Genomic DNA, 72,089 nt, shown 5'->3' with positions numbered 1-72,089 from the left:
GTAAACTCGTTTTCAGCACCTGATTGTACACTTCAGGTGAAACTGTCAAAATCTTCAAAATGAGCAAAAGCACAATGAAATTAATGCTGTAATCATCTTCAAGTTGCTAAAATACACTAATGACAGCAAAAAGTTTGAGTCTACAACATTTAGTTAAGGTGTGAGAGCCAAAATTAACTTTGTATTGCTTTAAAATTCATTTTCAGCCCGATTGTACACTTCAGGTGAAACTGTCAAAATCTTCAAAATGAGCAAAAGCACAATGAAATGAATGCTGGAATCATCTTCAAGTTGCTAAAATACACTAATGAAAGCAAAAAGTTTGAGTCTACAACATTTAGTTAAGGTGTGAGAGCCTAAATGAACTTTTCATTGCTTTAAACGCGTTTTCAGCCCTTGATTGTACAATTCAGGTGAAACTGTCAAAATCTTCAAAATGAGCAAAAGCACAATGAAATTAATGCTGGAATCATCTTCAAGTTGCTAAAATACACTAATGACAGCAACAAGTTTGAGTCTACAACATTTAGTTAAGGTGTGAGATTCTAAATTAACTTTGTATTGCTGTAAACGTGTTTTCAGCCCCTGATTGTACACTTCAGGTGAAACTGTCAAAATCTTCAAAATGAGCAAAAGCACAATGAAATTAATGCTGGAATCATCTTCAAGTTGCTAAAATACACTAATGACAGTAAAAAGTTTGAGTGTACAACATTTAGTTAAGGTGTGAGAGCCAAAATGAACTTTGTATTGCTTTAAATGCACTTTCAGCCCGAATGTACACTTCAGGTGAAACTGTCAAAATCTTCAAAATGAGCAAAAGCACAATGAAATTAAGGCTGGAATCATCTTCAAGTTGCTAAAATACACTAATGACAGCAAAAAGTTTGAGTCTACAACATTTAGTTAAGGTGTGAGAGCCTAAATGAACTTTGTATTGCTTTAAATGCATTTTCAGCCCGATTGGACACTTCAGGTGAAAGTGTCAAAATCTTCAAAATGAGAAAAAGCACAATGAAATTAATGCTGGAATCATCTTCAATATGCTAAAATACAATAATGACAGCAAAAAGTTTGAGTCTACAACATTTAGTTAAGGTGTGAGAGCCAAAATGAACTTTGTATTGCTTTAAATGCATTATCAGGCCGATTGTACACTTCAGGTGAAACTGTCAAAATCTTCAAAATGAGCAAAAGCACAATGAAATGAATGCTGGAATCATCTTCAAGTTGCTAAAATACACTAATGACAGCAAAAAGTTTGAGTCTACAACATTTAGTTAAGGTGTGAGAGCCAAAATGAACTTTGTATTGCTGTAAACTCGTTTTCAGCACCTGATTGTACACTTCAGGTGAAACTGTCAAAATCTTCAAAATGAGCAAAAGCACAATGAAATTAATGCTGTAATCATCTTCAAGTTGCTAAAATACACTAATGACAGCAAAAAGTTTGAGTCTACAACATTTAGTTAAGGTGTGAGAGCCAAAATTAACTTTGTATTGCTTTAAAATTCATTTTCAGCCCGATTGTACACTTCAGGTGAAACTGTCAAAATCTTCAAAATGAGCAAAAGCACAATGAAATGAATGCTGGAATCATCTTCAAGTTGCTAAAATACACTAATGAAAGCAAAAAGTTTGAGTCTACAACATTTAGTTAAGGTGTGAGAGCCTAAATGAACTTTTCATTGCTTTAAACGCGTTTTCAGCCCTTGATTGTACAATTCAGGTGAAACTGTCAAAATCTTCAAAATGAGCAAAAGCACAATGAAATTAATGCTGGAATCATCTTCAAGTTGCTAAAATACACTAATGACAGCAACAAGTTTGAGTCTACAACATTTAGTTAAGGTGTGAGATTCTAAATTAACTTTGTATTGCTGTAAACGTGTTTTCAGCCCCTGATTGTACACTTCAGGTGAAACTGTCAAAATCTTCAAAATGAGCAAAAGCACAATGAAATTAATGCTGGAATCATCTTCAAGTTGCTAAAATACACTAATGACAGTAAAAAGTTTGAGTGTACAACATTTAGTTAAGGTGTGAGAGCCAAAATGAACTTTGTATTGCTTTAAATGCACTTTCAGCCCGAATGTACACTTCAGGTGAAACTGTCAAAATCTTCAAAATTAGCAAAAGCACAATGAAATTAATGCTGGAATCATCTTCAAGTTGCTAAAATACACTAATGACAGCAAAAAGTTTGAGTCTACAACATTTAGTTAAGGTGTGAGAGCAAAAATTAACTTTGTATTGCTGTAAACGTGTTTTCATTACCTGATTGTACACTTCAGGTGAAACTGTCAAAATCTTCAAAATTAGCAAAAGCACAATGAAATTAATGCTGGAATCATCTTCAAGTTGCTAAAATACACTAATGACAGTAAAAAGTTTGAGTGTACAACATTTAGTTAAGGTGTGAGAGCCAAAATGAACTTTGTATTGCTTTAAATGCACTTTCAGCCCGAATGTACACTTCAGGTGAAACTGTCAAAATCTTCAAAATTAGCAAAAGCACAATGAAATTAATGCTGGAATCATCTTCAAGTTGCTAAAATACACTAATGACAGCAAAAAGTTTGAGTCTACAACATTTAGTTAAGGTGTGAGAGCCTAAATGAACTTTGTATTGCTGTAAACGCGTTTTCAGCACCTGATTATACACTTCAATGTGAAACTGTCAAAATCTTCAAAATGAGCAAAAGCACAATGAAATTAATGCTGGAATCATCTTCAGGTTGCTAAAATACACTAATGACAGCAAAAAGTTTGAGTCTACAACATTTAGTTAAGGTGTGAGAGCCAAAATTAACTTTGTATTGCTTTAAAATTCATTTTCAGCCCGATTGTACACTTCAGGTGAAACTGTCAAAATCTTCAAAATGAGCAAAAGTACAATGAAATGAACGCTGGAATCATCTTCAAGTTGCTAAAATACACTAATGACAGCAAAAAGTTTGAGTCTACAACATTTAGTTAAGGTGTGAGAGCCAAAATGAACTTTGTATTGCTGTAAACGTGTTTTCATTACCTGATTGTACACTTCAGGTGAAACTGTCAAAATCTTCAAAATTAGCAAAAGCACAATGAAATTAATGCTGGAATCATCTTCAAGTTGCTAAAATACACTAATGACAGCAAAAAGTTTGAGTCTACAACATTTAGTTAAGGTGTGAGAGCAAAAATTAACTTTGTATTGCTGTAAACGTGTTTTCATTACCTGATTGTACACTTCAGGTGAAACTGTCAAAATCTTCAAAATTAGCAAAAGCACAATGAAATTAATGCTGGAATCATCTTCAAGTTGCTAAAATACACTAATGACAGCAAAAAGTTTGAGTCTACAACATTTAGTTAAGGTGTGAGAGCCAAAATTAACTTTGTATTGCTTTAAAATTCATTTTCAGCCCGATTGTACACTTCAGGTGAAACTGTCAAAATCTTCAAAATGAGCAAAAGCACAATGAAATTAATGCTGGAATCATCTTCAGGTTGCTAAAATACACTAATGACAGCAACAAGTTTGAGTCTACAACATTTAGTTAAGGTGTGAGATTCTAAATTAACTTTGTATTGCTGTAAACGCGTTTTCAGCCCCTGATTGTACACTTCAGGTGAAACTGTCAAAATCTTCAAAATGAGCAAAAGCACAATGAAATTAATGCTGGAATCATCTTCAAGTTGCTAAAATACACTAATGACAGCAAAAAGTTTGAGTCTACAACATTTAGTTAAGGTGTGAGAGCCAAAATTAACTTTGTATTGCTTTAAATGCATTTTCAGCCCGATTGGACACTTCAGGTGAAAGTGTCAAAATCTTCAAAATGAGAAAAAGCACAATGAAATTAATGCTGGAATCATCTTCAAGTTGCTAAAATACACTAATGACAGCAACAAGTTTGAGTCTACAACATTTAGTTAAGGTGTGAGAGCCTAAATGAACTTTGTATTGCTTTAAATGCATTTTCAGCCCGATTGTACACTTCAGGTAAAACTGTCAAAATCTTCAAAATGAGCAAAAGCACAATGAAATTAATGCTGGAATCATCTTCAAGTTGCTAAAATACACTAATGACAGCAAAAAGTTTGTGTCTACAACATTTAGTTAAGGTGTGAGAGCCAAAATGAACTTTTTATTGCTGTAAACGCGTTTTCAGCACCTGAATGTACACTTCAGGTGAAACTGTCAAAATCTTCAAAATGAGCAAAAGCACAATGAAATTAATGCTGGAATCATCTTCAAGTTGCTAAAATACACTAATGACAGCAAAAGGTTTGAGTCTACAACATTTAGTTAAGGTGTGAGAGCAAAAATTAACTTTGTATTGCTTTAAATGCATTTTCAGCCCGATAGTACACTTCAGGTGAAACTGTCAAAATCTTCAAAATGAGCAAAAGCACAATGAAATTAATGCTGGAATCATCTTCAGGTTGCTAAAATACACTAATGACAGCAAAAAGTTTTAGTCTACAACATTTAGTTAAGGTGTGAGAGCCAAAATGAACTTTGTATTGCTGTAAACACGTTTTCAGCCCGATTGTACACTTCAGGTGAAACTGTCAAAATCTTCAAAATGAGCAAAAGCACAATGAAATGAATGCTGGAATCATCTTCAAGTTGCTAAAATACACTAATGAAAGCAAAAAGTTTGAGTCTACAACATTTAGTTAAGGTGTGAGAGCCTAAATGAACTTTTCATTGCTTTAAACGCGTTTTCAGCCCTTGATTGTACAATTCAGGTGAAACTGTCAAAATCTTCAAAATGAGCAAAAGCACAATGAAATTAATGCTGGAATCATCTTCAAGTTGCTAAAATACACTAATGACAGCAACAAGTTTGAGTCTACAACATTTAGTAAAGGTGTGAGATTCTAAATTAACTTTGTATTGCTGTAAACGCGTTTTCAGCCCCTGATTGTACACTTCAGGTGAAACTGTCAAAATCATCAAAATGAGCAAAAGCACAATGAAATTAATGCTGGAATCATCTTCAAGTTGCTAAAATACACTAATGACAGTAAAAAGTTTGAGTCTACAACATTTAGTTAAGGTGTGAGAGCCAAAATTAACTTTGTATTGCTTTAAAATTCATTTTCAGCCCGATTGTACACTTCAGGTGAAACTGTCAAAATCTTCAAAATGAGCAAAAGCACAATGAAATGAACGCTGGAATCATCTTCAAGTTGCTAAAATACACTAATGACAGCAAAAGGTTTGAGTCTACAACATTTAGTTAAGGTGTGAGAGCCTAAATGAACTTTTCATTGCTTTAAACGCGTTTTCAGCCCGATTGTACACTTCAGGTAAAACTGTCAAAATCTTCAAAATGAGCAAAAGCACAATGAAATACATGCTGGAATCATCTTCAAGTTGCTAAAATACACTAATGACAGCAAAAAGTTTTAGTCTACAACATTTAGTTAAGGAGTGAGAGCCAAAATGAACTTTGTATTGCTGTAAACGCGTTTTCAGCACCTGATTGTACACTTCAGGTGAAACTGTCAAAATCTACAAAATTAGCAAAAGCACAATGAAATTAATGCTGGAATCATCTTCAAGTTGCTAAAATACACTAATGACAGCAAAAAGTTTGAGTCTACAACATTTAGTTAAGGTGTGAGAGCCAAAATTAACTTTGTATTGCTTTAAATGCATTTTCAGCCCGATAGTACACTTCAGGTGAAACTGTCAAAATCTTCAAAATGAGCAAAAGCACAATGAAATTAATGCTGGAATCATCTTCAGGTTGCTAAAATACACTAATGACAGCAAAAAGTTTTAGTCTACAACATTTAGTTAAGGTGTGAGAGCCAAAATGAACTTTGTATTGCTGTAAACGCGTTTTCAGCACCTGATTGTACACTTCAGGTGAAACTGTCAAAATCTTCAAAATTAGCAAAAGCACAATGAAATTAATGCTGGAATCATCTTCAAGTTGCTAAAATACACTAATGACAGCAAAAAGTTTGAGTCTACAACATTTAGTTAAGGTGTGAGAGCCAAAAGGAACTTTGTATTGCTTTAAATGCATTTTCAGCCCGATTGGACACTTCAGGTGAAAGTGTCAAAATCTTCAAAATGAGAAAAAGCACAATGAAATTAATGCTGGAATCATCTTCAATATGCTAAAATACAATAATGACAGCAAAAAGTTTGAGTCTACAACATTTAGTTAAGGTGTGAGAGCCAAAATGAACTTTGTATTGCTTTAAATGCATTATCAGGCCGATTGTACACTTCAGGTGAAACTGTCAAAATCTTCAAAATGAGCAAAAGCACAATGAAATGAATGCTGGAATCATCTTTAAGTTGCTAAAATACACTAATGACAGCAAAAAGTTTGAGTCTACAACATTTAGTAAAGGTGTGAGAGCCTAAATGAACTTTTCATTGCTTTAAACGCGTTTTCAGCCCTTGATTGTACAATTCAGGTGAAACTGTCAAAATCTTCAAAATGAGCAAAAGCACAATGAAATTAATGCTGGAATCATCTTCAAGTTGCTAAAATACACTAATGACAGCAACAAGTTTGAGTCTACAACATTTAGTTAAGGTGTGAGAGCCTAAATTAACTTTTTATGGCTTTAAATGCATTTTCAGCACCTGATTGTACACTTCAGGTGAAACTGTCAAAATCTTCAAAATGAGCAAAAGCACAATGAAATTAATGCTGGAATCATCTTCAAGTTGCTAAAATACACTAATGACAGCAAAAAGTTTGAGTCTACAATATTTAGTTAAGGTGTGAGAGCCAAAATGAACTTTGTATTGCTTTAAAATTCATTTTCAGCCCGATTGTACACTTCAGGTGAAACTGTCAAAATCTTCAAAATGAGCAAAAGCACAATGAAATTAATGTTGGAATCATCTTCAAGTTGCTAAAATACACTAATGACAGCAAAAAGTTTGAGTCTACAACATTTAGTTGAGGTGTGAGAGCCTAAATGAACTTTGTATTGCTTTAAATGCATTTTCAGCCCGATTGTACACTTCAGGTAAAACTGTCAAAATCTTCAAAATGAGCAAAAGCACAATGAAATTAATGCTGGAATCATCTTCAAGTTGCTAAAATACACTAATGACAGCAACAAGTTTGAGTCTACAACATTTAGTTAAGGTGTGAGAGCCTAAATTAACTTTGTATTGCTTTAAATGCATTTTCAGCCCGATTGTACACTTCAGGTAAAACTGTCAAAATCTTCAAAATGAGCAAAAGCACAATGAAATTAATGCTGGAATCATCTTCAAGTTGCTAAAATACACTAATGACAGCAAAAAGTTTGTGTTTACAACATTTACTTAAGGTGTGAGAGCAAAAATTAACTTTGTATTGCTTTAAATGCATTTTCAGCCCGATAGTACACTTCAGGTGAAACTGTCAAAATCTTCAAAATGAGCAAAAGCACAATGAAATTAATGCTGGAATCATCTTCAAGTTGCTAAAATACACTAATGACAGCAACAAGTTTGAGTCTACAACATTTAGTTAAGGTGTGAGATTCTAAATTAACTTTGTATTGCTGTAAACGCGTTTTCAGCCCCTGATTGTACACTTCAGGTGAAACTGTCAAAATCATCAAAATGAGCAAAAGCACAATGAAATTAATGCTGGAATCATCTTCAAGTTGCTAAAATACACTAATGACAGTAAAAAGTTTGAGTCTACAACATTTAGTTAAGGTGTGAGAGCCAAAATTAACTTTGTATTGCTTTAAAATTCATTTTCAGCCCGATTGTACACTTCAGGTGAAACTGTCAAAATCTTCAAAATGAGCAAAAGCACAATGAAATGAACGCTGGAATCATCTTCAAGTTGCTAAAATACACTAATGACAGCAAAAGGTTTGAGTCTACAACATTTAGTTAAGGTGTGAGAGCCTAAATGAACTTTTCATTGCTTTAAACGCGTTTTCAGCCCGATTGTACACTTCAGGTAAAACTATCAAAATCTTCAAAATGAGCAAAAGCACAATGAAATAAATGCTGGAATCATCTTCAAGTTGCTAAAATACACTAATGACAGCAAAAAGTTTGTGTCTACAACATTTAGTTAAGGTGTGAGAGCCAAAATGAACTTTTTATTGCTGTAAACGCGTTTTCAGCACCTGAATGTACACTTCAGGTGAAACTGTCAAAATCTTCAAAATGAGCAAAAGCACAATGAAATAAATGCTGGAATCATCTTCAAGTTGCTAAAATACACTAATGACAGCAAAAAGTTTGTGTCTACAACATTTAGTTAAGGTGTGAGAGCAAAAATTAACTTTGTATTGCTTTAAATGCATTTTCAGCCCGATAGTACACTTCAGGTGAAACTGTCAAAATCTTCAAAATGAGCAAAAGCACAATGAAATTAATGCTGGAATCATCTTCAAGTTGCTAAAATACACTAATGACAGATACAAGTTTGAGTCTACAACATTTAGTTAAGGTGTGAGATTCTAAATTAACTTTGTATTGCTGTAAACGCGTTTTCAGCCCCTGATTGTACACTTCAGGTGAAACTGTCAAAATAATCAAAATGAGCAAAAGCACAATGAAATTAATGCTGGAATCATCTTCAAGTTGCTAAAATACACTAATGGCAGCAACAAGTTTGTGTTTACAACATTTACTTAAGGTGTGAGAGCAAAAATTAACTTTGTATTGCTTTAAATGCATTTTCAGCCCGATAGTACACTTCAGGTGAAACTGTCAAAATCTTCAAAATGAGCAAAAGCACAATGAAATTAATGCTGGAATCATCTTCAAGTTGCTAAAATACACTAATGACAGCAACAAGTTTGAGTCTACAACATTTAGTTAAGGTGTGAGATTCTAAATTAACTTTGTATTGCTGTAAACGCGTTTTCAGCCCCTGATTGTACACTTCAGGTGAAACTGTCAAAATCATCAAAATGAGCAAAAGCACAATGAAATTAATGCTGGAATCATCTTCAAGTTGCTAAAATACACTAATGACAGTAAAAAGTTTGAGTCTACAACATTTAGTTAAGGTGTGAGAGCCAAAATTAACTTTGTATTGCTTTAAAATTCATTTTCAGCCCGATTGTACACTTCAGGTGAAACTGTCAAAATCTTCAAAATGAGCAAAAGCACAATGAAATGAACGCTGGAATCATCTTCAAGTTGCTAAAATACACTAATGACAGCAAAAGGTTTGAGTCTACAACATTTAGTTAAGGTGTGAGAGCCTAAATGAACTTTTCATTGCTTTAAACGCGTTTTCAGCCCGATTGTACACTTCAGGTAAAACTGTCAAAATCTTCAAAATGAGCAAAAGCACAATGAAATAAATGCTGGAATCATCTTCAAGTTGCTAAAATACACTAATGACAGCAAAAAGTTTGTGTCTACAACATTTAGTTAAGGTGTGAGAGCCAAAATGAACTTTTTATTGCTGTAAACGCGTTTTCAGCACCTGAATGTACACTTCAGGTGAAACTGTCAAAATCTTCAAAATGAGCAAAAGCACAATGAAATAAATGCTGGAATCATCTTCAAGTTGCTAAAATACACTAATGACAGCAAAAAGTTTGTGTCTACAACATTTAGTTAAGGTGTGAGAGCAAAAATTAACTTTGTATTGCTTTAAATGCATTTTCAGCCCGATAGTACACTTCAGGTGAAACTGTCAAAATCTTCAAAATGAGCAAAAGCACAATGAAATTAATGCTGGAATCATCTTCAAGTTGCTAAAATACACTAATGACAGATACAAGTTTGAGTCTACAACATTTAGTTAAGGTGTGAGATTCTAAATTAACTTTGTATTGCTGTAAACGCGTTTTCAGCCCCTGATTGTACACTTCAGGTGAAACTGTCAAAATCATCAAAATGAGCAAAAGCACAATGAAATTAATGCTGGAATCATCTTCAAGTTGCTAAAATACACTAATGGCAGTAAAAAGTTTGAGTCTACAACATTTAGTTAAGGTGTGAGAGCCAAAATTAACTTTGTATTGCTTTAAAATTCATTTTCAGCCCGATTGTACACTTCAGGTGAAACTGTCAAAATCTTCAAAATGAGCAAAAGCACAATGAAATGAACGCTGGAATCATCTTCAAGTTGCTAAAATACACTAATGACAGCAAAAGGTTTGAGTCTACAACATTTAGTTAAGGTGTGAGAGCCTAAATGAACTTTTCATTGCTTTAAGCGCGTTTTCAGCCCGATTGTACACTTCAGGTAAAACTGTCAAAATCTTCAAAATGAGCAAAAGCACAATGAAATAAATGCTGGAATCATCTTCAAGTTGCTAAAATACACTAATGACAGCAAAAAGTTTGTGTCTACAACATTTAGTTAAGGTGTGAGAGCCAAAATGAACTTTTTATTGCTGTAAACGCGTTTTCAGCACCTGAATGTACACTTCAGGTGAAACTGTCAAAATCTTCAAAATGAGCAAAAGCACAATGAAATTAATGCTGGAATCATCTTCAAGTTGCTAAAATACACTAATGACAGCAAAACGTTTGAGTCTACAACATTTAGTTAAGGTGTGAGAGCAAAAATTAACTTTGTATTGCTTTAAATTCATTTTCAGCCCGATAGTACACTTCAGGTGAAACTGTCAAAATCTTCAAAATGAGCAAAAACACAATGAAATTAATGCTGGAATCATCTTCAGGTTGCTAAAATACACTAATGACAGCAAAAAGTTTTAGTCTACAACATTTAGTTAAGGTGTGAGAGCCAAAATGAACTTTGTATTGCTGTAAACGTGTTTTCAGCACCTGATTGTACACTTCAGGTGAAACTGTCAAAATCTTCAAAATTAGCAAAAGCACAATGAAATTAATGCTGGAATCATCTTCAAGTTGCTAAAATACACTAATGACAGCAAAAAGTTTGAGTCTACAACATTTAGTTAAGGTGTGAGAGCCAAAATTATCTTTGTATTGCTTTAAATGCATTTTCAGCCCGATTGGACACTTCAGGTGAAAGTGTCAAAATCTTCAAAATGAGAAAAAGCACAATGAAATTAATGCTGGAATCATCTTCAATATGCTAAAATACAATAATGACAGCAAAAAGTTTGAGTCTACAACATTTAGTTAAGGTGTGAGAGCCAAAATGAACTTTGTATTGCTTTAAATGCATTATCAGGCCGATTGTACACTTCAGGTGAAACTGTCAAAATCTTCAAAATGAGCAAAAGCACAATGAAATGAATGCTGGAATCATCTTCAAGTTGCTAAAATACACTAATGACAGCAAAAAGTTTGAGTCTACAACATTTAGTTAAGGTGTGAGAGCCAAAATGAACTTTGTATTGCTGTAAACTCGTTTTCAGCACCTGATTGTACACTTCAGGTGAAACTGTCAAAATCTTCAAAATGAGCAAAAGCACAATGAAATTAATGCTGGAATCATCTTCAAGTTGCTAAAATACACTAATGACAGCAAAAAGTTTGAGTCTACAACATTTAGTTAAGGTGTGAGAGCCAAAATTAACTTTGTATTGCTTTAAAATTCATTTTCAGCCCGATTGTACACTTCAGGTGAAACTGTCAAAATCTTCAAAATGAGCAAAAGCACAATGAAATGAATGCTGGAATCATCTTCAAGTTGCTAAAATACACTAATGAAAGCAAAAAGTTTGAGTCTACAACATTTAGTTAAGGTGTGAGAGCCTAAATGAACTTTTCATTGCTTTAAACGCGTTTTCAGCCCTTGATTGTACAATTCAGGTGAAACTGTCAAAATCTTCAAAATGAGCAAAAGCACAATGAAATTAATGCTGGAATCATCTTCAAGTTGCTAAAATACACTAATGACAGCAACAAGTTTGAGTCTACAACATTTAGTTAAGGTGTGAGATTCTAAATTAACTTTGTATTGCTGTAAACGCGTTTTCAGCCCCTGATTGTACACTTCAGGTGAAACTGTCAAAATCTTCAAAATGAGCAAAAGCACAATGAAATTAATGCTGGAATCATCTTCAAGTTGCTAAAATACACTAATGACATTAAAAAGTTTGAGTGTACAACATTTAGTTAAGGTGTGAGAGCCAAAATGAACTTTGTATTGCTTTAAAATTCATTTTCAGCCCGATTGTACACTTCAGGTGAAACTGTCAAAATCTTCAAAATGAGCAAAAGCACAATGAAATGAACGCTGGAATCATCTTCAAGTTGCTAAAATACACTAATGACAGCAAAAAGTTTGAGTCTACAACATTTAGTTAAGGTGTGAGAGCCTAAATGAACTTTTCATTGCTTTAAACGCGTTTTCAGCCCGATTGTACACTTCAGGTAAAACTGTCAAAATCTTCAAAATGAGCAAAAGCACAATGAAATAAATGCTGGAATCATCTTCAAGTTGCTAAAATACACTAATGACAGCAAAAAGTTTGTGTCTACAACATTTAGTTAAGGTGTGAGAGCCAAAATGAACTTTTTATTGCTGTAAACGCGTTTTCAGCACCTGAATGTACACTTCAGGTGAAACTGTCAAAATCTTCAAAATGAGCAAAAGCACAATGAAATTAATGCTGGAATCATCTTCAAGTTGCTAAAATACACTAATGACAGCAAAAAGTTTGAGTCTACAAAATTTAGTTAAGGTGTGAGAGCCAAAATTAACTTTGTATTGCTTTAAATGCATTTTCAGCCCGATTGGACACTTCAGGTGAAAGTGTCAAAATCTTCAAAATGAGAAAAAGCACAATGAAATTAATGCTGGAATCATCTTCAATATGCTAAAATACACTAATGACAGCAAAAAGTTTGAGTCTACAACATTTAGTTAAGGTGTGAGAGCCAAAATGAACTTTGTATTGCTTTAAATGTATTATCAGGCCGATTGTACACTTCAGGTGAAACTGTCAAAATCTTCAAAATGAGCAAAAGCACAATGAAATGAATGCTGGAATCATCTTCAAGTTGCTAAAATACACTAATGACAGCAAAAAGTTTGAGTCTACAACATTTAGTAAAGGTGTGAGAGCCTAAATGAACTTTTCATTGCTTTAAACGCGTTTTCAGCCCTTGATTGTACAATTCAGGTGAAACTGTCAAAATCTTCAAAATGAGCAAAAGCACAATGAAATTAATGCTGGAATCATCTTCAAGTTGCTAAAATACACTAATGACAGCAACAAGTTTGAGTCTACAACATTTAGTTAAGGTGTGAGAGCCTAAATGAACTTTGTATTGCTTTAAATGCACTTTCAGCCCGAATGTACACTTCAGGTGAAACTGTCAAAATCTTCAAAATGAGCAAAAGCACAATGAAATTAAGGCTGGAATCATCTTCAAGTTGCTAAAATACACTAATGACAGCAAAAAGTTTGAGTCTACAACATTTAGTTAAGGTGTGAGAGCCTAAATGAACTTTGTATTGCTGTAAACGCGTTTTCAGCACCTGATTGTACACTTCAGGTGAAACTGTCAAAATCTTCAAAATGAGCAAAAGCACAATGAAATTAATGCTGGAATCATCTTCAGGTTGCTAAAATACACTAATGACAGCAAAAAGTTTGAGTCTACAACATTTAGTTAAGGTGTGAGAGCCAAAATTAACTTTGTATTGCTTTAAAATTCATTTTCAGCCCGATTGTACACTTCAGGTGAAACTGTCAAAATCTTCAAAATGAGCAAAAGCACAATGAAATGAATGCTCGAATAATCTTCAAGTTGCTAAAATACACTAATGACAGCAAAAAGTTTGAGTCTACAACATTTAGTTAAGGTGTGAGAGCCTAAATGAACTTTTCATTGCTTTAAACGCGTTTTCAGCCCTTGATTGTACAATTCAGGTGAAACTGTCAAAATCTTCAAAATGAGCAAAAGCACAATGAAATTAATGCTGGAATCATCTTCAAGTTGCTAAAATACACTAATGACAGCAACAAGTTTGAGTCTACAACATTTAGTTAAGGTGTGAGATTCTAAATTAACTTTGTATTGCTGTAAACGCGTTTTCAGCCCCTGATTGTACACTTCAGGTGAAACTGTCAAAATCTTCAAAATGAGCAAAAGCACAATGAAATTAATGCTGGAATCATCTTCAAGTTGCTAAAATACACTAATGACAGCAACAAGTTTGAGTCTACAACATTTAGTTAAGGTGTGAGAGCCTAAATGAACTTTGTATTGCTTTAAATGCATTTTCAGCCCGATTGTACACTTCAGGTAAAACTGTCAAAATCTTCAAAATGAGCAAAAGCACAATGAAATTAATGCTGGAATCATCTTCAAGTTGCTAAAATACACTAATGACAGCAAAAAGTTTGTGTCTACAACATTTAGTTAAGGTGTGAGAGCCAAAATGAACTTTTTATTGCTGTAAACGCGTTTTCAGCACCTGAATGTACACTTCAGGTGAAACTGTCAAAATCTTCAAAATGAGCAAAAGCACAATGAAATTAATGCTGGAATCATCTTCAAGTTGCTAAAATACACTAATGACAGCAAAAGGTTTGAGTCTACAACATTTAGTTAAGGTGTGAGAGCAAAAATTAACTTTGTATTGCTTTAAATGCATTTTCAGCCCGATAGTACACTTCAGGTGAAACTGTCAAAATCTTCAAAATGAGCAAAAGCACAATGAAATTAATGCTGGAATCATCTTCAAGTTGCTAAAATACACTAATGACAGCAAAAGGTTTGAGTCTACAACATTTAGTTAAGGTGTGAGATTCTAAATTAACTTTGTATTGCTGTAAACGCGTTTTCAGCCCCTGATTGTACACTTCAGGTGAAACTGTCAAAATCATCAAAATGAGCAAAAGCACAATGAAATTAATGCTGGAATCATCTTCAAGTTGCTAAAATACACTAATGGCAGTAAAAAGTTTGAGTCTACAACATTTAGTTAAGGTGTGAGAGCCAAAATTAACTTTGTATTGCTTTAAAATTCATTTTCAGCCCGATTGTACACTTCAGGTGAAACTGTCAAAATCTTCAAAATGAGCAAAAGCACAATGAAATGAACGCTGGAATCATCTTCAAGTTGCTAAAATACACTAATGACAGCAAAAGGTTTGAGTCTACAACATTTAGTTAAGGTGTGAGAGCCTAAATGAACTTTTCATTGCTTTAAACGCGTTTTCAGCCCGATTGTACACTTCAGGTAAAACTGTCAAAATCTTCAAAATGAGCAAAAGCACAATGAAATAAATGCTGGAATCATCTTCAAGTTGCTAAAATACACTAATGACAGCAAAAAGTTTGTGTCTACAACATTTAGTTAAGGTGTGAGAGCCAAAATGAACTTTTTATTGCTGTAAACGCGTTTTCAGCACCTGAATGTACACTTCAGGTGAAACTGTCAAAATCTTCAAAATGAGCAAAAGCACAATGAAATTAATGCTGGAATCATCTTCAAGTTGCTAAAATACACTAATGACAGCAAAACGTTTGAGTCTACAACATTTAGTTAAGGTGTGAGAGCAAAAATTAACTTTGTATTGCTTTAAATTCATTTTCAGCCCGATAGTACACTTCAGGTGAAACTGTCAAAATCTTCAAAATGAGCAAAAACACAATGAAATTAATGCTGGAATCATCTTCAGGTTGCTAAAATACACTAATGACAGCAAAAAGTTTTAGTCTACAACATTTAGTTAAGGTGTGAGAGCCAAAATGAACTTTGTATTGCTGTAAACGTGTTTTCAGCACCTGATTGTACACTTCAGGTGAAACTGTCAAAATCTTCAAAATTAGCAAAAGCACAATGAAATTAATGCTGGAATCATCTTCAAGTTGCTAAAATACACTAATGACAGCAAAAAGTTTGAGTCTACAACATTTAGTTAAGGTGTGAGAGCCAAAATTATCTTTGTATTGCTTTAAATGCATTTTCAGCCCGATTGGACACTTCAGGTGAAAGTGTCAAAATCTTCAAAATGAGAAAAAGCACAATGAAATTAATGCTGGAATCATCTTCAATATGCTAAAATACACTAATGACAGCAAAAAGTTTGAGTCTACAACATTTAGTTAAGGTGTGAGAGCCAAAATGAACTTTGTATTGCTTTAAATGCATTATCAGGCCGATTGTACACTTCAGGTGAAACTGTCAAAATCTTCAAAATGAGCAAAAGCACAATGAAATGAATGCTGGAATCATCTTCAAGTTGCTAAAATACACTAATGACAGCAAAAAGTTTGAGTCTACAACATTTAGTTAAGGTGTGAGAGCCAAAATGAACTTTGTATTGCTGTAAACTCGTTTTCAGCACCTGATTGTACACTTCAGGTGAAACTGTCAAAATCTTCAAAATGAGCAAAAGCACAATGAAATTAATGCTGGAATCATCTTCAAGTTGCTAAAATACACTAATGACAGCAAAAAGTTTGAGTCTACAACATTTAGTTAAGGTGTGAGAGCCAAAATTAACTTTGTATTGCTTTAAAATTCATTTTCAGCCCGATTGTACACTTCAGGTGAAACTGTCAAAATCTTCAAAATGAGCAAAAGCACAATGAAATGAATGCTGGAATCATCTTCAAGTTGCTAAAATACACTAATGAAAGCAAAAAGTTTGAGTCTACAACATTTAGTTAAGGTGTGAGAGCCTAAATGAACTTTTCATTGCTTTAAACGCGTTTTCAGCCCTTGATTGTACAATTCAGGTGAAACTGTCAAAATCTTCAAAATGAGCAAAAGCACAATGAAATTAATGCTGGAATCATCTTCAAGTTGCTAAAATACACTAATGACAGCAACAAGTTTGAGTCTACAACATTTAGTTAAGGTGTGAGATTCTAAATTAACTTTGTATTGCTGTAAACGCGTTTTCAGCCCCTGATTGTACACTTCAGGTGAAACTGTCAAAATCTTCAAAATGAGCAAAAGCACAATGAAATTAATGCTGGAATCATCTTCAAGTTGCTAAAATACACTAATTACATTAAAAAGTTTGAGTGTACAACATTTAGTTAAGGTGTGAGAGCCAAAATGAACTTTGTATTGCTTTAAAATTCATTTTCAGCCCGATTGTACACTTCAGGTGAAACTGTCAAAATCTTCAAAATGAGCAAAAGCACAATGAAATGAACGCTGGAATCATCTTCAAGTTGCTAAAATACACTAATGACAGCAAAAAGTTTGAGTCTACAACATTTAGTTAAGGTGTGAGAGCCTAAATGAACTTTTCATTGCTTTAAACGCGTTTTCAGCCCGATTGTACACTTCAGGTAAAACTGTCAAAATCTTCAAAATGAGCAAAAGCACAATGAAATAAATGCTGGAATCATCTTCAAGTTGCTAAAATACACTAATGACAGCAAAAAGTTTGTGTCTACAACATTTAGTTAAGGTGTGAGAGCCAAAATGAACTTTTTATTGCTGTAAACGCGTTTTCAGCACCTGAATGTACACTTCAGGTGAAACTGTCAAAATCTTCAAAATGAGCAAAAGCACAATGAAATTAATGCTGGAATCATCTTCAAGTTGCTAAAATACACTAATGACAGCAAAAAGTTTGAGTCTACAAAATTTAGTTAAGGTGTGAGAGCCAAAATTAACTTTGTATTGCTTTAAATGCATTTTCAGCCCGATTGGACACTTCAGGTGAAAGTGTCAAAATCTTCAAAATGAGAAAAAGCACAATGAAATTAATGCTGGAATCATCTTCAATATGCTAAAATACACTAATGACAGCAAAAAGTTTGAGTCTACAACATTTAGTTAAGGTGTGAGAGCCAAAATGAACTTTGTATTGCTTTAAATGTATTATCAGGCCGATTGTACACTTCAGGTGAAACTGTCAAAATCTTCAAAATGAGCAAAAGCACAATGAAATGAATGCTGGAATCATCTTCAAGTTGCTAAAATACACTAATGACAGCAAAAAGTTTGAGTCTACAACATTTAGTAAAGGTGTGAGAGCCTAAATGAACTTTTCATTGCTTTAAACGCGTTTTCAGCCCTTGATTGTACAATTCAGGTGAAACTGTCAAAATCTTCAAAATGAGCAAAAGCACAATGAAATTAATGCTGGAATCATCTTCAAGTTGCTAAAATACACTAATGACAGCAACAAGTTTGAGTCTACAACATTTAGTTAAGGTGTGAGAGCCTAAATGAACTTTGTATTGCTTTAAATGCACTTTCAGCCCGAATGTACACTTCAGGTGAAACTGTCAAAATCTTCAAAATGAGCAAAAGCACAATGAAATTAAGGCTGGAATCATCTTCAAGTTGCTAAAATACACTAATGACAGCAAAAAGTTTGAGTCTACAACATTTAGTTAAGGTGTGAGAGCCTAAATGAACTTTGTATTGCTGTAAACGCGTTTTCAGCACCTGATTGTACACTTCAGGTGAAACTGTCAAAATCTTCAAAATGAGCAAAAGCACAATGAAATTAATGCTGGAATCATCTTCAGGTTGCTAAAATACACTAATGACAGCAAAAAGTTTGAGTCTACAACATTTAGTTAAGGTGTGAGAGCCAAAATTAACTTTGTATTGCTTTAAAATTCATTTTCAGCCCGATTGTACACTTCAGGTGAAACTGTCAAAATCTTCAAAATGAGCAAAAGCACAATGAAATGAATGCTCGAATAATCTTCAAGTTGCTAAAATACACTAATGACAGCAAAAAGTTTGAGTCTACAACATTTAGTTAAGGTGTGAGAGCCTAAATGAACTTTTCATTGCTTTAAACGCGTTTTCAGCCCTTGATTGTACAATTCAGGTGAAACTGTCAAAATCTTCAAAATGAGCAAAAGCACAATGAAATTAATGCTGGAATCATCTTCAAGTTGCTAAAATACACTAATGACAGCAACAAGTTTGAGTCTACAACATTTAGTTAAGGTGTGAGATTCTAAATTAACTTTGTATTGCTGTAAACGCGTTTTCAGCCCCTGATTGTACACTTCAGGTGAAACTGTCAAAATCTTCAAAATGAGCAAAAGCACAATGAAATTAATGCTGGAATCATCTTCAAGTTGCTAAAATACACTAATGACAGCAACAAGTTTGAGTCTACAACATTTAGTTAAGGTGTGAGAGCCTAAATGAACTTTGTATTGCTTTAAATGCATTTTCAGCCCGATTGTACACTTCAGGTAAAACTGTCAAAATCTTCAAAATGAGCAAAAGCACAATGAAATTAATGCTGGAATCATCTTCAAGTTGCTAAAATACACTAATGACAGCAAAAAGTTTGTGTCTACAACATTTAGTTAAGGTGTGAGAGCCAAAATGAACTTTTTATTGCTGTAAACGCGTTTTCAGCACCTGAATGTACACTTCAGGTGAAACTGTCAAAATCTTCAAAATGAGCAAAAGCACAATGAAATTAATGCTGGAATCATCTTCAAGTTGCTAAAATACACTAATGACAGCAAAAGGTTTGAGTCTACAACATTTAGTTAAGGTGTGAGAGCAAAAATTAACTTTGTATTGCTTTAAATGCATTTTCAGCCCGATAGTACACTTCAGGTGAAACTGTCAAAATCTTCAAAATGAGCAAAAGCACAATGAAATTAATGCTGGAATCATCTTCAAGTTGCTAAAATACACTAATGACAGCAAAAGGTTTGAGTCTACAACATTTAGTTAAGGTGTGAGATTCTAAATTAACTTTGTATTGCTGTAAACGCGTTTTCAGCCCCTGATTGTACACTTCAGGTGAAACTGTCAAAATCATCAAAATGAGCAAAAGCACAATGAAATTAATGCTGGAATCATCTTCAAGTTGCTAAAATACACTAATGGCAGTAAAAAGTTTGAGTCTACAACATTTAGTTAAGGTGTGAGAGCCAAAATTAACTTTGTATTGCTTTAAAATTCATTTTCAGCCCGATTGTACACTTCAGGTGAAACTGTCAAAATCTTCAAAATGAGCAAAAGCACAATGAAATGAACGCTGGAATCATCTTCAAGTTGCTAAAATACACTAATGACAGCAAAAGGTTTGAGTCTACAACATTTAGTTAAGGTGTGAGAGCCTAAATGAACTTTTCATTGCTTTAAACGCGTTTTCAGCCCGATTGTACACTTCAGGTAAAACTGTCAAAATCTTCAAAATGAGCAAAAGCACAATGAAATAAATGCTGGAATCATCTTCAAGTTGCTAAAATACACTAATGACAGCAAAAAGTTTGTGTCTACAACATTTAGTTAAGGTGTGAGAGCCAAAATGAACTTTTTATTGCTGTAAACGCGTTTTCAGCACCTGAATGTACACTTCAGGTGAAACTGTCAAAATCTTCAAAATGAGCAAAAGCACAATGAAATTAATGCTGGAATCATCTTCAAGTTGCTAAAATACACTAATGACAGCAAAACGTTTGAGTCTACAACATTTAGTTAAGGTGTGAGAGCAAAAATTAACTTTGTATTGCTTTAAATTCATTTTCAGCCCGATAGTACACTTCAGGTGAAACTGTCAAAATCTTCAAAATGAGCAAAAACACAATGAAATTAATGCTGGAATCATCTTCAGGTTGCTAAAATACACTAATGACAGCAAAAAGTTTTAGTCTACAACATTTAGTTAAGGTGTGAGAGCCAAAATTAACTTTGTATTGCTTTAAAATTCATTTTCAGCCCGATTGTACACTTCAGGTGAAACTGTCAAAATCTTCAAAATGAGCAAAAGCACAATGAAATGAACGCTGGAATCATCTTCAAGTTGCTAAAATACACTAATGACAGCAAAAGGTTTGAGTCTACAACATTTAGTTAAGGTGTGAGAGCCTAAATGAACTTTTCATTGCTTTAAACGCGTTTTCAGCCCGATTGTACACTTCAGGTAAAACTGTCAAAATCTTCAAAATGAGCAAAAGCACAATGAAATAAATGCTGGAATCATCTTCAAGTTGCTAAAATACACTAATGACAGCAAAAAGTTTGTGTCTACAACATTTAGTTAAGGTGTGAGAGCCAAAATGAACTTTTTATTGCTGTAAACGCGTTTTCAGCACCTGAATGTACACTTCAGGTGAAACTGTCAAAATCTTCAAAATGAGCAAAAGCACAATGAAATTAATGCTGGAATCATCTTCAAGTTGCTAAAATACACTAATGACAGCAAAACGTTTGAGTCTACAACATTTAGTTAAGGTGTGAGAGCAAAAATTAACTTTGTATTGCTTTAAATTCATTTTCAGCCCGATAGTACACTTCAGGTGAAACTGTCAAAATCTTCAAAATGAGCAAAAACACAATGAAATTAATGCTGGAATCATCTTCAGGTTGCTAAAATACACTAATGACAGCAAAAAGTTTTAGTCTACAACATTTAGTTAAGGTGTGAGAGCCAAAATGAACTTTGTATTGCTGTAAACGTGTTTTCAGCACCTGATTGTACACTTCAGGTGAAACTGTCAAAATCTTCAAAATTAGCAAAAGCACAATGAAATTAATGCTGGAATCATCTTCAAGTTGCTAAAATACACTAATGACAGCAAAAAGTTTGAGTCTACAACATTTAGTTAAGGTGTGAGAGCCAAAATTATCTTTGTATTGCTTTAAATGCATTTTCAGCCCGATTGGACACTTCAGGTGAAAGTGTCAAAATCTTCAAAATGAGAAAAAGCACAATGAAATTAATGCTGGAATCATCTTCAATATGCTAAAATACACTAATGACAGCAAAAAGTTTGAGTCTACAACATTTAGTTAAGGTGTGAGAGCCAAAATGAACTTTGTATTGCTTTAAATGCATTATCAGGCCGATTGTACACTTCAGGTGAAACTGTCAAAATCTTCAAAATGAGCAAAAGCACAATGAAATGAATGCTGGAATCATCTTCAAGTTGCTAAAATACACTAATGACAGCAAAAAGTTTGAGTCTACAACATTTAGTTAAGGTGTGAGAGCCAAAATGAACTTTGTATTGCTGTAAACTCGTTTTCAGCACCTGATTGTACACTTCAGGTGAAACTGTCAAAATCTTCAAAATGAGCAAAAGCACAATGAAATTAATGCTGGAATCATCTTCAAGTTGCTAAAATACACTAATGACAGCAAAAAGTTTGAGTCTACAACATTTAGTTAAGGTGTGAGAGCCAAAATTAACTTTGTATTGCTTTAAAATTCATTTTCAGCCCGATTGTACACTTCAGGTGAAACTGTCAAAATCTTCAAAATGAGCAAAAGCACAATGAAATGAATGCTGGAATCATCTTCAAGTTGCTAAAATACACTAATGAAAGCAAAAAGTTTGAGTCTACAACATTTAGTTAAGGTGTGAGAGCCTAAATGAACTTTTCATTGCTTTAAACGCGTTTTCAGCCCTTGATTGTACAATTCAGGTGAAACTGTCAAAATCTTCAAAATGAGCAAAAGCACAATGAAATTAATGCTGGAATCATCTTCAAGTTGCTAAAATACACTAATGACAGCAACAAGTTTGAGTCTACAACATTTAGTTAAGGTGTGAGATTCTAAATTAACTTTGTATTGCTGTAAACGCGTTTTCAGCCCCTGATTGTACACTTCAGGTGAAACTGTCAAAATCTTCAAAATGAGCAAAAGCACAATGAAATTAATGCTGGAATCATCTTCAAGTTGCTAAAATACACTAATTACATTAAAAAGTTTGAGTGTACAACATTTAGTTAAGGTGTGAGAGCCAAAATGAACTTTGTATTGCTTTAAAATTCATTTTCAGCCCGATTGTACACTTCAGGTGAAACTGTCAAAATCTTCAAAATGAGCAAAAGCACAATGAAATGAACGCTGGAATCATCTTCAAGTTGCTAAAATACACTAATGACAGCAAAAAGTTTGAGTCTACAACATTTAGTTAAGGTGTGAGAGCCTAAATGAACTTTTCATTGCTTTAAACGCGTTTTCAGCCCGATTGTACACTTCAGGTAAAACTGTCAAAATCTTCAAAATGAGCAAAAGCACAATGAAATAAATGCTGGAATCATCTTCAAGTTGCTAAAATACACTAATGACAGCAAAAAGTTTGTGTCTACAACATTTAGTTAAGGTGTGAGAGCCAAAATGAACTTTTTATTGCTGTAAACGCGTTTTCAGCACCTGAATGTACACTTCAGGTGAAACTGTCAAAATCTTCAAAATGAGCAAAAGCACAATGAAATTAATGCTGGAATCATCTTCAAGTTGCTAAAATACACTAATGACAGCAAAAAGTTTGAGTCTACAAAATTTAGTTAAGGTGTGAGAGCCAAAATTAACTTTGTATTGCTTTAAATGCATTTTCAGCCCGATTGGACACTTCAGGTGAAAGTGTCAAAATCTTCAAAATGAGAAAAAGCACAATGAAATTAATGCTGGAATCATCTTCAATATGCTAAAATACACTAATGACAGCAAAAAGTTTGAGTCTACAACATTTAGTTAAGGTGTGAGAGCCAAAATGAACTTTGTATTGCTTTAAATGTATTATCAGGCCGATTGTACACTTCAGGTGAAACTGTCAAAATCTTCAAAATGAGCAAAAGCACAATGAAATGAATGCTGGAATCATCTTCAAGTTGCTAAAATACACTAATGACAGCAAAAAGTTTGAGTCTACAACATTTAGTAAAGGTGTGAGAGCCTAAATGAACTTTTCATTGCTTTAAACGCGTTTTCAGCCCTTGATTGTACAATTCAGGTGAAACTGTCAAAATCTTCAAAATGAGCAAAAGCACAATGAAATTAATGCTGGAATCATCTTCAAGTTGCTAAAATACACTAATGACAGCAACAAGTTTGAGTCTACAACATTTAGTTAAGGTGTGAGAGCCTAAATGAACTTTGTATTGCTTTAAATGCACTTTCAGCCCGAATGTACACTTCAGGTGAAACTGTCAAAATCTTCAAAATGAGCAAAAGCACAATGAAATTAAGGCTGGAATCATCTTCAAGTTGCTAAAATACACTAATGACAGCAAAAAGTTTGAGTCTACAACATTTAGTTAAGGTGTGAGAGCCTAAATGAACTTTGTATTGCTGTAAACGCGTTTTCAGCACCTGATTGTACACTTCAGGTGAAACTGTCAAAATCTTCAAAATGAGCAAAAGCACAATGAAATTAATGCTGGAATCATCTTCAGGTTGCTAAAATACACTAATGACAGCAAAAAGTTTGAGTCTACAACATTTAGTTAAGGTGTGAGAGCCAAAATTAACTTTGTATTGCTTTAAAATTCATTTTCAGCCCGATTGTACACTTCAGGTGAAACTGTCAAAATCTTCAAAATGAGCAAAAGCACAATGAAATGAATGCTCGAATAATCTTCAAGTTGCTAAAATACACTAATGACAGCAAAAAGTTTGAGTCTACAACATTTAGTTAAGGTGTGAGAGCCTAAATGAACTTTTCATTGCTTTAAACGCGTTTTCAGCCCTTGATTGTACAATTCAGGTGAAACTGTCAAAATCTTCAAAATGAGCAAAAGCACAATGAAATTAATGCTGGAATCATCTTCAAGTTGCTAAAATACACTAATGACAGCAACAAGTTTGAGTCTACAACATTTAGTTAAGGTGTGAGAGCCTAAATGAACTTTGTATTGCTTTAAATGCATTTTCAGCCCGATTGTACACTTCAGGTAAAACTGTCAAAATCTTCAAAATGAGCAAAAGCACAATGAAATTAATGCTGGAATCATCTTCAAGTTGCTAAAATACACTAATGACAGCAAAAAGTTTGTGTCTACAACATTTAGTTAAGGTGTGAGAGCCAAAATGAACTTTTTATTGCTGTAAACGCGTTTTCAGCACCTGAATGTACACTTCAGGTGAAACTGTCAAAATCTTCAAAATGAGCAAAAGCACAATGAAATTAATGCTGGAATCATCTTCAAGTTGCTAAAATACACTAATGACAGCAAAAGGTTTGAGTCTACAACATTTAGTTAAGGTGTGAGAGCAAAAATTAACTTTGTATTGCTTTAAATGCATTTTCAGCCCGATAGTACACTTCAGGTGAAACTGTCAAAATCTTCAAAATGAGCAAAAGCACAATGAAATTAATGCTGGAATCATCTTCAAGTTGCTAAAATACACTAATGACAGCAAAAGGTTTGAGTCTACAACATTTAGTTAAGGTGTGAGATTCTAAATTAACTTTGTATTGCTGTAAACGCGTTTTCAGCCCCTGATTGTACACTTCAGGTGAAACTGTCAAAATCATCAAAATGAGCAAAAGCACAATGAAATTAATGCTGGAATCATCTTCAAGTTGCTAAAATACACTAATGGCAGTAAAAAGTTTGAGTCTACAACATTTAGTTAAGGTGTGAGAGCCAAAATTAACTTTGTATTGCTTTAAAATTCATTTTCAGCCCGATTGTACACTTCAGGTGAAACTGTCAAAATCTTCAAAATGAGCAAAAGCACAATGAAATGAACGCTGGAATCATCTTCAAGTTGCTAAAATACACTAATGACAGCAAAAGGTTTGAGTCTACAACATTTAGTTAAGGTGTGAGAGCCTAAATGAACTTTTCATTGCTTTAAACGCGTTTTCAGCCCGATTGTACACTTCAGGTAAAACTGTCAAAATCTTCAAAATGAGCAAAAGCACAATGAAATAAATGCTGGAATCATCTTCAAGTTGCTAAAATACACTAATGACAGCAAAAAGTTTGTGTCTACAACATTTAGTTAAGGTGTGAGAGCCAAAATGAACTTTTTATTGCTGTAAACGCGTTTTCAGCACCTGAATGTACACTTCAGGTGAAACTGTCAAAATCTTCAAAATGAGCAAAAGCACAATGAAATTAATGCTGGAATCATCTTCAAGTTGCTAAAATACACTAATGACAGCAAAACGTTTGAGTCTACAACATTTAGTTAAGGTGTGAGAGCAAAAATTAACTTTGTATTGCTTTAAATTCATTTTCAGCCCGATAGTACACTTCAGGTGAAACTGTCAAAATCTTCAAAATGAGCAAAAACACAATGAAATTAATGCTGGAATCATCTTCAGGTTGCTAAAATACACTAATGACAGCAAAAAGTTTTAGTCTACAACATTTAGTTAAGGTGTGAGAGCCAAAATGAACTTTGTATTGCTGTAAACGTGTTTTCAGCACCTGATTGTACACTTCAGGTGAAACTGTCAAAATCTTCAAAATTAGCAAAAGCACAATGAAATTAATGCTGGAATCATCTTCAAGTTGCTAAAATACACTAATGACAGCAAAAAGTTTGAGTCTACAACATTTAGTTAAGGTGTGAGAGCCAAAATTATCTTTGTATTGCTTTAAATGCATTTTCAGCCCGATTGGACACTTCAGGTGAAAGTGTCAAAATCTTCAAAATGAGAAAAAGCACAATGAAATTAATGCTGGAATCATCTTCAATATGCTAAAATACACTAATGACAGCAAAAAGTTTGAGTCTACAACATTTAGTTAAGGTGTGAGAGCCAAAATGAACTTTGTATTGCTTTAAATGCATTATCAGGCCGATTGTACACTTCAGGTGAAACTGTCAAAATCTTCAAAATGAGCAAAAGCACAATGAAATGAATGCTGGAATCATCTTCAAGTTGCTAAAATACACTAATGACAGCAAAAAGTTTGAGTCTACAACATTTAGTTAAGGTGTGAGAGCCAAAATGAACTTTGTATTGCTGTAAACTCGTTTTCAGCACCTGATTGTACACTTCAGGTGAAACTGTCAAAATCTTCAAAATGAGCAAAAGCACAATGAAATTAATGCTGGAATCATCTTCAAGTTGCTAAAATACACTAATGACAGCAAAAAGTTTGAGTCTACAACATTTAGTTAAGGTGTGAGAGCCAAAATTAACTTTGTATTGCTTTAAAATTCATTTTCAGCCCGATTGTACACTTCAGGTGAAACTGTCAAAATCTTCAAAATGAGCAAAAGCACAATGAAATGAATGCTGGAATCATCTTCAAGTTGCTAAAATACACTAATGAAAGCAAAAAGTTTGAGTCTACAACATTTAGTTAAGGTGTGAGAGCCTAAATGAACTTTTCATTGCTTTAAACGCGTTTTCAGCCCTTGATTGTACAATTCAGGTGAAACTGTCAAAATCTTCAAAATGAGCAAAAGCACAATGAAATTAATGCTGGAATCATCTTCAAGTTGCTAAAATACACTAATGACAGCAACAAGTTTGAGTCTACAACATTTAGTTAAGGTGTGAGATTCTAAATTAACTTTGTATTGCTGTAAACGCGTTTTCAGCCCCTGATGGTACACTTCAGGTGAAACTGTCAAAATCTTCAAAATGAGCAAAAGCACAATGAAATTAATGCTGGAATCATCTTCAAGTTGCTAAAATACACTAATTACATTAAAAAGTTTGAGTGTACAACATTTAGTTAAGGTGTGAGAGCCAAAATGAACTTTGTATTGCTTTAAAATTCATTTTCAGCCCGATTGTACACTTCAGGTGAAACTGTCAAAATCTTCAAAATGAGCAAAAGCACAATGAAATGAACGCTGGAATCATCTTCAAGTTGCTAAAATACACTAATGACAGCAAAAAGTTTGAGTCTACAACATTTAGTTAAGGTGTGAGAGCCTAAATGAACTTTTCATTGCTTTAAACGCGTTTTCAGCCCGATTGTACACTTCAGGTAAAACTGTCAAAATCTTCAAAATGAGCAAAAGCACAATGAAATAAATGCTGGAATCATCTTCAAGTTGCTAAAATACACTAATGACAGCAAAAAGTTTGTGTCTACAACATTTAGTTAAGGTGTGAGAGCCAAAATGAACTTTTTATTGCTGTAAACGCGTTTTCAGCACCTGAATGTACACTTCAGGTGAAACTGTCAAAATCTTCAAAATGAGCAAAAGCACAATGAAATTAATGCTGGAATCATCTTCAAGTTGCTAAAATACACTAATGACAGCAAAAAGTTTGAGTCTACAAAATTTAGTTAAGGTGTGAGAGCCAAAATTAACTTTGTATTGCTTTAAATGCATTTTCAGCCCGATTGGACACTTCAGGTGAAAGTGTCAAAATCTTCAAAATGAGAAAAAGCACAATGAAATTAATGCTGGAATCATCTTCAATATGCTAAAATACACTAATGACAGCAAAAAGTTTGAGTCTACAACATTTAGTTAAGGTGTGAGAGCCAAAATGAACTTTGTATTGCTTTAAATGTATTATCAGGCCGATTGTACACTTCAGGTGAAACTGTCAAAATCTTCAAAATGAGCAAAAGCACAATGAAATGAATGCTGGAATCATCTTCAAGTTGCTAAAATACACTAATGACAGCAAAAAGTTTGAGTCTACAACATTTAGTAAAGGTGTGAGAGCCTAAATGAACTTTTCATTGCTTTAAACGCGTTTTCAGCCCTTGATTGTACAATTCAGGTGAAACTGTCAAAATCTTCAAAATGAGCAAAAGCACAATGAAATTAATGCTGGAATCATCTTCAAGTTGCTAAAATACACTAATGACAGCAACAAGTTTGAGTCTACAACATTTAGTTAAGGTGTGAGAGCCTAAATGAACTTTGTATTGCTTTAAATGCACTTTCAGCCCGAATGTACACTTCAGGTGAAACTGTCAAAATCTTCAAAATGAGCAAAAGCACAATGAAATTAAGGCTGGAATCATCTTCAAGTTGCTAAAATACACTAATGACAGCAAAAAGTTTGAGTCTACAACATTTAGTTAAGGTGTGAGAGCCTAAATGAACTTTGTATTGCTGTAAACGCGTTTTCAGCACCTGATTGTACACTTCAGGTGAAACTGTCAAAATCTTCAAAATGAGCAAAAGCACAATGAAATTAATGCTGGAATCATCTTCAGGTTGCTAAAATACACTAATGACAGCAAAAAGTTTGAGTCTACAACATTTAGTTAAGGTGTGAGAGCCTAAATGAACTTTTCATTGCTTTAAACGCGTTTTCAGCCCTTGATTGTACAATTCAGGTGAAACTGTCAAAATCTTCAAAATGAGCAAAAGCACAATGAAATTAATGCTGGAATCATCTTCAAGTTGCTAAAATACACTAATGACAGCAACAAGTTTGAGTCTACAACATTTAGTTAAGGAGTGAGAGCCTAAATGAACTTTGTATTGCTTTAAATGCATTTTCAGCCCGATTGTACACTTCAGGTAAAACTGTCAAAATCTTCAAAATGAGCAAAAGCACAATGAAATTAATGCTGGAATCATCTTCAAGTTGCTAAAATACACTAATGACAGCAAAAAGTTTGTGTCTACAACATTTAGTTAAGGTGTGAGAGCCAAAATGAACTTTTTATTGCTGTAAACGCGTTTTCAGCACCTGAATGTACACTTCAGGTGAAACTGTCAAAATCTTCAAAATGAGCAAAAGCACAATGAAATTAATGCTGGAATCATCTTCAAGTTGCTAAAATACACTAATGACAGCAAAAGGTTTGAGTCTACAACATTTAGTTAAGGTGTGAGAGCAAAAATTAACTTTGTATTGCTTTAAATGCATTTTCAGCCCGATAGTACACTTCAGGTGAAACTGTCAAAATCTTCAAAATGAGCAAAAGCACAATGAAATTAATGCTGGAATCATCTTCAGGTTGCTAAAATACACTAATGACAGCAAAAAGTTTTAGTCTACAACATTTAGTTAAGGTGTGAGAGCCAAAATGAACTTTGTATTGCTGTAAACACGTTTTCAGCACCTGATTGTACACTTCAGGTGAAAATGTGGAAAATCTTCAAAATGAGCAAAAGCACAATGAAATTAATGCTGGAATCATCTTCAAGTTGCTAAAATACACTAATGACAGCAAAAAGTTTGAGTCTACAACATTTAGTTAAGGTGTGAGAGCCAAAATTAACTTTTTTATTGCTTTAAAATTCATTTTCAGCCCGATTGTACACTTCAGGTGAAACTGTCAAAATCTTCAAAATGAGCAAAAGCACAATGAAATGAATGCTGGAATCATCTTCAAGTTGCTAAAATACACTAATGAAAGCAAAAAGTTTGAGTCTACAACATTTAGTTAAGGTGTGAGAGCCTAAATGAACTTTTCATTGCTTTAAACGCGTTTTCAGCCCTTGATTGTACAATTCAGGTGAAACTGTCAAAATCTTCAAAATGAGCAAAAGCACAATGAAATTAATGCTGGAATCATCTTCAAGTTGCTAAAATACACTAATGACAGCAACAAGTTTGAGTCTACAACATTTAGTTAAGGTGTGAGATTCTAAATTAACTTTGTATTGCTGTAAACGCGTTTTCAGCCCCTGATTGTACACTTCAGGTGAAACTGTCAAAATCATCAAAATGAGCAAAAGCACAATGAAATTAATGCTGGAATCATCTTCAAGTTGCTAAAATACACTATTGACAGTAAAAAGTTTGAGTCTACAACATTTAGTTAAGGTGTGAGAGCCAAAATTAACTTTGTATTGCTTTAAAATTCATTTTCAGCCCGATTGTACACTTCAGGTGAAACTGTCAAAATCTTCAAAATGAGCAAAAGCACAATGAAATGAACGCTGGAATCATCTTCAAGTTGCTAAAATACACTAATGACAGCAAAAGGTTTGAGTCTACAACATTTAGTTAAGGTGTGAGAGCCTAAATGAACTTTTCATTGCTTTAAATGCGTTTTCAGCCCGATTGTACACTTCAGGTAAAACTGTCAAAATCTTCAAAATGAGCAAAAGCACAATGAAATAAATGCTGGAATCATCTTCAAGTTGCTAAAATACACTAATGACAGCAAAAAGTTTGTGTCTACAACATTTAGTTAAGGTGTGAGAGCCAAAATGAACTTTTTATTGCTGTAAACGCGTTTTCAGCACCTGAATGTACACTTCAGGTGAAACTGTCAAAATCTTCAAAATGAGCAAAAGCACAATGAAATTAATGCTGGAATCATCTTCAAGTTGCTAAAATACACTAATGACAGCAAAAAGTTTGAGTCTACAACATTTAGTTAAGGTGTGAGAGCAAAAATTAACTTTGTATTGCTTTAAATGCATTTTCAGCCCGATAGTACACTTCAGGTGAAACTGTCAAAATCTTCAAAATGAGCAAAAGCACAATGAAATTAATGCTGGAATCATCTTCAGGTTGCTAAAATACACTAATGACAGCAAAAAGTTTTAGTCTACAACATTTAGTTAAGGAGTGAGAGCCAAAATGAACTTTGTATTGCTGTAAACGCGTTTTCAGCACCTGATTGTACACTTCAGGTGAAACTGTCAAAATCTACAAAATTAGCAAAAGCACAATGAAATTAATGCTGGAATCATCTTCAAGTTGCTAAAATACACTAATGACAGCAAAAAGTTTGAGTCTACAACATTTAGTTGAGGTGTGAGAGCCAAAATTAACTTTGTATTGCTTTAAATGCATTTTCAGCCCAATAGTACACTTCAGGTGAAACTGTCAAAATCTTCAAAATGAGCAAAAGCACAATGAAATTAATGCTGGAATCATCTTCAGGTTGCTAAAATACACTAATGACAGCAAAAAGTTTTAGTCTACAACATTTAGTTAAGGTGTGAGAGCCAAAATGAACTTTGTATTGCTGTAAACGCGTTTTCAGCACCTGATTGTACACTTCAGGTGAAACTGTCAAAATCTTCAAAATTAGCAAAAGCACAATGAAATTAATGCTGGAATCATCTTCAAGTTGCTAAAATACACTAATGACAGCAAAAAGTTTGAGTCTACAACATTTAGTTAAGGTGTGAGAGCCAAAATTAACTTTGTATTGCTTTAAATGCATTTTCAGCCCGATTGGACACTTCAGGTGAAAGTGTCAAAATCTTCAAAATGAGAAAAAGCACAATGAAATTAATGCTGGAATCATCTTCAATATGCTAAAATACAATAATGACAGCAAAAAGTTTGAGTCTACAACATTTAGTTAAGGTGTGAGAGCCAAAATGAACTTTGTATTGCTTTAAATGCATTATCAGGCCGATTGTACACTTCAGGTGAAACTGTCAAAATCTTCAAAATGAGCAAAAGCACAATGAAATGAATGCTGGAATCATCTTCAAGTTGCTAAAATACACTAATGACAGCAAAAAGTTTGAGTCTACAATATTTAGTAAAGGTGTGAGAGCCTAAATGAACTTTTCATTGCTTTAAACGCGTTTTCAGCCCTTGATTGTACAATTCAGGTGAAACTGTCAAAATCTTCAAAATGAGCAAAAGCACAATGAAATTAATGCTGGAATCATCTTCAAGTTGCTAAAATACACTAATGACAGCAACAAGTTTGAGTCTACAACATTTAGTTAAGGTGTGAGAGCCTAAATTAACTTTTTATGGCTTTAAATGCATTTTCAGCACCTGATTGTACACTTCAGGTGAAACTGTCAAAATCTTCAAAATGAGCAAAAGCACAATGAAATTAATGCTGGAATCATCTTCAAGTTGCTAAAATACACTAATGACAGCAAAAAGTTTGAGTCTACAATATTTAGTTAAGGTGTGAGAGCCAAAATGAACTTTGTATTGCTTTAAAATTCATTTTCAGCCCGATTGTACACTTCAGGTGAAACTGTCAAAATCTTCAAAATGAGCAAAAGCACAATGAAATTAATGTTGGAATCATCTTCAAGTTGCTAAAATACACTAATGACAGCAAAAAGTTTGAGTCTACAACATTTAGTTGAGGTGTGAGAGCCTAAATGAACTTTGTATTGCTTTAAATGCATTTTCAGCCCGATTGTACACTTCAGGTAAAACTGTCAAAATCTTCAAAATGAGCAAAATTACAATGAAATTAATGCTGGAATCATCTTCAAGTTGCTAAAATACACTAATGACAGCAACAAGTTTGAGTCTACAACATTTAGTTAAGGTGTGAGAGCCTAAATGAACTTTGTATTGCTTTAAATGCATTTTCAGCCCGATTGTACACTTCAGGTAAAACTGTCAAAATCTTCAAAATGAGCAAAAGCACAATGAAATTAATGCTGGAATCATCTTCAAGTTGCTAAAATACACTAATGACAGCAAAACAGTTTGTGTCTACAACATTTAGTTAAGGTGTGAGAGCAAAAATTAACTTTGTATTGCTTTAAATGCATTTTCAGCCCGATAGTACACTTCAGGTGAAACTGTCAAAATCTTCAAAATGAGCAAAAGCACAATGAAATTAATGCTGGAATCATCTTCAAGTTGCTAAAATACACTAATGACAGCAACAAGTTTGAGTCTACAACATTTAGTTAAGGTGTGAGATTCTAAATTAACTTTGTATTGCTGTAAACGCGTTTTCAGCCCCTGATTGTACACTTCAGGTGAAACTGTCAAAATCATCAAAATGAGCAAAAGCACAATGAAATTAATGCTGGAATCATCTTCAAGTTGCTAAAATACACTAATGACAGTAAAAAGTTTGAGTCTACAACATTTAGTTAAGGTGTGAGAGCCAAAATTAACTTTGTATTGCTTTAAAATTCATTTTCAGCCCGATTGTACACTTCAGGTGAAACTGTCAAAATCTTCAAAATGAGCAAAAGCACAATGAAATGAACGCTGGAATCATCTTCAAGTTGCTAAAATACACTAATGACAGCAAAAGGTTTGAGTCTACAACATTTAGTTAAGGTGTGAGAGCCTAAATGAACTTTTCATTGCTTTAAACGCGTTTTCAGCCCGATTGTACACTTCAGGTAAAACTGTCAAAATCTTCAAAATGAGCAAAAGCACAATGAAATAAATGCTGGAATCATCTTCAAGTTGCTAAAATACACTAATGACAGCAAAAAGTTTGTGTCTACAACATTTAGTTAAGGTGTGAGAGCCAAAATGAACTTTTAATTGCTGTAAACGCGTTTTCAGCACCTGAATGTACACTTCAGGTGAAACTGTCAAAATCTTCAAAATGAGCAAAAGCACAATGAAATTAATGCTGGAATCATCTTCAAGTTGCTAAAATACACTAATGACAGCAAAACGTTTGAGTCTACAACATTTAGTTAAGGTGTGAGAGCAAAAATTAACTTTGTATTGCTTTAAATGCATTTTCAGCCCGATAGTACACTTCAGGTGAAACTGTCAAAATCTTCAAAATGAGCAAAAGCACAATGAAATTAATGCTGGAATCATCTTCAGGTTGCTAAAATACACTAATGACAGCAAAAAGTTTTAGTCTACAACATTTAGTTAAGGTGTGAGAGCCAAAATTAACTTTGTATTGCTGTAAACGTGTTTTCAGCACCTGATTGTACACTTCAGGTGAAACTGTCAAAATCTTCAAAATTAGCAAAAGCACAATGAAATTAATGCTGGAATCATCTTCAAGTTGCTAAAATACACTAATGACAGCAAAACGTTTGAGTCTACAACATTTAGTTAAGGTGTGAGAGCCAAAATTAACTTTGTATTGCTTTAAATGCATTTTCAGCCCGATTGGACACTTCAGGTGAAAGTGTCAAAATCTTCAAAATGAGAAAAAGCACAATGAAATTAATGCTGGAATCATCTTCAATATGCTAAAATACAATAATGACAGCAAAAAGTTTGAGTCTACAACATTTAGTTAAGGTGTGAGAGCCAAAATGAACTTTGTATTGCTTTAAATGCATTATCAGGCCGATTGTACACTTCAGGTGAAACTGTCAAAATCTTCAAAATGAGCAAAAGCACAATGAAATGAATGCTGGAATCATCTTCAAGTTGCTAAAATACACTAATGACAGCAAAAAGTTTGAGTCTACAACATTTAGTTAAGGTGTGAGAGCCAAAATGAACTTTGTATTGCTGTAAACACGTTTTCAGCACCTGATTGTACACTTCAGGTGAAACTGTCAAAATCTTCAAAATGAGCAAAAGCACAATGAAATTAATGCTGGAATCATCTTCAAGTTGCTAAAATACACTAATGACAGCAAAAAGTTTGAGTCTACAACATTTAGTTAAGGTGTGAGAGCCAAAATTAACTTTGTATTGCTTTAAAATTCATTTTCAGCCCGATTGTACACTTCAGGTGAAACTGTCAAAATCTTCAAAATGAGCAAAAGCACAATGAAATGAATGCTGGAATCATCTTCAAGTTGCTAAAATACACTAATGAAAGCAAAAAGTTTGAGTCTACAACATTTAGTTAAGGTGTAAGAGCCTAAATGAACTTTTCATTGCTTTAAACGCGTTTTCAGCCCTTGATTGTACAATTCAGGTGAAACTGTCAAAATCTTCAAAATGAGCAAAAGCACAATGAAATTAATGCTGGAATCATCTTCAAGTTGCTAAAATACACTAATGACAGCAACAAGTTTGAGTCTACAACATTTAGTTAAGGTGTGAGATTCTAAATTAACTTTGTATTGCTGTAAACGCGTTTTCAGCCCCTGATTGTACACTTCAGGTGAAACTGTCAAAATCTTCAAAATGAGCAAAAGCACAATGAAATTAATGCTGGAATCATCTTCAAGTTGCTAAAATACACTAATGACAGTCAAAAGTTTGAGTGTACAACATTTAGTTAAGGTGTGAGAGCCAAAATGAACTTTGTATTGCTTTAAATGCACTTTCAGCCCGAATGTACACTTCAGGTGAAACTGTCAAAATCTTCAAAATGAGCAAAAGCACAATGAAATTAAGGCTGGAATCATCTTCAAGTTGCTAAAATACACTAATGACAGCAAAAAGTTTGAGTCTACAACATTTAGTTAAGGTGTGAGAGCCTAAATGAACTTTGTATTGCTGTAAACGCGTTTTCAGCACCTGATTATACACTTCAGGTGAAACTGTCAAAATCTTCAAAATGAGCAAAAGCACAATGAAATTAATGCTGGAATCATCTTCAGGTTGCTAAAATACACTAATGACAGCAAAAAGTTTGAGTCTACAACATTTAGTTAAGGTGTGAGAGCCAAAATTAACTTTGTATTGCTTTAAAATTCATTTTCAGCCCGATTGTACACTTCAGGTGAAACTGTCAAAATCTTCAAAATGAGCAAAAGCACAATGAAATGAACGCTGGAATCATCTTCAAGTTGCTAAAATACACTAATGACAGCAAAAAGTTTGAGTCTACAACATTTAGTTAAGGTGTGAGAGCCTAAATGAACTTTGTATTGCTGTAAACGCGTTTTCAGCCCGATTGTACACTTCAGGTAAAACTGTCAAAATCTTCAAAATGAGCAAAAGCACAATGAAATAAATGCTGGAATCATCTTCAAGTTGCTAAAATACACTAATGACAGCAAAAAGTTTGTGTCTACAACATTTAGTTAAGGTGTGAGAGCCAAAATGAACTTTTTATTGCTGTAAACGCGTTTTCAGCACCTGAATGTACACTTCAGGTGAAACTATCAAAATCTTCAAAATGAGCAAAAGCACAATGAAATTAATGCTGGAATCATCTTCAAGTTGCTAAAATACACTAATGACAGCAAAAAGTTTGAGTCTACAACATTTAGTTAAGGTGTGAGAGCAAAAATTAACTTTGTATTGCTTTAAATGAATTTTCAGCCCGATAGTACACTTCAGGTGAAACTGTCAAAATCTTCAAAATGAGCAAAAGCACAATGAAATTAATGCTGGAATCATCTTCAGGTTGCTAAAATACACTAATGACAGCAAAAAGTTTTAGTCTACAACATTTAGTTAAGGTGTGAGAGCCAAAATGAACTTTGTATTGCTGTAAACGCGTTTTCAGCACCTGATTGTACACTTCAGGTGAAACTGTCAAAATCTTCAAAATGAGCAAAAGCACAATGAAATTAATGCTGGAATCATCTTCAAGTTGCTAAAATACACTAATGACAGCAAAAAGTTTGAGTCTACAACATTTAGTTAAGGTGTGAGAGCCAAAATTAACTTTGTATTGCTTTAAATGCATTTTCAGCCCGATTGGACACTTCAGGTGAAAGTGTCAAAATCTTCAAAATGAGAACAAGCACAATGAAATTAATGCTGGAATCATCTTCAATATGCTAAAATACACTAATGACAGCAAAAAGTTTGAGTCTACAACATTTAGTTAAGGTGTGAGAGCCAAAATGAACTTTTCATTGCTTTAAACGCGTTTTCAGCCCTTGATTGTACAATTCAGGTGAAACTGTCAAAATCTTCAAAATGAGCAAAAGCACAATGAAATTAATGCTGGAATCATCTTCAAGTTGCTAAAATACACTAATGACAGCAACAAGTTTGAGTCTACAACATTTAGTTAAGGTGTGAGAGCCTAAATGAACTTTGTATTGCTTTAAATGCACTTTCAGCCCGAATGTACACTTCAGGTGAAACTGTCAAAATCTTCAAAATGAGCAAAAGCACAATGAAATTAAGGCTGGAATCATCTTCAAGTTGCTAAAATACACTAATGACAGCAAAAAGTTTGAGTCTACAACATTTAGTTAAGGTGTGAGAGCCTAAATGAACTTTGTATTGCTGTAAACGCGTTTTCAGCACCTGATTGTACACTTCAGGTGAAACTGTCAAAATCTTCAAAATGAGCAAAAGCACAATGAAATTAATGCTGGAATCATCTTCAGGTTGCTAAAATACACTAATGACAGCAAAAAGTTTGAGTCTACAACATTTAGTTAAGGTGTGAGAGCCAAAATTAACTTTGTATTGCTTTAAAATTCATTTTCAGCCCGATTGTACACTTCAGGTGAAACTGTCAAAATCTTCAAAATGAGCAAAAGCACAATGAAATGAATGCTCGAATAATCTTCAAGTTGCTAAAATACACTAATGACAGCAAAAAGTTTGAGTCTACAACATTTAGTTAAGGTGTGAGAGCCTAAATGAACTTTTCATTGCTTTAAACGCGTTTTCAGCCCTTGATTGTACAATTCAGGTGAAACTGTCAAAATCTTCAAAATGAGCAAAAGCACAATGAAATTAATGCTGGAATCATCTTCAAGTTGCTAAAATACACTAATGACAGCAACAAGTTTGAGTCTACAACATTTAGTTAAGGTGTGAGATTCTAAATTAACTTTGTATTGCTGTAAACGCGTTTTCAGCCCCTGATTGTACACTTCAGGTGAAACTGTCAAAATCTTCAAAATGAGCAAAAGCACAATGAAATTAATGCTGGAATCATCTTCAAGTTGCTAAAATACACTAATGACAGCAACAAGTTTGAGTCTACAACATTTAGTTAAGGAGTGAGAGCCTAAATGAACTTTGTATTGCTTTAAATGCATTTTCAGCCCGATTGTACACTTCAGGTAAAACTGTCAAAATCTTCAAAATGAGCAAAAGCACAATGAAATTAATGCTGGAATCATCTTCAAGTTGCTAAAATACACTAATGACAGCAAAAAGTTTGTGTCTACAACATTTAGTTAAGGTGTGAGAGCCAAAATGAACTTTTTATTGCTGTAAACGCGTTTTCAGCACCTGAATGTACACTTCAGGTGAAACTGTCAAAATCTTCAAAATGAGCAAAAGCACAATGAAATTAATGCTGGAATCATCTTCAAGTTGCTAAAATACACTAATGACAGCAAAAGGTTTGAGTCTACAACATTTAGTTAAGGTGTGAGAGCAAAAATTAACTTTGTATTGCTTTAAATGCATTTTCAGCCCGATAGTACACTTCAGGTGAAACTGTCAAAATCTTCAAAATGAGCAAAAGCACAATGAAATTAATGCTGGAATCATCTTCAGGTTGCTAAAATACACTAATGACAGCAAAAAGTTTTAGTCTACAACATTTAGTTAAGGTGTGAGAGCCAAAATGAACTTTGTATTGCTGTAAACACGTTTTCAGCACCTGATTGTACACTTCAGGTGAAAATGTGGAAAATCTTCAAAATGAGCAAAAGCACAATGAAATTAATGCTGGAATCATCTTCAAGTTGCTAAAATACACTAATGACAGCAAAAAGTTTGAGTCTACAACATTTAGTTAAGGTGTGAGAGCCAAAATTAACTTTTTTATTGCTTTAAAATTCATTTTCAGCCCGATTGTACACTTCAGGTGAAACTGTCAAAATCTTCAAAATGAGCAAAAGCACAATGAAATGAATGCTGGAATCATCTTCAAGTTGCTAAAATACACTAATGAAAGCAAAAAGTTTGAGTCTACAACATTTAGTTAAGGTGTGAGAGCCTAAATGAACTTTTCATTGCTTTAAACGCGTTTTCAGCCCTTGATTGTACAATTCAGGTGAAACTGTCAAAATCTTCAAAATGAGCAAAAGCACAATGAAATTAATGCTGGAATCATCTTCAAGTTGCTAAAATACACTAATGACAGCAACAAGTTTGAGTCTACAACATTTAGTTAAGGTGTGAGATTCTAAATTAACTTTGTATTGCTGTAAACGCGTTTTCAGCCCCTGATTGTACACTTCAGGTGAAACTGTCAAAATCATCAAAATGAGCAAAAGCACAATGAAATTAATGCTGGAATCATCTTCAAGTTGCTAAAATACACTATTGACAGTAAAAAGTTTGAGTCTACAACATTTAGTTAAGGTGTGAGAGCCAAAATTAACTTTGTATTGCTTTAAAATTCATTTTCAGCCCGATTGTACACTTCAGGTGAAACTGTCAAAATCTTCAAAATGAGCAAAAGCACAATGAAATGAACGCTGGAATCATCTTCAAGTTGCTAAAATACACTAATGACAGCAAAAGGTTTGAGTCTACAACATTTAGTTAAGGTGTGAGAGCCTAAATGAACTTTTCATTGCTTTAAATGCGTTTTCAGCCCGATTGTACACTTCAGGTAAAACTGTCAAAATCTTCAAAATGAGCAAAAGCACAATGAAATAAATGCTGGAATCATCTTCAAGTTGCTAAAATACACTAATGACAGCAAAAAGTTTGTGTCTACAACATTTAGTTAAGGTGTGAGAGCCAAAATGAACTTTTTATTGCTGTAAACGCGTTTTCAGCACCTGAATGTACACTTCAGGTGAAACTGTCAAAATCTTCAAAATGAGCAAAAGCACAATGAAATTAATGCTGGAATCATCTTCAAGTTGCTAAAATACACTAATGACAGCAAAAAGTTTGAGTCTACAACATTTAGTTAAGGTGTGAGAGCAAAAATTAACTTTGTATTGCTTTAAATGCATTTTCAGCCCGATAGTACACTTCAGGTGAAACTGTCAAAATCTTCAAAATGAGCAAAAGCACAATGAAATTAATGCTGGAATCATCTTCAGGTTGCTAAAATACACTAATGACAGCAAAAAGTTTTAGTCTACAACATTTAGTTAAGGAGTGAGAGCCAAAATGAACTTTGTATTGCTGTAAACGCGTTTTCAGCACCTGATTGTACACTTCAGGTGAAACTGTCAAAATCTACAAAATTAGCAAAAGCACAATGAAATTAATGCTGGAATCATCTTCAAGTTGCTAAAATACACTAATGACAGCAAAAAGTTTGAGTCTACAACATTTAGTTGAGGTGTGAGAGCCAAAATTAACTTTGTATTGCTTTAAATGCATTTTCAGCCCAATAGTACACTTCAGGTGAAACTGTCAAAATCTTCAAAATGAGCAAAAGCACAATGAAATTAATGCTGGAATCATCTTCAGGTTGCTAAAATACACTAATGACAGCAAAAAGTTTTAGTCTACAACATTTAGTTAAGGTGTGAGAGCCAAAATGAACTTTGTATTGCTGTAAACGCGTTTTCAGCACCTGATTGTACACTTCAGGTGAAACTGTCAAAATCTTCAAAATTAGCAAAAGCACAATGAAATTAATGCTGGAATCATCTTCAAGTTGCTAAAATACACTAATGACAGCAAAAAGTTTGAGTCTACAACATTTAGTTAAGGTGTGAGAGCCAAAATTAACTTTGTATTGCTTTAAATGCATTTTCAGCCCGATTGGACACTTCAGGTGAAAGTGTCAAAATCTTCAAAATGAGAAAAAGCACAATGAAATTAATGCTGGAATCATCTTCAATATGCTAAAATACAATAATGACAGCAAAAAGTTTGAGTCTACAACATTTAGTTAAGGTGTGAGAGCCAAAATGAACTTTGTATTGCTTTAAATGCATTATCAGGCCGATTGTACACTTCAGGTGAAACTGTCAAAATCTTCAAAATGAGCAAAAGCACAATGAAATGAATGCTGGAATCATCTTCAAGTTGCTAAAATACACTAATGACAGCAAAAAGTTTGAGTCTACAATATTTAGTAAAGGTGTGAGAGCCTAAATGAACTTTTCATTGCTTTAAACGCGTTTTCAGCCCTTGATTGTACAATTCAGGTGAAACTGTCAAAATCTTCAAAATGAGCAAAAGCACAATGAAATTAATGCTGGAATCATCTTCAAGTTGCTAAAATACACTAATGACAGCAAAAAGTTTGAGTCTACAATATTTAGTTAAGGTGTGAGAGCCAAAATGAACTTTGTATTGCTTTAAAATTCATTTTCAGCCCGATTGTACACTTCAGGTGAAACTGTCAAAATCTTCAAAATGAGCAAAAGCACAATGAAATTAATGTTGGAATCATCTTCAAGTTGCTAAAATACACTAATGACAGCAAAAAGTTTGAGTCTACAACATTTAGTTGAGGTGTGAGAGCCTAAATGAACTTTGTATTGCTTTAAATGCATTTTCAGCCCGATTGTACACTTCAGGTAAAACTGTCAAAATCTTCAAAATGAGCAAAATTACAATGAAATTAATGCTGGAATCATCTTCAAGTTGCTAAAATACACTAATGACAGCAACAAGTTTGAGTCTACAACATTTAGTTAAGGTGTGAGAGCCTAAATGAACTTTGTATTGCTTTAAATGCATTTTCAGCCCGATTGTACACTTCAGGTGAAACTGTCAAAATCTTCAAAATGAGCAAAAGCACAATGAAATGAATGCTGGAATCATCTTCAAGTTGCTAAAATACACTAATGAAAGCAAAAAGTTTGAGTCTACAACATTTAGTTAAGGTGTGAGAGCCTAAATGAACTTTTCATTGCTTTAAACGCGTTTTCAGCCCTTGATTGTACAATTCAGGTGAAACTGTCAAAATCTTCAAAATGAGCAAAAGCACAATGAAATTAATGCTGGAATCATCTTCAAGTTGCTAAAATACACTAATGACAGCAACAAGTTTGAGTCTACAACATTTAGTTAAGGTGTGAGATTCTAAATTAACTTTGTATTGCTGTAAACGCGTTTTCAGCCCCTGATTGTACACTTCAGGTGAAACTGTCAAAATCATCAAAATGAGCAAAAGCACAATGAAATTAATGCTGGAATCATCTTCAAGTTGCTAAAATACACTATTGACAGTAAAAAGTTTGAGTCTACAACATTTAGTTAAGGTGTGAGAGCCAAAATTAACTTTGTATTGCTTTAAAATTCATTTTCAGCCCGATTGTACACTTCAGGTGAAACTGTCAAAATCTTCAAAATGAGCAAAAGCACAATGAAATGAACGCTGGAATCATCTTCAAGTTGCTAAAATACACTAATGACAGCAAAAGGTTTGAGTCTACAACATTTAGTTAAGGTGTGAGAGCCTAAATGAACTTTTCATTGCTTTAAATGCGTTTTCAGCCCGATTGTACACTTCAGGTAAAACTGTCAAAATCTTCAAAATGAGCAAAAGCACAATGAAATAAATGCTGGAATCATCTTCAAGTTGCTAAAATACACTAATGACAGCAAAAAGTTTGTGTCTACAACATTTAGTTAAGGTGTGAGAGCCAAAATGAACTTTTTATTGCTGTAAACGCGTTTTCAGCACCTGAATGTACACTTCAGGTGAAACTGTCAAAATCTTCAAAATGAGCAAAAGCACAATGAAATTAATGCTGGAATCATCTTCAAGTTGCTAAAATACACTAATGACAGCAAAAAGTTTGAGTCTACAACATTTAGTTAAGGTGTGAGAGCAAAAATTAACTTTGTATTGCTTTAAATGCATTTTCAGCCCGATAGTACACTTCAGGTGAAACTGTCAAAATCTTCAAAATGAGCAAAAGCACAATGAAATTAATGCTGGAATCATCTTCAGGTTGCTAAAATACACTAATGACAGCAAAAAGTTTTAGTCTACAACATTTAGTTAAGGAGTGAGAGCCAAAATGAACTTTGTATTGCTGTAAACGCGTTTTCAGCACCTGATTGTACACTTCAGGTGAAACTGTCAAAATCTACAAAATTAGCAAAAGCACAATGAAATTAATGCTGGAATCATCTTCAAGTTGCTAAAATACACTAATGACAGCAAAAAGTTTGAGTCTACAACATTTAGTTGAGGTGTGAGAGCCAAAATTAACTTTGTATTGCTTTAAATGCATTTTCAGCCCAATAGTACACTTCAGGTGAAACTGTCAAAATCTTCAAAATGAGCAAAAGCACAATGAAATTAATGCTGGAATCATCTTCAGGTTGCTAAAATACACTAATGACAGCAAAAAGTTTTAGTCTACAACATTTAGTTAAGGTGTGAGAGCCAAAATGAACTTTGTATTGCTGTAAACGCGTTTTCAGCACCTGATTGTACACTTCAGGTGAAACTGTCAAAATCTTCAAAATTAGCAAAAGCACAATGAAATTAATGCTGGAATCATCTTCAAGTTGCTAAAATACACTAATGACAGCAAAAAGTTTGAGTCTACAACATTTAGTTAAGGTGTGAGAGCCAAAATTAACTTTGTATTGCTTTAAATGCATTTTCAGCCCGATTGGACACTTCAGGTGAAAGTGTCAAAATCTTCAAAATGAGAAAAAGCACAATGAAATTAATGCTGGAATCATCTTCAATATGCTAAAATACAATAATGACAGCAAAAAGTTTGAGTCTACAACATTTAGTTAAGGTGTGAGAGCCAAAATGAACTTTGTATTGCTTTAAATGCATTATCAGGCCGATTGTACACTTCAGGTGAAACTGTCAAAATCTTCAAAATGAGCAAAAGCACAATGAAATGAATGCTGGAATCATCTTCAAGTTGCTAAAATACACTAATGACAGCAAAAAGTTTGAGTCTACAATATTTAGTAAAGGTGTGAGAGCCTAAATGAACTTTTCATTGCTTTAAACGCGTTTTCAGCCCTTGATTGTACAATTCAGGTGAAACTGTCAAAATCTTCAAAATGAGCAAAAGCACAATGAAATTAATGCTGGAATCATCTTCAAGTTGCTAAAATACACTAATGACAGCAACAAGTTTGAGTCTACAACATTTAGTTAAGGTGTGAGAGCCTAAATTAACTTTTTATGGCTTTAAATGCATTTTCAGCACCTGATTGTACACTTCAGGTGAAACTGTCAAAATCTTCAAAATGAGCAAAAGCACAATGAAATTAATGCTGGAATCATCTTCAAGTTGCTAAAATACACTAATGACAGCAAAAAGTTTGAGTCTACAATATTTAGTTAAGGTGTGAGAGCCAAAATGAACTTTGTATTGCTTTAAAATTCATTTTCAGCCCGATTGTACACTTCAGGTGAAACTGTCAAAATCTTCAAAATGAGCAAAAGCACAATGAAATTAATGTTGGAATCATCTTCAAGTTGCTAAAATACACTAATGACAGCAAAAAGTTTGAGTCTACAACATTTAGTTGAGGTGTGAGAGCCTAAATGAACTTTGTATTGCTTTAAATGCATTTTCAGCCCGATTGTACACTTCAGGTAAAACTGTCAAAATCTTCAAAATGAGCAAAATTACAATGAAATTAATGCTGGAATCATCTTCAAGTTGCTAAAATACACTAATGACAGCAACAAGTTTGAGTCTACAACATTTAGTTAAGGTGTGAGAGCCTAAATGAACTTTGTATTGCTTTAAATGCATTTTCAGCCCGATTGTACACTTCAGGTAAAACTGTCAAAATCTTCAAAATGAGCAAAAGCACAATGAAATTAATGCTGGAATCATCTTCAAGTTGCTAAAATACACTAATGACAGCAAAAAAGTTTGTGTCTACAACATTTAGTTAAGGTGTGAGAGCAAAAATTAACTTTGTATTGCTTTAAATGCATTTTCAGCCCGATAGTACACTTCAGGTGAAACTGTCAAAATCTTCAAAATGAGCAAAAGCACAATGAAATTAATGCTGGAATCATCTTCAAGTTGCTAAAATACACTAATGACAGCAACAAGTTTGAGTCTACAACATTTAGTTAAGGTGTGAGATTCTAAATTAACTTTGTATTGCTGTAAACGCGTTTTCAGCCCCTGATTGTACACTTCAGGTGAAACTGTCAAAATCATCAAAATGAGCAAAAGCACAATGAAATTAATGCTGGAATCATCTTCAAGTTGCTAAAATACACTAATGACAGTAAAAAGTTTGAGTCTACAACATTTAGTTAAGGTGTGAGAGCCAAAATTAACTTTGTATTGCTTTAAAATTCATTTTCAGCCCGATTGTACACTTCAGGTGAAACTGTCAAAATCTTCAAAATGAGCAAAAGCACAATGAAATGAACGCTGGAATCATCTTCAAGTTGCTAAAATACACTAATGACAGCAAAAGGTTTGAGTCTACAACATTTAGTTAAGGTGTGAGAGCCTAAATGAACTTTTCATTGCTTTAAACGCGTTTTCAGCCCGATTGTACACTTCAGGTAAAACTGTCAAAATCTTCAAAATGAGCAAAAGCACAATGAAATAAATGCTGGAATCATCTTCAAGTTGCTAAAATACACTAATGACAGCAAAAAGTTTGTGTCTACAACATTTAGTTAAGGTGTGAGAGCCAAAATGAACTTTTAATTGCTGTAAACGCGTTTTCAGCACCTGAATGTACACTTCAGGTGAAACTGTCAAAATCTTCAAAATGAGCAAAAGCACAATGAAATTAATGCTGGAATCATCTTCAAGTTGCTAAAATACACTAATGACAGCAAAACGTTTGAGTCTACAACATTTAGTTAAGGTGTGAGAGCAAAAATTAACTTTGTATTGCTTTAAATGCATTTTCAGCCCGATAGTACACTTCAGGTGAAACTGTCAAAATCTTCAAAATGAGCAAAAGCACAATGAAATTAATGCTGGAATCATCTTCAGGTTGCTAAAATACACTAATGACAGCAAAAAGTTTTAGTCTACAACATTTAGTTAAGGTGTGAGAGCCAAAATTAACTTTGTATTGCTGTAAACGTGTTTTCAGCACCTGATTGTACACTTCAGGTGAAACTGTCAAAATCTTCAAAATTAGCAAAAGCACAATGAAATTAATGCTGGAATCATCTTCAAGTTGCTAAAATACACTAATGACAGCAAAACGTTTGAGTCTACAACATTTAGTTAAGGTGTGAGAGCCAAAATTAACTTTGTATTGCTTTAAATGCATTTTCAGCCCGATTGGACACTTCAGGTGAAAGTGTCAAAATCTTCAAAATGAGAAAAAGCACAATGAAATTAATGCTGGAATCATCTTCAATATGCTAAAATACAATAATGACAGCAAAAAGTTTGAGTCTACAACATTTAGTTAAGGTGTGAGAGCCAAAATGAACTTTGTATTGCTTTAAATGCATTATCAGGCCGATTGTACACTTCAGGTGAAACTGTCAAAATCTTCAAAATGAGCAAAAGCACAATGAAATGAATGCTGGAATCATCTTCAAGTTGCTAAAATACACTAATGACAGCAAAAAGTTTGAGTCTACAACATTTAGTTAAGGTGTGAGAGCCAAAATGAACTTTGTATTGCTGTAAACACGTTTTCAGCACCTGATTGTACACTTCAGGTGAAACTGTCAAAATCTTCAAAATGAGCAAAAGCACAATGAAATTAATGCTGGAATCATCTTCAAGTTGCTAAAATACACTAATGACAGTAAAAAGTTTGAGTCTACAACATTTAGTTAAGGTGTGAGAGCCAAAATTAACTTTGTATTGCTTTAAAATTCATTTTCAGCCCGATTGTACACTTCAGGTGAAACTGTCAAAATCTTCAAAATGAGCAAAAGCACAATGAAATGAATGCTGGAATCATCTTCAAGTTGCTAAAATACACTAATGAAAGCAAAAAGTTTGAGTCTACAACATTTAGTTAAGGTGTAAGAGCCTAAATGAACTTTTCATTGCTTTAAACGCGTTTTCAGCCCTTGATTGTACAATTCAGGTGAAACTGTCAAAATCTTCAAAATGAGCAAAAGCACAATGAAATTAATGCTGGAATCATCTTCAAGTTGCTAAAATACACTAATGACAGCAACAAGTTTGAGTCTACAACATTTAGTTAAGGTGTGAGATTCTAAATTAACTTTGTATTGCTGTAAACGCGTTTTCAGCCCCTGATTGTACACTTCAGGTGAAACTGTCAAAATCTTCAAAATGAGCAAAAGCACAATGAAATTAATGCTGGAATCATCTTCAAGTTGCTAAAATACACTAATGACAGTCAAAAGTTTGAGTGTACAACATTTAGTTAAGGTGTGAGAGCCAAAATGAACTTTGTATTGCTTTAAATGCACTTTCAGCCCGAATGTACACTTCAGGTGAAACTGTCAAAATCTTCAAAATGAGCAAAAGCACAATGAAATTAAGGCTGGAATCATCTTCAAGTTGCTAAAATACACTAATGACAGCAAAAAGTTTGAGTCTACAACATTTAGTTAAGGTGTGAGAGCCTAAATGAACTTTGTATTGCTGTAAACGCGTTTTCAGCACCTGATTATACACTTCAGGTGAAACTGTCAAAATCTTCAAAATGAGCAAAAGCACAATGAAATTAATGCTGGAATCATCTTCAGGTTGCTAAAATACACTAATGACAGCAAAAAGTTTGAGTCTACAACATTTAGTTAAGGTGTGAGAGCCAAAATTAACTTTGTATTGCTTTAAAATTCATTTTCAGCCCGATTGTACACTTCAGGTGAAACTGTCAAAATCTTCAAAATGAGCAAAAGCACAATGAAATGAACGCTGGAATCATCTTCAAGTTGCTAAAATACACTAATGACAGCAAAAAGTTTGAGTCTACAACATTTAGTTAAGGTGTGAGAGCCTAAATGAACTTTGTATTGCTGTAAACGCGTTTTCAGCCCGATTGTACACTTCAGGTAAAACTGTCAAAATCTTCAAAATGAGCAAAAGCACAATGAAATAAATGCTGGAATCATCTTCAAGTTGCTAAAATACACTAATGACAGCAAAAAGTTTGTGTCTACAACATTTAGTTAAGGTGTGAGAGCCAAAATGAACTTTTTATTGCTGTAAACGCGTTTTCAGCACCTGAATGTACACTTCAGGTGAAACTATCAAAATCTTCAAAATGAGCAAAAGCACAATGAAATTAATGCTGGAATCATCTTCAAGTTGCTAAAATACACTAATGACAGCAAAAAGTTTGAGTCTACAACATTTAGTTAAGGTGTGAGAGCAAAAATTAACTTTGTATTGCTTTAAATGAATTTTCAGCCCGATAGTACACTTCAGGTGAAACTGTCAAAATCTTCAAAATGAGCAAAAGCACAATGAAATTAATGCTGGAATCATCTTCAGGTTGCTAAAATACACTAATGACAGCAAAAAGTTTTAGTCTACAACATTTAGTTAAGGTGTGAGAGCCAAAATGAACTTTGTATTGCTGTAAACGCGTTTTCAGCACCTGATTGTACACTTCAGGTGAAACTGTCAAAATCTTCAAAATGAGCAAAAGCACAATGAAATTAATGCTGGAATCATCTTCAAGTTGCTAAAATACACTAATGACAGCAAAAAGTTTGAGTCTACAACATTTAGTTAAGGTGTGAGAGCCAAAATTAACTTTGTATTGCTTTAAATGCATTTTCAGCCCGATTGGACACTTCAGGTGAAAGTGTCAAAATCTTCAAAATGAGAACAAGCACAATGAAATTAATGCTGGAATCATCTTCAATATGCTAAAATACACTAATGACAGCAAAAAGTTTGAGTCTACAACATTTAGTTAAGGTGTGAGAGCCAAAATGAACTTTGTATTGCTTTAAATGCATTATCAGGCCGATTGTACACTTCAGGTGAAACTGTCAAAATCTTCAAAATGAGCAAAAGCACAATGAAATGAATGCTGGAATCATCTTCAAGTTGCTAAAATACACTAATGACAGCAAAAAGTTTGAGTCTACAACATTTAGTAAAGGTGTGAGAGCCTAAATGAACTTTTCATTGCTTTAAACGCGTTTTCAGCCCTTGATTGTACAATTCAGGTGAAACTGTCAAAATCTTCAAAATGAGCAAAAGCACAATGAAATTAATGCTGGAATCATCTTCAAGTTGCTAAAATACACTAATGACAGCAACAAGTTTGAGTCTACAACATTTAGTTAAGGTGTGAGAGCCTAAATGAACTTTGTATTGCTTTAAATGCACTTTCAGCCCGAATGTACACTTCAGGTGAAACTGTCAAAATCTTCAAAATGAGCAAAAGCACAATGAAATTAAGGCTGGAATCATCTTCAAGTTGCTAAAATACACTAATGACAGCAAAAAGTTTGAGTCTACAACATTTAGTTAAGGTGTGAGAGCCTAAATGAACTTTGTATTGCTGTAAACGCGTTTTCAGCACCTGATTGTACACTTCAGGTGAAACTGTCAAAATCTTCAAAATGAGCAAAAGCACAATGAAATTAATGCTGGAATAATCTTCAGGTTGCTAAAATACACTAATGACAGCAAAAAGTTTGAGTCTACAACATTTAGTTAAGGTGTGAGAGCCAAAATTAACTTTGTATTGCTTTAAAATTCATTTTCAGCCCGATTGTACACTTCAGGTGAAACTGTCAAAATCTTCAAAATGAGCAAAAGCACAATGAAATGAATGCTCGAATCATCTTCAAGTTGCTAAAATACACTAATGACAGCAAAAAGTTTGAGTCTACAACATTTAGTTAAGGTGTGAGAGCCTAAATGAACTTTTCATTGCTTTAAACGCGTTTTCAGCCCGATTGTACACTTCAGGTAAAACTGTCAAAATCTTCAAAATGAGCAAAAGCACAATGAAATTAATGCTGGAATCATCTTCAAGTTGCTAAAATACACTAATGACAGCAAAAAGTTTGAGTCTACAACATTTAGTTAAGGTGTGAGAGCCTAAATGAACTTTTCATTGCTTTAAACGCGTTTTCAGCCCTTGATTGTACAATTCAGGTGAAACTGTCAAAATCTTCAAAATGAGCAAAAGCACAATGAAATTAATGCTGGAATCATCTTCAAGTTGCTAAAATACACTAATGACAGCAACAAGTTTTAGTCTACAACATTTAGTTAAGGTGTGAGAGCCTAAATGAACTTTGTATTGCTGTAAACGCGTTTTCAGCACCTGATTGTACACTTCAGGTGAAACTGTCAAAATCTTCAAAATGAGCAAAAGCACAATGAAATTAATGCTGGAATCATCTTCAGGTTGCTAAAATACACTAATGACAGCAAAAAGTTTGAGTCTACAACATTTAGTTAAGGTGTGAGAGCCAAAATGAACTTTGTATTGCTTTAAATGTATTATCAGGCCGATTGTACACTTCAGGTGAAACTGTCAAAATCTTCAAAATGAGCAAAAGCACAATGAAATGAATGCTGGAATCATCTTCAAGTTGCTAAAATACACTAATGACAGCAAAAAGTTTGAGTCTACAACATTTAGTAAAGGTGTGAGAGCCTAAATGAACTTTTCATTGCTTTAAACGCGTTTTCAGCCCTTGATTGTACAATTCAGTTGAAACTGTCAAAATCTTCAAAATGAGAAAAAAGCACAATGAAATTAATGCTGGAATCATCTTCAAGTTGCTAAAATACACTAATGACAGCAACAAGTTTGAGTCTACAACATTTAGTTAAGGTGTGAGAGCCTAAATGAACTTTGTATTGCTTTAAATGCACTTTCAGCCCGAATGTACACTTCAGGTGAAACTGTCAAAATCTTCAAAATGAGCAAAAGCACAATGAAATTAAGGCTGGAATCATCTTCAAGTTGCTAAAATACACTAATGACAGCAAAAAGTTTGAGTCTACAACATTTAGTTAAGGTGTGAGAGCCTAAATGAACTTTGTATTGCTGTAAACGCGTTTTCAGCACCTGATTGTACACTTCAGGTGAAACTGTCAAAATCTTCAAAATGAGCAAAAGCACAATGAAATTAATGCTGGAATCATCTTCAGGTTGCTAAAATACACTAATGACAGCAAAAAGTTTGAGTCTACAACATTTAGTTAAGGTGTGAGAGCCAAAATTAACTTTGTATTGCTTTAAAATTCATTTTCAGCCCGATTGTACACTTCAGGTGAAACTGTCAAAATCTTCAAAATGAGCAAAAGCACAATGAAATGAATGCTCGAATAATCTTCAAGTTGCTAAAATACACTAATGACAGCAAAAAGTTTGAGTCTACAACATTTAGTTAAGGTGTGAGAGCCTAAATGAACTTTTCATTGCTTTAAACGCGTTTTCAGCCCTTGATTGTACAATTCAGGTGAAACTGTCAAAATCTTCAAAATGAGCAAAAGCACAATGAAATTAATGCTGGAATCATCTTCAAGTTGCTAAAATACACTAATGACAGCAACAAGTTTGAGTCTACAACATTTAGTTAAGGTGTGAGATTCTAAATTAACTTTGTATTGCTGTAAACGCGTTTTCAGCCCCTGATTGTACACTTCAGGTGAAACTGTCAAAATCTTCAAAATGAGCAAAAGCACAATGAAATTAATGCTGGAATCATCTTCAAGTTGCTAAAATACACTAATGACAGCAAAAAGTTTGAGTCTACAACATTTAGTTAAGGTGTGAGAGCCAAAATTAACTTTGTATTGCTTTAAATGCATTTTCAGCCCGATTGGACACTTCAGGTGAAAGTGTCAAAATCTTCAAAATGAGAAAAAGCACAATGAAATTAATGCTGGAATCATCTTCAAGTTGCTAAAATACACTAATGACAGCAACAAGTTTGAGTCTACAACATTTAGTTAAGGTGTGAGAGCCTAAATGAACTTTGTATTGCTTTAAATGCATTTTCAGCCCGATTGTACACTTCAGGTAAAACTGTCAAAATCTTCAAAATGAGCAAAAGCACAATGAAATTAATGCTGGAATCATCTTCAAGTTGCTAAAATACACTAATGACAGCAAAAAGTTTGTGTCTACAACATTTAGTTAAGGTGTGAGAGCCAAAATGAACTTTTTATTGCTGTAAACGCGTTTTCAGCACCTGAATGTACACTTCAGGTGAAACTGTCAAAATCTTCAAAATGAGCAAAAGCACAATGAAATTAATGCTGGAATCATCTTCAAGTTGCTAAAATACACTAATGACAGCAAAAGGTTTGAGTCTACAACATTTAGTTAAGGTGTGAGAGCAAAAATTAACTTTGTATTGCTTTAAATGCATTTTCAGCCCGATAGTACACTTCAGGTGAAACTGTCAAAATCTTCAAAATGAGCAAACGCACAATGAAATTAATGCTGGAATCATCTTCAGGTTGCTAAAATACACTAATGACAGCAAAAAGTTTTAGTCTACAACATTTAGTTAAGGTGTGAGAGCCAAAATGAACTTTGTATTGCTGTAAACACGTTTTCAGCACCTGATTGTACACTTCAGGTGAAAATGTGGAAAATCTTCAAAATGAGCAAAAGCACAATGAAATTAATGCTGGAATCATCTTCAAGTTGCTAAAATACACTAATGACAGCAAAAAGTTTGAGTCTACAACATTTAGTTAAGGTGTGAGAGCCAAAATTAACTTTTTTATTGCTTTAAAATTCATTTTCAGCCCGATTGTACACTTCAGGTGAAACTGTCAAAATCTTCAAAATGAGCAAAAGCACAATGAAATGAATGCTGGAATCATCTTCAAGTTGCAAAAATACACTAATGAAAGCAAAAAGTTTGAGTCTACAACATTTAGTTAAGGTGTGAGAGCCTAAATGAACTTTTCATTGCTTTAAACGCGTTTTCAGCCCTTGATTGTACAATTCAGGTGAAACTGTCAAAATCTTCAAAATGAGCAAAAGCACAATGAAATTAATGCTGGAATCATCTTCAAGTTGCTAAAATACACTAATGACAGCAACAAGTTTGAGTCTACAACATTTAGTTAAGGTGTGAGATTCTAAATTAACTTTGTATTGCTGTAAACGCGTTTTCAGCCCCTGATTGTACACTTCAGGTGAAACTGTCAAAATCATCAAAATGAGCAAAAGCACAATGAAATTAATGCTGGAATCATCTTCAAGTTGCTAAAATACACTATTGACAGTAAAAAGTTTGAGTCTACAACATTTAGTTAAGGTGTGAGAGCCAAAATTAACTTTGTATTGCTTTAAAATTCATTTTCAGCCCGATTGTACACTTCAGGTGAAACTGTCAAAATCTTCAAAATGAGCAAAAGCACAATGAAATGAACGCTGGAATCATCTTCAAGTTGCTAAAATACACTAATGACAGCAAAAGGTTTGAGTCTACAACATTTAGTTAAGGTGTGAGAGCCTAAATGAACTTTTCATTGCTTTAAACGCGTTTTCAGCCCGATTGTACACTTCAGGTAAAACTGTCAAAATCTTCAAAATGAATAAAAGCACAATGAAATAAATGCTGGAATCATCTTCAAGTTGCTAAAATACACTAATGACAGCAAAAAGTTTGTGTCTACAACATTTAGTTAAGGTGTGAGAGCCAAAATGAACTTTTTATTGCTGTAAACGCGTTTTCAGCACCTGAATGTACACTTCAGGTGAAACTGTCAAAATCTTCAAAATGAGCAAAAGCACAATGAAATTAATGCTGGAATCATCTTCAAGTTGCTAAAATACACTAATGACAGCAAAAAGTTTGAGTCTACAACATTTAGTTAAGGTGTGAGAGCAAAAATTAACTTTGTATTGCTTTAAATGCATTTTCAGCCCGATAGTACACTTCAGGTGAAACTGTCAAAATCTTCAAAATGAGCAAAAGCACAATGAAATTAATGCTGGAATCATCTTCAGGTTGCTAAAATACACTAATGACAGCAAAAAGTTTTAGTCTACAACATTTAGTTAAGGTGTGAGAGCCAAAATGAACTTTGTATTGCTGTAAACGCGTTTTCAGCACCTGATTGTACACTTCAGGTGAAACTGTCAAAATCTACAAAATTAGCAAAAGCACAATTAAATTAATGCTGGAATCATCTTCAAGTTGCTAAAATACACTAATGACAGTAAAAAGTTTGAGTCTACAACATTTAGTTAAGGTGTGAGAGCCAAAATTAACTTTGTATTGCTTTAAATGCATTTTCAGCCCGATAGTACACTTCAGGTGAAACTGTCAAAATCTTCAAAATGAGCAAAAGCACAATGAAATTAATGCTGGAATCATCTTCAGGTTGCTAAAATACACTAATGACAGCAAAAAGTTTTAGTCTACAACATTTAGTTAAGGTGTGAGAGCCAAAATGAACTTTGTATTGCTGTAAACGCGTTTTCAGCACCTGATTGTACACTTCAGGTGAAACTGTCAAAATCTTCAAAATGAGCAAAAGCACAATGAAATTAATGCTGGAATCATCTTCAAGTTGCTAAAATACACTAATGACAGCAAAAAGTTTGAGTCTACAACATTTAGTTAAGGTGTGAGAGCAAAAATTAACTTTGTATTGCTTTAAATGCATTTTCAGCCCGATAGTACACTTCAGGTGAAACTGTCAAAATCTTCAAAATGAGCAAAAGCACAATGAAATTAATGCTGGAATTATCTTCAGGTTGCTAAAATACACTAATGACAGCAAAAAGTTTTAGTCTACAACATTTAGTTAAGGAGTGAGAGCCAAAATGAACTTTGTATTGCTGTAAACGCGTTTTCAGCACCTGATTGTACACTTCAGGTGAAACTGTCAAAATCTACAAAATTAGCAAAAGCACAATTAAATTAATGCTGGAATCATCTTCAAGTTGCTAAAATACACTAATGACAGCAAAAAGTTTGAGTCTACAACATTTAGTTAAGGTGTGAGAGCCAAAATTAACTTTGTATTGCTTTAAATGCATTTTCAGCCCGATAGTACACTTCAGGTGAAACTGTCAAAATCTTCAAAATGAGCAAAAGCACAATGAAATTAATGCTGGAATCATCTTCAGGTTGCTAAAATACACTAATGACAGCAAAAAGTTTTAGTCTACAACATTTAGTTAAGGTGTGAGAGCCAAAATGAACTTTGTATTGCTGTAAACGCGTTTTCAGCACCTGATAGTACACTTCAGGTGAAACTGTCAAAATCTTCAAAATGAGCAAAAGCACAATGAAATTAATGCTGGAATCATCTTCAAGTTGCTAAAATACACTAATGACAGCAAAAAGTTTGAGTCTACAACATTTAGTTAAGGTGTGAGAGCCAAAATTAACTTTGTATTGCTTTAAATGCATTTTCAGCCCGATTGGACACTTCAGGTGAAAGTGTCAAAATCTTCAAAATGAGAAAAAGCACAATGAAATGAATGCTGGAATCATCTTCAAGTTGCTAAAATACACTAATGACAGCAAAAAGTTTGAGTCTACAACATTTAGTAAAGGAGTGAGAGCCTAAATGAACTTTTCATTGCTTTAAACGCGTTTTCAGCCCTTGATTGTACAATTCAGGTGAAACTGTCAAAATCTTCAAAATGAGCAAAAGCACAATGAAATTAATGCTGGAATCATCTTCAAGTTGCTAAAATACACTAATGACAGCAACAAGTTTGAGTCTACAACATTTAGTTAAGGTGTGAGAGCCTAAATTAACTTTTTATGGCTTTAAATGCATTTTCAGCACCTGATTGTACACTTCAGGTGAAACTGTCAAAATCTTCAAAATGAGCAAAAGCACAATGAAATTAATGCTGGAATCATCTTCAAGTTGCTAAAATACACTAATGACAGCAAAAAGTTTTAGTCTACAACATTTAGTTAAGGTGTGAGAGCCTAAATTAACTTTTTATGGCTGTAAACGCGTTTTCAGCACCTGATTGTACACTTCAGGTGAAACTGTCAAAATCTACAAAATTAGCAAAAGCACAATGAAATTAATGCTGGAATCATATTCAAGTTGCTAAAATACACTAATGACAGCAAAAAGTTTGAGTCTACATCATTTAGTTAAGGTGTGAGAGCCAAAATTAACTTTGTATTGCTTTAAATGCATTTTCAGCCCGATAGTACACTTCAGGTGAAACTGTCAAAATCTTCAAAATGAGCAAAAGCACAATGAAATTAATGCTGGAATCATCTTCAGGTTGCTAAAATACACTAATGACAGCAAAAAGTTTTAGTCTACAACATTTAGTTAAGGTGTGAGAGCCAAAATGAACTTTGTATTGCTGTAAACGCGTTTTCAGCACCTGATTGTACACTTCAGGTGAAACTGTCAAAATCTTCAAAATTAGCAAAAGCACAATGAAATTAATGCTGGAATCATCTTCAAGTTGCTAAAATACACTAATGACATCAAAAAGTTTGAGTCTACAACATTTAGTTAAGGTGTGAGAGCCAAAATTAACTTTGTATTGCTTTAAATGCATTTTCAGCCCGATTGGACACTTCAGGTGAAAGTGTCAAAATCTTCAAAATGAGAAAAAGCACAATGAAATTAATGCTGGAATCATCTTCAAGTTGCTAAAATACACTAATGACAGCAAAAAGTTTGAGTCTACAACATTTAGTAAAGGTGTGAGAGCCTAAATGAACTTTTCATTGCTTTAAACGCGTTTTCAGCCCTTGATTGTACAATTCAGGTGAAACTGTCAAAATCTTCAAAATGAGCAAAAGCACAATGAAATTAATGCTGGAATCATCTTCAAGTTGCTAAAATACACTAATGACAGCAACAAGTTTGAGTCTACAACATTTAGTTAAGGTGTGAGAGCCTAAATTAACTTTTTATGGCTTTAAATGCATTTTCAGCACCTGATTGTACACTTCAGGTGAAACTGTCAAAATCTTCAAAATGAGCAAAAGCACAATGAAATTAATGCTGGAATCATCTTCAAGTTGCTAAAATACACTAATGACAGCAAAACGTTTGAGTCTACAATATTTAGTTAAGGTGTGAGAGCCAAAATGAACTTTGTATTGCTTTAAATGCATTTTCAGCCCGATAGTACACTTCAGGTGAAACTGTCAAAATCTTCAAAATGAGCAAAAGCACAATGAAATTAATGCTGGAATCATCTTCAAGTTGCTAAAATACACTAATGACAGCAACAAGTTTGAGTCTACAACATTTAGTTAAGGTGTGAGAGCCTAAATGAACTTTGTATTGCTTTAAATGCATTTTCAGCCCGATTGTACACTTCAGGTAAAACTGTCAAAATCTTCAAAATGAGCAAAAGCACAATGAAATTAATGCTGGAATCATCTTCAAGTTGCTAAAATACACTAATGACAGCAAAAAGTTTGTGTCTACAACATTTAGTTAAGGTGTGAGAGCAAAAATTAACTTTGTATTGCTTTAAATGCATTTTCAGCCCGATAGTACACTTCAGGTGAAACTGTCAAAATCTTCAAAATGAGCAAAAGCACAATGAAATTAATGCTGGAATCATCTTCAAGTTGCTAAAATACACTAATGACAGCAACAAGTTTGAGTCTACAACATTTAGTTAAGGTGTGAGATTCTAAATTAACTTTGTATTGCTGTAAACGCGTTTTCAGCCCCTGATTGTACACTTCAGGTGAAACTGTCAAAATCATCAAAATGAGCAAAAGCACAATGAAATTAATGCTGGAATCATCTTCAAGTTGCTAAAATACACTAATGACAGTAAAAAGTTTGAGTCTACAACATTTAGTTAAGGTGTGAGAGCCAAAATTAACTTTGTATTGCTTTAAAATTCATTTTCAGCCCGATTGTACACTTCAGGTGAAACTGTCAAAATCTTCAAAATGAGCAAAAGCACAATGAAATGAACGCTGGAATCATCTTCAAGTTGCTAAAATACACTAATGACAGCAAAAGGTTTGAGTCTACAACATTTAGTTAAGGTGTGAGAGCCTAAATGAACTTTTCATTGCTTTAAACGCGTTTTCAGCCCGATTGTACACTTCAGGTGAAACTGTCAAAATCTTCAAAATTAGCAAAAGCACAATGAAATTAATGCTGGAATCATCTTCAAGTTGCTAAAATACACTAATGACATCAAAAAGTTTGAGTCTACAACATTTAGTTAAGGTGTGAGAGCCAAAATTAACTTTGTATTGCTTTAAATGCATTTTCAGCCCGATTGGACACTTCAGGTGAAAGTGTCAAAATCTTCAAAATGAGAAAAAGCACAATGAAATTAATGCTGGAATCATCTTCAAGTTGCTAAAATACACTAATGACAGCAAAAAGTTTGAGTCTACAACATTTAGTAAAGGTGTGAGAGCCTAAATGAACTTTTCATTGCTTTAAACGCGTTTTCAGCCCTTGATTGTACAATTCAGGTGAAACTGTCAACATCTTCAAAATGAGCAAAAGCACAATGTAATTAATGCTGGAATCATCTTCAAGTTGCTAAAATACACTAATGACAGCAACAAGTTTGAGTCTACAACATTTAGTTAAGGTGTGAGAGCCTAAATTAACTTTTTATGGCTTTAAATGCATTTTCAGCACCTGATTGTACACTTCAGGTGAAACTGTCAAAATCTTCAAAATGAGCAAAAGCACAATGAAATTAATGCTGGAATCATCTTCAAGTTGCTAAAATACACTAATGACAGCAAAAAGTTTGAGTCTACAATATTTAGTTAAGGTGTGAGAGCCAAAATGAACTTTGTATTGCTTTAAAATTCATTTTCAGCCCGATTGTACACTTCAGGTGAAACTGTCAAAATCTTCAAAATGAGCAAAAGCACAATGAAATTAATGTTGGAATCATCTTCAAGTTGCTAAAATACACTAATGACAGCAAAAAGTTTGAGTCTACAACATTTAGTTGAGGTGTGAGAGCCTAAATGAACTTTGTATTGCTTTAAATGCATTTTCAGCCCGATTGTACACTTCAGGTAAAACTGTCAAAATCTTCAAAATGAGCAAAAGCACAATGAAATTAATGCTGGAATCATCTTCAAGTTGCTAAAATACACTAATGACAGCAACAAGTTTGAGTCTACAACATTTAGTTAAGGTGTGAGAGCCTAAATGAACTTTGTATTGCTTTAAATGCATTTTCAGCCCGATTGTACACTTCAGGTAAAACTGTCAAAATCTTCAAAATGAGCAAAAGCACAATGAAATTAATGCTGGAATCATCTTCAAGTTGCTAAAATACACTAATGACAGCAAAAAGTTTGTGTCTACAACATTTAGTTAAGGTGTGAGAGCAAAAATTAACTTTGTATTGCTTTAAATGCATTTTCAGCCCGATAGTACACTTCAGGTGAAACTGTCAAAATCTTCAAAATGAGCAAAAGCACAATGAAATTAATGCTGGAATCATCTTCAAGTTGCTAAAATACACTAATGACAGCAACAAGTTTGAGTCTACAACATTTAGTTAAGGTGTGAGATTCTAAATTAACTTTGTATTGCTGTAAACGCGTTTTCAGCCCCTGATTGTACACTTCAGGTGAAACTGTCAAAATCATCAAAATGAGCAAAAGCACAATGAAATTAATGCTGGAATCATCTTCAAGTTGCTAAAATACACTAATGACAGTAAAAAGTTTGAGTCTACAACATTTAGTTAAGGTGTGAGAGCCAAAATTAACTTTGTATTGCTTTAAAATTCATTTTCAGCCCGATTGTACACTTCAGGTGAAACTGTCAAAATCTTCAAAATGAGCAAAAGCACAATGAAATGAACGCTGGAATCATCTTCAAGTTGCTAAAATACACTAATGACAGCAAAAGGTTTGAGTCTACAACATTTAGTTAAGGTGTGAGAGCCTAAATGAACTTTTCATTGCTTTAAACGCGTTTTCAGCCCGATTGTACACTTCAGGTAAAACTGTCAAAATCTTCAAAATGAGCAAAAGCACAATGAAATAAATGCTGGAATCATCTTCAAGTTGCTAAAATACACTAATGACAGCAAAAAGTTTGTGTCTACAACATTTAGTTAAGGTGTGAGAGCCAAAATGAACTTTTAATTGCTGTAAACGCGTTTTCAGCACCTGAATGTACACTTCAGGTGAAACTGTCAAAATCTTCAAAATGAGCAAAAGCACAATGAAATTAATGCTGGAATCATCTTCAAGTTGCTAAAATACACTAATGACAGCAAAACGTTTGAGTCTACAACATTTAGTTAAGGTGTGAGAGCAAAAATTAACTTTGTATTGCTTTAAATGCATTTTCAGCCCGATAGTACACTTCAGGTGAAACTGTCAAAATCTTCAAAATGAGCAAAAGCACAATGAAATTAATGCTGGAATCATCTTCAGGTTGCTAAAATACACTAATGACAGCAAAAAGTTTTAGTCTACAACATTTAGTTAAGGTGTGAGAGCCAAAATGAACTTTGTATTGCTGTAAACGTGTTTTCAGCACCTGATTGTACACTTCAGGTGAAACTGTCAAAATCTTCAAAATTAGCAAAAGCACAATGAAATTAATGCTGGAATCATCTTCAAGTTGCTAAAATACACTAATGACAGCAAAAAGTTTGAGTCTACGACATTTAGTTAAGGTGTGAGAGCCAAAATTAACTTTGTATTGCTTTAAATGCATTTTCAGCCCGATTGGACACTTCAGGTGAAAGTGTCAAAATCTTCAAAATGAGAAAAAGCACAATGAAATTAATGCTGGAATCATCTTCAATATGCTAAAATACAATAATGACAGCAAAAAGTTTGAGTCTACAACATTTAGTTAAGGTGTGAGAGCCAAAATGAACTTTGTATTGCTTTAAATGCATTATCAGGCCGATTGTACACTTCAGGTGAAACTGTCAAAATCTTCAAAATGAGCAAAAGCACAATGAAATGAATGCTGGAATCATCTTCAAGTTGCTAAAATACACTAATGACAGCAAAAAGTTTGAGTCTACAACATTTAGTTAAGGTGTGAGAGCCAAAATGAACTTTGTATTGCTGTAAACTCGTTTTCAGCACCTGATTGTACACTTCAGGTGAAACTGTCAAAATCTTCAAAATGAGCAAAAGCACAATGAAATTAATGCTGGAATCATCTTCAAGTTGCTAAAATACACTAATGACAGCAAAAAGTTTGAGTCTACAACATTTAGTTAAGGTGTGAGAGCCAAAATTAACTTTGTATTGCTTTAAAATTCATTTTCAGCCCGATTGTACACTTCAGGTGAAACTGTCAAAATCTTCAAAATGAGCAAAAGCACAATGAAATGAATGCTGGAATCATCTTCAAGTTGCTAAAATACACTAATGAAAGCAAAAAGTTTGAGTCTACAACATTTAGTTAAGGTGTGAGAGCCTAAATGAACTTTTCATTGCTTTAAACGCGTTTTCAGCCCTTGATTGTACAATTCAGGTGAAACTGTCAAAATCTTCAAAATGAGCAAAAGCACAATGAAATTAATGCTGGAATCATCTTCAAGTTGCTAAAATACACTAATGACAGCAACAAGTTTGAGTCTACAACATTTAGTTAAGGTGTGAGATTCTAAATTAACTTTGTATTGCTGTAAACGCGTTTTCAGCCCCTGATTGTACACTTCAGGTGAAACTGTCAAAATCTTCAAAATGAGCAAAAGCACAATGAAATTAATGCTGGAATCATCTTCAAGTTGCTAAAATACACTAATGACAGTAAAAAGTTTGAGTGTACAACATTTAGTTAAGGTGTGAGAGCCAAAATGAACTTTGTATTGCTTTAAATGCACTTTCAGCCCGAATGTACACTTCAGGTGAAACTGTCAAAATCTTCAAAATGAGCAAAAGCACAATGAAATTAAGGCTGGAATCATCTTCAAGTTGCTAAAATACACTAATGACAGCAAAAAGTTTGAGTCTACAACATTTAGTTAAGGTGTGAGAGCCTAAATGAACTTTGTATTGCTGTAAACGCGTTTTCAGCCCGATTGTACACTTCAGGTAAAACTGTCAAAATCTTCAAAATGAGCAAAAGCAAAATGAAATAAATGCTGGAATCATCTTCAAGTTGCTAAAATACACTAATGACAGCAAAAAGTTTGTGTCTACAACATTTAGTTAAGGTGTGAGAGCCAAAATGAACTTTTTATTGCTGTAAACGCGTTTTCAGCACCTGAATGTACACTTCAGGTGAAACTATCAAAATCTTCAAAATGAGCAAAAGCACAATGAAATTAATGCTGGAATCATCTTCAAGTTGCTAAAATACACTAATGACAGCAAAAAGTTTGAGTCTACAACATTTAGTTAAGGTGTGAGAGCAAAAATTAACTTTGTATTGCTTTAAATGCATTTTCAGCCCGATAGTACACTTCAGGTGAAACTGTCAAAATCTTCAAAATGAGCAAAAGCACAATGAAATTAATGCTGGAATCATCTTCAGGTTGCTAAAATACACTAATGACAGCAAAAAGTTTTAGTCTACAACATTTAGTTAAGGTGTGAGAGCCAAAATGAACTTTGTATTGCTGTAAACGCGTTTTCAGCACCTGATTGTACACTTCAGGTGAAACTGTCAAAATCTTCAAAATGAGCAAAAGCACAATGAAATTAATGCTGGAATCATCTTCAAGTTGCTAAAATACACTAATGACAGCAAAAAGTTTGAGTCTACAACATTTAGTTAAGGTGTGAGAGCCAAAATTAACTTTGTATTGCTTTAAATGCATTTTCAGCCCGATTGGACACTTCAGGTGAAAGTGTCAAAATCTTCAAAATGAGAACAAGCACAATGAAATTAATGCTGGAATCATCTTCAATATGCTAAAATACACTAATGACAGCAAAAAGTTTGAGTCTACAACATTTAGTTAAGGTGTGAGAGCCAAAATGAACTTTGTATTGCTTTAAATGCATTATCAGGCCGATTGTACACTTCAGGTGAAACTGTCAAAATCTTCAAAATGAGCAAAAGCACAATGAAATGAATGCTGGAATCATCTTCAAGTTGCTAAAATACACTAATGACAGCAAAAAGTTTGAGTCTACAACATTTAGTAAAGGTGTGAGAGCCTAAATGAACTTTTCATTGCTTTAAACGCGTTTTCAGCCCTTGATTGTACAATTCAGGTGAAACTGTCAAAATCTTCAAAATGAGCAAAAGCACAATGAAATTAATGCTGGAATCATCTTCAAGTTGCTAAAATACACTAATGACAGCAACAAGTTTGAGTCTACAACATTTAGTTAAGGTGTGAGAGCCTAAATGAACTTTGTATTGCTTTAAATGCACTTTCAGCCCGAATGTACACTTCAGGTGAAACTGTCAAAATCTTCAAAATGAGCAAAAGCACAATGAAATTAAGGCTGGAATCATCTTCAAGTTGCTAAAATACACTAATGACAGCAAAAAGTTTGAGTCTACAACATTTAGTTAAGGTGTGAGAGCCTAAATGAACTTTGTATTGCTGTAAACGCGTTTTCAGCACCTGATTGTACACTTCAGGTGAAACTGTCAAAATCTTCAAAATGAGCAAAAGCACAATGAAATTAATGCTGGAATCATCTTCAGGTTGCTAAAATACACTAATGACAGCAAAAAGTTTGAGTCTACAACATTTAGTTAAGGTGTGAGAGCCAAAATTAACTTTGTATTGCTTTAAAATTCATTTTCAGCCCGATTGTACACTTCAGGTGAAACTGTCAAAATCTTCAAAATGAGCAAAAGCACAATGAAATGAATGCTCGAATCATCTTCAAGTTGCTAAAATACACTAATGACAGCAAAAAGTTTGAGTCTACAACATTTAGTTAAGGTGTGAGAGCCTAAATGAACTTTTCATTGCTTTAAACGCGTTTTCAGCCCTTGATTGTACAATTCAGGTGAAACTGTCAAAATCTTCAAAATGAGCAAAAGCACAATGAAATTAATGCTGGAATCATCTTCAAGTTGCTAAAATACACTAATGACAGCAACAAGTTTGAGTCTACAACATTTAGTTAAGGTGTGAGATTCTAAATTAACTTTGTATTGCTGTAAACGCGTTTTCAGCCCCTGATTGTACACTTCAGGTGAAACTGTCAAAATCTTCAAAATGAGCAAAAGCACAATGAAATTAATGCTGGAATCATCTTCAGGTTGCTAAAATACACTAATGACAGCAAAAAGTTTTAGTCTACAACATTTAGTTAAGGTGTGAGAGCCAAAATGAACTTTGTATTGCTGTAAACGTGTTTTCAGCACCTGATTGTACACTTCAGGTGAAACTGTCAAAATCTTCAAAATTAGCAAAAGCACAATGAAATTAATGCTGGAATCATCTTCAAGTTGCTAAAATACACTAATGACAGCAAAAAGTTTGAGTCTACGACATTTAGTTAAGGTGTGAGAGCCAAAATTAACTTTGTATTGCTTTAAATGCATTTTCAGCCCGATTGGACACTTCAGGTGAAAGTGTCAAAATCTTCAAAATGAGAAAAAGCACAATGAAATTAATGCTGGAATCATCTTCAATATGCTAAAATACAATAATGACAGCAAAAAGTTTGAGTCTACAACATTTAGTTAAGGTGTGAGAGCCAAAATGAACTTTGTATTGCTTTAAATGCATTAGCAGGCCGATTGTACACTTCAGGTGAAACTGTCAAAATCTTCAAAATGAGCAAAAGCACAATGAAATGAATGCTGGAATCATCTTCAAGTTGCTAAAATACACTAATGACAGCAAAAAGTTTGAGTCTACAACATTTAGTTAAGGTGTGAGAGCCAAAATGAACTTTGTATTGCTGTAAACTCGTTTTCAGCACCTGATTGTACACTTCAGGTGAAACTGGCAAAATCTTCAAAATGAGCAAAAGCACAATGAAATTAATGCTGGAATCATCTTCAAGTTGCTAAAATACACTAATGACAGCAAAAAGTTTGAGTCTACAACATTTAGTTAAGGTGTGAGAGCCAAAATTAACTTTGTATTGCTTTAAAATTCATTTTCAGCCCGATTGTACACTTCAGGTGAAACTGTCAAAATCTTCAAAATGAGCAAAAGCACAATGAAATGAATGCTGGAATCATCTTCAAGTTGCTAAAATACACTAATGAAAGCAAAAAGTTTGAGTCTACAACATTTAGTTAAGGTGTGAGAGCCTAAATGAACTTTTCATTGCTTTAAACGCGTTTTCAGCCCTTGATTGTACAATTCAGGTGAAACTGTCAAAATCTTCAAAATGAGCAAAAGCACAATGAAATTAATGCTGGAATCATCTTCAAGTTGCTAAAATACACTAATGACAGCAACAAGTTTGAGTCTACAACATTTAGTTAAGGTGTGAGATTCTAAATTAACTTTGTATTGCTGTAAACGCGTTTTCAGCCCCTGATTGTACACTTCAGGTGAAACTGTCAAAATCTTCAAAATGAGCAAAAGCACAATGAAATTAATGCTGGAATCATCTTCAAGTTGCTAAAATACACTAATGACAGTAAAAAGTTTGAGTGTACAACATTTAGTTAAGGTGTGAGAGCCAAAATGAACTTTGTATTGCTTTAAATGCACTTTCAGCCCGAATGTACACTTCAGGTGAAACTGTCAAAATCTTCAAAATGAGCAAAAGCACAATGAAATTAAGGCTGGAATCATCTTCAAGTTGCTAAAATACACTAATGACAGCAAAAAGTTTGAGTCTACAACATTTAGTTAAGGTGTGAGAGCCTAAATGAACTTTGTATTGCTGTAAACGCGTTTTCAGCCCGATTGTACACTTCAGGTAAAACTGTCAAAATCTTCAAAATGAGCAAAAGCAAAATGAAATAAATGCTGGAATCATCTTCAAGTTGCTAAAATACACTAATGACAATAAAAAGTTTGTGTCTACAACATTTAGTTAAGGTGTGAGAGCCAAAATGAACTTTTTATTGCTGTAAACGCGTTTTCAGCACCTGAATGTACACTTCAGGTGAAACTATCAAAATCTTCAAAATGAGCAAAAGCACAATGAAATTAATGCTGGAATCATCTTCAAGTTGCTAAAATACACTAATGACAGCAAAAAGTTTGAGTCTACAACATTTAGTTAAGGTGTGAGAGCAAAAATTAACTTTGTATTGCTTTAAATGCATTTTCAGCCCGATAGTACACTTCAGGTGAAACTGTCAAAATCTTCAAAATGAGCAAAAGCACAATGAAATTAATGCTGGAATCATCTTCAGGTTGCTAAAATACACTAATGACAGCAAAAAGTTTTAGTCTACAACATTTAGTTAAGGTGTGAGAGCCAAAATGAACTTTGTATTGCTGTAAACGCGTTTTCAGCACCTGATTGTACACTTCAGGTGAAACTGTCAAAATCTTCAAAATGAGCAAAAGCACAATGAAATTAATGCTGGAATCATCTTCAAGTTGCTAAAATACACTAATGACAGCAAAAAGTTTGAGTCTACAACATTTAGTTAAGGTGTGAGAGCCAAAATTAACTTTGTATTGCTTTAAATGCATTTTCAGCCCGATTGGACACTTCAGGTGAAAGTGTCAAAATCTTCAAAATGAGAACAAGCACAATGAAATTAATGCTGGAATCATCTTCAATATGCTAAAATACACTAATGACAGCAAAAAGTTTGAGTCTACAACATTTAGTTAAGGTGTGAGAGCCAAAATGAACTTTGTATTGCTTTAAATGCATTATCAGGCCGATTGTACACTTCAGGTGAAACTGTCAAAATCTTCAAAATGAGCAAAAGCACAATGAAATGAATGCTGGAATCATCTTCAAGTTGCTAAAATACACTAATGACAGCAAAAAGTTTGAGTCTACAACATTTAGTAAAGGTGTGAGAGCCTAAATGAACTTTTCATTGCTTTAAACGCGTTTTCAGCCCTTGATTGTACAATTCAGGTGAAACTGTCAAAATCTTCAAAATGAGCAAAAGCACAATGAAATTAATGCTGGAATCATCTTCAAGTTGCTAAAATACACTAATGACAGCAACAAGTTTGAGTCTACAACATTTAGTTAAGGTGTGAGAGCCTAAATGAACTTTGTATTGCTTTAAATGCACTTTCAGCCCGAATGTACACTTCAGGTGAAACTGTCAAAATCTTCAAAATGAGCAAAAGCACAATGAAATTAAGGCTGGAATCATCTTCAAGTTGCTAAAATACACTAATGACAGCAAAAAGTTTGAGTCTACAACATTTAGTTAAGGTGTGAGAGCCTAAATGAACTTTGTATTGCTGTAAACGCGTTTTCAGCACCTGATTGTACACTTCAGGTGAAACTGTCAAAATCTTCAAAATGAGCAAAAGCACAATGAAATTAATGCTGGAATCATCTTCAGGTTGCTAAAATACACTAATGACAGCAAAAAGTTTGAGTCTACAACATTTAGTTAAGGTGTGAGAGCGAAAATTAACTTTGTATTGCTTTAAAATTCATTTTCAGCCCGATTGTACACTTCAGGTGAAACTGTCAAAATCTTCAAAATGAGCAAAAGCACAATGAAATGAATGCTCGAATCATCTTCAAGTTGCTAAAATACACTAATGACAGCAAAAAGTTTGAGTCTACAACATTTAGTTAAGGTGTGAGAGCCTAAATGAACTTTTCATTGCTTTAAACGCGTTTTCAGCCCTTGATTGTACAATTCAGGTGAAACTGTCAAAATCTTCAAAATGAGCAAAAGCACAATGAAATTAATGCTGGAATCATCTTCAAGTTGCTAAAATACACTAATGACAGCAACAAGTTTGAGTCTACAACATTTAGTTAAGGTGTGAGATTCTAAATTAACTTTGTATTGCTGTAAACGCGTTTTCAGCCCCTGATTGTACACTTCAGGTGAAACTGTCAAAATCTTCAAAATGAGCAAAAGCACTATTAAATTAATGCTGGAATCATCTTCAAGTTGCTAAAATACACTAATGACAGTAAAAAGTTTGAGTGTACAACATTTAGTTAAGGTGTGAGAGCCAAAATGAACTTTGTATTGCTTTAAATGCACTTTCAGCCCGAATGTACACTTCAGGTGAAACTGTCAAAATCTTCAAAATGAGCAAAAGCACAATGAAATTAAGGCTGGAATCATCTTCAAGTTGCTAAAATACACTAATGACAGCAAAAAGTTTGAGTCTACAACATTTAGTTAAGGTGTGAGAGCCTAAATGAACTTTGTATTGCTGTAAACGCGTTTTCAGCACCTGATTATACACTTCAGGTGAAACTGTCAAAATCTTCAAAATGAGCAAAAGCACAATGAAATTAATGCTGGAATCATCTTCAGGTTGCTAAAATACACTAATGACAGCAAAAAGTTTGAGTCTACAACATTTAGTTAAGGTGTGAGAGCCAAAATTAACTTTGTATTGCTTTAAAATTCATTTTCAGCCCGATTGTACACTTCAGGTGAAACTGTCAAAATCTTCAAAATGAGCAAAAGCACAATGAAATGAACGCTGGAATCATCTTCAATATGCTAAAATACACTAATGACAGCAAAAAGTTTGAGTCTACAACATTTAGTTAAGGTGTGAGAGCCAAAATGAACTTTGTATTGCTTTAAATGCATTTTCAGCCCGATTGGACACTTCAGGTGAAACTGTCAAAATCTTCAAAATGAGAAAAAGCACAATGAAATTAATGCTGGAATCATCTTCAATATGCTAAAATACACTAATGACAGCAAAAAGTTTGAGTCTACAACATTTAGTTAAGGTGTGAGAGCCAAAATGAACTTTGTATTGCTTTAAATGCATTATCAGGCCGATTGTACACTTCAGGTGAAACTGTCAAAATCTTCAAAATGAGCAAAAGCACAATGAAATGAATGCTGGAATCATCTTCAAGTTGCTAAAATACACTAATGACAGCAAAAAGTTTGAGTCTACAACATTTAGTAAAGGTGTGAGAGCCTAAATGAACTTTTCATTGCTTTAAACGCGTTTTCAGCACCTGATTGTACACTTCAGGTGAAACTGTCAAAATCTTCAAAATGAGCAAAAGCACAATGAAATTAATGCTGGAATCATCTTCAAGTTGCTAAAATACACTAATGACAGCAAAAAGTTTGAGTCTACAATATTTAGTTAAGGTGTGAGAGCCAAAATGAACTTTGTATTGCTTTAAAATTCATTTTCAGCCCGATTGTACACTTCAGGTGAAACTGTCAAAATCTTCAAAATGAGCAAAAGCACAATGAAATTAATGTTGGAATCATCTTCAAGTTGCTAAAATACACTAATGACAGCAAAAAGTTTGAGTCTACAACATTTAGTTGAGGTGTGAGAGCCTAAATGAACTTTGTATTGCTTTAAATGCATTTTCAGCCCTTGATTGTACAATTCAGGTAAAACTGTCAAAATCTTCAAAATGAGCAAAAGCACAATGAAATTAATGCTGGAATCATCTTCAAGTTGCTAAAATACACTAATGACAGCAACAAGTTTGAGTCTACAACATTTAGTTAAGGTGTGAGATTCGAAATTAACTTTGTATTGCTGTAAACGCGTTTTCAGCCCCTGATTGTACACTTCAGGTGAAACTGTCAAAATCTTCAAAATGAGCAAAAGCACAATGAAATTAATGCTGGAATCATCTTCAAGTTGCTAAAATACACTAATGACAGTAAAAAGTTTGAGTGTACAACATTTAGTTAAGGTGTGAGAGCCAAAATTAACTTTGTATTGCTTTAAAATTCATTTTCAGCCCGATTGTACACTTCAGGTGAAACTGTCAAAATCTTCAAAATGAGCAAAAGCACAATGAAATGAACGCTGGAATCATCTTCAAGTTGCTAAAATACACTAATGACAGCAAAAAGTTTGAGTCTACAACATTTAGTTAAGGTGTGAGAGCCTAAATGAACTTTTTATTGCTGTAAACGCGTTTTCAGCACCTGAATGTACACTTCAGGTGAAACTGTCAAAATCTTCAAAATGAGCAAAAGCACAATGAAATTAATGCTGGAATCATCTTCAAGTTGCTAAAATACACTAATGACAGCAAAAAGTTTGAGTCTACAACATTTAGTTAAGGTGTGAGAGCAAAAATTAACTTTGTATTGCTTTAAATGCATTTTCAGCCCGATAGTACACTTCAGGTGAAACTGTCAAAATCTTCAAAATGAGCAAAAGCACAATGAAATTAATGCTGGAATCATCTTCAGGTTGCTAAAATACACTAATGACAGCAAAAAGTTTTAGTCTACAACATTTAGTTAAGGTGTGAGAGCCAAAATGAACTTTGTATTGCTGTAAACGCGTTTTCAGCACCTGATTGTACACTTCAGGTGAAACTGTCAAAATCTTCAAAATGAGCAAAAGCACAATGAAATTAATGCTGGAATCATCTTCAAGTTGCTAAAATACACTAATGACAGCAAAAAGTTTGAGTCTACAACATTTAGTTAAGGTGTGAGAGCCAAAAATAACTTTGTATTGCTTTAAATGCATTTTCAGCCCGATTGGACACTTCAGGTGAAAGTGTCAAAATCTTCAAAATGAGAAAAAGCACAATGAAATTAATGCTGGAATCATCTTCAATATGCTAAAATACACTAATGACAGCAAAAAGTTTGAGTCTACAACATTTAGTTAAGGTGTGAGAGCCAAAATGAACTTTGTATTGCTTTAAATGCATTATCAGGCCGATTGTACACTTCAGGTGAAACTGTCAAAATCTTCAAAATGAGCAAAAGCACAATGAAATGAATGCTGGAATCATCTTCAAGTTGCTAAAATACACTAATGACAGCAAAAAGTTTGAGTCTACAACATTTAGTAAAGGTGTGAGAGCCTAAATGAACTTTTCATTGCTTTAAACGCGTTTTCAGCCCTTGATTGTACAATTCAGGTGAAACTGTCAAAATCTTCAAAATGAGCAAAAGCACAATGAAATTAATGCTGGAATCATATTCAAGTTGCTAAAATACACTAATGACAGCAACAAGTTTGAGTCTACAACATTTAGTTAAGGTGTGAGAGCCTAAATGAACTTTGTATTGCTTTAAATGCACTTTCAGCCCGAATGTACACTTCAGGTGAAACTGTCAAAATCTTCAAAATGAGCAAAAGCACAATGAAATTAAGGCTGGAATCATCTTCAAGTTGCTAAAATACACTAATGACAGCAAAAAGTTTGAGTCTACAACATTTAGTTAAGGTGTGAGAGCCTAAATGAACTTTGTATTGCTGTAAACGCGTTTTCAGCACCTGATTGTACACTTCAGGTGAAACTGTCAAAATCTTCAAAATGAGCAAAAGCACAATGAAATTAATGCTGGAATCATCTTCAGGTTGCTAAAATACACTAATGACAGCAAAAAGTTTGAGTCTACAACATTTAGTTAAGGTGTGAGAGCCAAAATTAACTTTGTATTGCTTTAAAATTCATTTTCAGCCCGATTGTACACTTCAGGTGAAACTGTCAAAATCTTCAAAATGAGCAAAAGCACAATGAAATGAATGCTGGAATCATCTTCAAGTTGCTAAAATACACTAATGACAGCAAAAAGTTTGAGTCTACAACATTTAGTTAAGGTGTGAGAGCCTAAATGAACTTTTCATTGCTGTAAACGCGTTTTCAGCACCTGAATGTACACTTCAGGTGAAACTGTCAAAATCTTCAAAATGAGCAAAAGCACAATGAAATTAATGCTGGAATCATCTTCAAGTTGCTAAAATACACTAATGACAGCAAAAAGTTTGAGTCTACAACATTTAGTTAAGGTGTGAGAGCAAAAATTAACTTTGTATTGCTTTAAATGCATTTTCAGCCCGATAGTACACTTCAGTTGAAACTGTCAAAATCTTCAAAATGAGCAAAAGCACAATGAAATTAATGCAGGAATCATCTTCAGGTTGCTAAAATACACTAATGACAGCAAAAAGTTTTAGTCTCCAACATTTAGTTAAGGTGTGAGAGACAAAATGAACTTTGTATTGCTGTAAACGCGTTTTCAGCACCTGATTGTACACTTCAGGTGAAACTGTCAAAATCTTCAAAATGAGCAAAAGCACAATGAAATTAATGCTGGAATCATCTTCAAGTTGCTAAAATACACTAATGACAGCAACAAGTTTGAGTCTACAACATTTAGTTAAGGTGTGAGATTCTAAATTAACTTTGTATTGCTGTAAACGCGTTTTCAGCCCCTGATTGTACACTTCAGGTGAAACTGTCAAAATCTTCAAAATGAGCAAAAGCACTATTAAATTAATGCTGGAATCATCTTCAAGTTGCTAAAATACACTAATGACAGTAAAAAGTTTGAGTGTACAACATTTAGTTAAGGTGTGAGAGCCAAAATGAACTTTGTATTGCTTTAAATGCACTTTCAGCCCGAATGTACACTTCAGGTGAAACTGTCAAAATCTTCAA

The sequence above is a fragment of the Leptonotus elevatus genome, chromosome 2 (assembly GCF_054856555.1).
Source record: "Leptonotus elevatus isolate MCC_2025b chromosome 2, RoL_Lele_1.0, whole genome shotgun sequence".
Lineage (NCBI taxonomy): Eukaryota > Metazoa > Chordata > Actinopteri > Syngnathiformes > Syngnathidae > Leptonotus > Leptonotus elevatus.
This window is presented reverse-complemented; position numbering follows the sequence as displayed.